Genomic DNA, 71,927 nt, shown 5'->3' with positions numbered 1-71,927 from the left:
TTACGGTAGGTTCTCTGTTGTTCTCTTTGCCTCATTTTAGAAAGGAATTTGCAACACCGGGTTTTTAACAGAGATGGATCAGTAGGTATTGCAGTCCCTCCCCTTCTGCTGTGCCCTTCTCCCTCCCTCTTAAAAAATTACAGAGGGGCAATTTCATCGCAAGCCTGAAACAGATTTTTGAAAGGCACATATTTACCATATTAAAAATAAGCAAAAGATTTTTCCAGTTTGTCAGGCTTCGTAAAGTGCTGGCCACTTTTCTCGCCTTTTTCCTTCACTGGGACATTTTGTTGTCTCTTGTCTATTGGCGTGTTTATTTGGGAAGATAGTCCCTATTTTATTTGCAACAAAGTGAAAGGAAAGAAACTTTCAGAATTGTCCAGCTCCTAAAACAGAACTTTTTTAGTTTTAGGCTCCTGAGCCAAAGTTTAGGGAGTTTTAGGCTGAAGTTACTGGTGTGAGCACACAGCATTTCTTACACAGCATTTCTTAAGCTGGAGAGCTGAATATTGAGCAGACGCTTGTCCCAATAAGATGCTGAAGGTGCAGGTTTGACCAAAAGCCTCCTAACGATTGCGCTGTGAGTTTTCTGCTGCATATCACTGCGTGGGAGAGGGCAAAGTTCCTGAAAGTCTGTAAAACATCTTACCTGCTGCTGTTCAAACACAAGTTACACAATTTCCCATCTCTCTCTCCCTGCTGGGATAAGTATTTAAAGGCTTGTTACTCAAAATCTTTTCTGTTTTCTTCCAGCTACATTATTTGGTCTGGTAATTGACATTACCTCTGTCGACAAACCTCATCCATCACCTGTCCTCCCTCAACTTTGTATGAAGAAGGTATTTGAAAGCAGGGATGGATTCCTGGGTTTTTCCAGCAATAGGAAACGTCACCGAGCCTCTGCCCAGGTCTGCTTTGTACAGAAGCTAAATAGTTGCATTTTAGGTCGTTTACAGGATTACTGGTTATATTTTGGGTTGCTTCTGGGTTATTTATTAGCAGGCTGCACTAAGGCTAGCGTGTGACCTGACAAGGAGGTGAAGGGCAAGGTTCAAACACAGGAATGGAGATGAATATAAAGCCTTTCTAAGTAGCAGGCAGAAAAAAAAATAATCTTAGTTACGACCATCACAGAGAAAGTTTTAGGGGACGGGTCTGAAAACCAGCCCTAACCCACGAGCTATAAGCAGGTGCCCGTCTCTGGAGTGATGGGGACAGCTTGGTTTTGTTTGTGTCTGACAGGGCACAACGTTGTACACAGGAGAAGTGGAGAACTTGGAGGAAACGTGAGGTGGTCGCTTTCTCCTCAGAGCAGTATTTACAACATAAAACTGGATTTGCTCTGGGTATCAGTGAGCAAAGCTGCTGTCGGATGGAGCCGATGAAGCTCTGAAGATACACGTGGGATCCATGTCCTTGCTCCTGGAAGACAGGCAGGGAGCAGTCCCATTCCCAGTCAGCCACCCCACTGGAAAACATGGACTTGAAGCCCGTGCTCAGCCCTGCTTCTGAAAACCACCTCCTCTCTTTCTAAATCTCAGATCTCAGCCCTGTCTGGTGGGATTCTCTTCTGGTGGCCACCACAGGCCACTGTGCTTTCTCCTGCCCTCCCTTGAGTTGAAGCAGGGCAAGAACAAGCCATTGAAAGCATCGGAGGTGGCAGCCTCTGTGCTTTGGGGTGCGTGGGGGGGGGGTTCATTGCAGCCAATGCCCTGGGATGGGAGGGGAGGGTGACAGCTGCTCTGGCACAGGTCACCTTGTGCATGACTTTGCCCTATAAGGACAAGAGCAAAGTCTGATGGGCTTCTCGCCCCCGTCCTGGGCTTTGCTAGCCTCTGTGCTTTGGGGTGCGTGGGGGGGTTCATTGCAGCCAATGCCCTGGGATGGGAGGGGAGGGTGACAGCTGCTCTGGCACAGGTCACCTTGTGCATGACTTTGCCCTATAAGGACAAGAGCAAAGTCTGATGGGCTTCTCGCCCCCGTCCTGGGCTTTGCAGATAGGGACCTGCTGAGGGGCAGCCTGTCATCCCCCTGCATCTCTTTCTTTATCTATTTCTTGTCTCTTGCCTTGTAGGATGGGGTTCTCTTGCCCGACTCTTCAATCAAGCACATTACATGAAAAGACAGCAGAGCAAGGAGAACCACATAAAGTTTTGTGTTTTGTTTTTTTTCTTTTTTTAAATGAGACAGCAGAGCAAGGAGAACCACATAAAGTTTCGTGGTTGGTTTTTTTTTTTAAAGGATCTGTTTAAATTGTTGTTGCTTACTTGGAGGGGGTTAGTTTCAATTGGCAGTTTATCTCTTGAAAGGGAGCAGGAGTAATTTAAGCAGCCAGGGAAACCCTGGTGGCTGCAGAAGGGCTGCAGTAGCCCCAGCATCTCCACTAGATGTAGCTGAAGCCCTGCCTTTCTTATTGATTACAGCCTCTGAAAGAGCAGCCTTTTAATTTGATTTATCGTACACGTTTTAACTCAAGAGTGAGTAGTGATGGATGCTTATGGAGTAGAGCCTTCACCTAATGCAAGAACTGCATCTTGGCAATTCCACAATGCCAGCAGGAAAACAGGTTAATGTCCTCAGGGTTCCTTCTAGTCCAGACCTTCTAGTCCAGGGGTCTTTTTGACATCATTTATTTGACATGTAAATATCAGAAGCAATAAGGTCTTCTCCATAGAAAGCTATTAGAGGGCTTGGGTTTGGTTGTGTGTTTTTCCCCCCAGGCTCTATTACCCAGGGCTGTGCCTGGCTCCACAGAAACCAGTGAAGCAGAGGCACTTCTAAATCCCAAAGCTGAACTCTCAGATAGTGTTTTGGCCTAAGGAAGAAAGGGAGAACACTTTGCTTCCTTGCCTCACCTTTATATCTCTCTAGTTCTTTCTGTACATAACAGCTATCTTATGTCCTCATCGTGTCCACTGTCCTTTGTTATATCCTCTTCTCTTTGACTGGAAATAAGGCAAAACAAGGAAAGACCTGGCAAATTCAGGAATTTCATTCCCCATTTTTTTCTTCTTTTTTTTTTTTTTTTTTTTATAGTCAGCTTTCAAAAGGCAGCGATCTTGAGATATGAATTGTGAAGATTAGCAGGAATTAAGATTGTTATCCTCCTGTGATTTTCTCTGGTATGCTTCATCACCAGAACCTAGATCGCTGGTGCTCCAGGTCTAGTTCTGATGGAGGTAACTGCTTGGCCAACAGTGTCCAAGTCAAAAATCAAGGCTTGATTCCCAGCTTACCCCGTATAGCCATACCCTTGGGGTCCCTTTTGGGGTGCAGGCAGTACTTTATGCCAAAACTGCATTGCACATTCTAAGTCTAACGCAGTTATTTCAGTTTCCTCCTAAGTCACCCACTGGTGTCAGTGGGCCTAAAAGTGCTCTGAACACATTATTTGTTTGAGGAGGACCATGCAGTGCTTGGCCAGTGTACACCACTGATTTACATCAAATCAGTCTCAGGTCTTTCAAGTCCTTCTCGAGACTCTGGAGTGGTGTTTCTGGAGTCCCTGCCTGAGCAGGTTAAAGCACGAGACTCTGGAGTGGTGTTTCTGGAGTCCCAGCCTGACCAGGTAAAGCGTTGCATGAGCACAGCAGTGTAGGTGCAGACATAAACCATCCTCTGCAACTCCAACACCTCATGTTACGATGGCATTAAGTCAGGATTCACCATCAGTGTGATGACCAGGAACCTATCTGAGGCCCTTATTAACTTAATTCAGTTATAACCACGTATTTGAGAGTATTCATAATGTGCTGTTTAGGCTTGGAGTGGATTAGTGGATTTTCTGATCCCCATTTTCACAGAAACACAGAATCTTCTAGATTGGAAGGGACCTTAAAGATCATCTTGTCCAACCGTCAACCTAACTGACAAAAATAGACACCCACACAACAAACAAGGAGCACCATCACTAAACCATACCTCCCAGCACTACATCAACCCGTCTTTTGAACACCTCCAGGGATGGGGCCTCAACCACCTCCCTGGGCAGCCCATTCCAATGGCTGAATTCCTCTGACATTAGCTTATTGTTACCATTATAACCGTTCTAATAATGATTTAGTGGGACTTTAAGATGACCTTTTCACCAGCATAAGGTGAAATAACCTGAAAATACCTTCTTTCTTAGCTTTGGGGGACTTTTTTGCATCCCCCTGGTAGCAAGTGGCCTTTACCTACTGAAAAGAAAAGGAAGGCAGATGGAAAGCTGAGTTAGATGTTTTCTGCTGAATCTGATCGACTAATGTTTTCCTAATTTTTTTTTCCTCCCCCACAAAAATGAAGAGCTCCAAACTGCTTTTGGTCGGTGGCTTTCGCCAGCCTCTTTCACTGTGAGGAAATTGAATGTTACTTTTTAAGGAAACCTAAATACACTCATGATGAGTTCTTCACTTTCATGTGTGTCGTGTCCTAGGGGTATAGACACTTTTCTCTTTCTGGTTGTTCTCCTAAAACAGGGAAGAAATAGATGTGTGTAGTATTTAATGTCCCAACCAATTCAGGCTGCTGGTAAAGCATCCATCCTTGTCAGGGGGTGTTTCATACTTGCCTTTAGAAAGGCAAGTTTCCAGCTTATGCCTGCTTGTGCCAGCACTTACCAGGTTCATAATTCCTCAGCAGTTGTTGCCCGAGATGGATGATGATGCCAAACTGCTGCATTTCTCTCTTCCTCCACTTTTTTGATGACTGTCACCTGGAAGATTGGTGACTTGTGGGTATCCTTGACACCTGACAGTCTAGGATGGAACAGGATGACAGAAGAGGGCTTTGAAAATGATAAAGGGTTGGAAGAACCTAGCTAGTCAAACGTTAGTTGGTGACATACATAGGAGAGAAGATAGAGCAAGCCAGGTTTGACAGAGCTGTATCTTCTCCTTGTTTGCTGTTGGCTGGCACCTAGGAGGTTCCTGGGGTGCTTGCTGCCCAGTGTGCCCCCCAACAGCAGATAAATGAGAAAGAAGAATAGGACTAAAGGCAGACTTTAGTTTTCCCATTCTCCGCTTGGCAAAAAAGTCCCAATCTTACTAACAGTGACTGTCCTTCCTAAAGGATCTCCTGGTGAGGAAAAATTATGGCACAGCAGCAAACACTAAAGAACCTGGAGGTGCAACCAGAGAGCAGGAAGGTACCCACCGGCGATCTTATAAGGTAGGTGGGAGACCAAATGATGAGAAAAAAAGAACACAAACTGAGAAAATGTAGTCATTAGAATGGCAATATGACGCAGAGCTGTATCTTCTCCTTGTTTGCTGTTGGCTGGCACCTAGGAGGTTCCTGGGGTGCTTGCTGCCCAGTGTGCCCCCCAACAGCAGATAAATGAGAAAGAAGAATAGGACTAAAGGCAGACTTTAGTTTTCCCATTCTCCGCTTGGCAAAAAAGTCCCAATCTTACTAACAGTGACTGTCCTTCCTAAAGGATCTCCTGGTGAGGAAAAATTATGGCACAGCAGCAAACACTAAAGAACCTGGAGGTGCAACCAGAGAGCAGGAAGGTACCCACCGGCGATCTTATAAGGTAGGTGGGAGACCAAATGATGAGAAAAAAAGAACACAAACTGAGAAAATGTAGTATTTATTAGTCATTAGAATGGCAATATGACACACACAACAAACAAGGAGCATCATCACTAAACCATACCTCCCAGCACTACATCAACCCGTCTTTTGAACACCTCCAGGGATGGTGCCTCAACCACCTCCCTGGGCAGCCCATTCCAATGGCTGAATTCCTCTGACATTAGCTTATTGTTACCATTATAACCGTTCTAATAATGATTTAGTGGGACTTTAAGATGACCTTTTCACCAGCATAAGGTGAAATAACCTGAAAATACCTTCTTTCTTAGCTTTGGGGGACTTTTTTGCATCCCCCTGGTAGCAAGTGGCCTTTACCTACTGAAAAGAAAAGGAAGGTAGATGGAAAGCTGAGTTAGATGTTTTCTGCTGAATCTGATCGACTAATGTTTTCCTAATTTTTTTTTCCTCCCCCACAAAAATGAAGAGCTCCAAACTGCTTTTGGTCGGTGGCTTTCGCCAGCCTCTTTCACTGTGAGGAAATTGAATGTTACTTTTTAAGGAAACCTAAATACACTCATGATGAGTTCTTCACTTTCATGTGTGTCGTGTCCTAGGGGTATAGACACTTTTCTCTTTCTGGTTGTTCTCCTAAAACAGGGAAGAAATAGATGTGTATAGTATTTAATGTCCCAGCCAATTCAGGCTGCTGGTAAAGCATCCATCCTTGTCAGGGGGTGTTTCATACTTGCCTTTAGAAAGGCAAGTTTCCAGCTTATGCCTGCTTGTGCCAGCACTTACCAGGTTCATAATTCCTCAGCAGTTGTTGCCCGAGATGGATGATGATGCCAAACTGCTGCATTTCTCTCTTCCTCCACTTTTTTGATGACTGTCACCTGGAAGATTGGTGACTTGTGGGTATCCTTGACACCTGACAGTCTAGGATGGAACAGGATGACAGAAGAGGGCTTTGAAAATGATAAAGGGTTGGAAGAACCTAGCTAGTCAAACGTTAGTTGGTGACATACATAGGAGAGAAGATAGAGCAAGCCAGGTTTGACAGAGCTGTATCTTCTCCTTGTTTGCTGTTGGCTGGCACCTAGGAGGTTCCTGGGGTGCTTGCTGCCCAGTGTGCCCCCCAACAGCAGATAAATGAGAAAGAAGAATAGGACTAAAGGCAGACTTTAGTTTTCCCATTCTCCGCTTGGCAAAAAAGTCCCAATCTTACTAACAGTGACTGTCCTTCCTAAAGGATCTCCTGGTGAGGAAAAATTATGGCACAGCAGCAAACACTAAAGAACCTGGAGGTGCAACCAGAGAGCAGGAAGGTACCCACCGGCGATCTTATAAGGTAGGTGGGAGACCAAATGATGAGAAAAAAAGAACACAAACTGAGAAAATGTAGTATTTATTAGTCATTAGAATGGCAATATGACAGCCCGGGGATTTTATTTCCGTTGTCCTGTGTGGGTTATCATAGTCACAACCCCTGAAATTGGCTGAGAGATCTTGCAGATGTCTTAAAAATTTAATGAAAATCAGAATTTCAATTTTCCGTGGTCATGTGAAGTAAGGTTCCTTCGTGTGAGGAAGATTCCTTTATACTGGCTGACATTTAGGCCTTCTGGTCCTATAATTTACCTAATTTAGTCCTCCTTTTGTGCAAAGCAGTGGGGTTTTTAGACCATCTTTACTGAAGCCAACTCTGAATTTCACAACCGATGCAAACCCTTTGCAGAAAATGGAAGCACATAAAGTGCATAAAGACACTGAACATTTTTGTGAGGTGGACACCTCCTCACTCTGAGCATGCAGCTCCAGCCCTCGTGTATAAAGCCAGCACGCCACAATTAAAGCAGAAAAGGCTCTGAGCACATCTTGTTCCCATCTGCGTGACCTTGGGCAAGTCATTATTTATTGTGTATTAACATGTAACACTTTATGTCTCAGTTTACCCTCTCCCATAATGAGTACAATGTGCTTTTCGCAGTTCGTTGCTGCTTGATGTTGAACTTGCTTAATAGATTATATTAGATCCTTGCATGCGAGCTGCTACACAACTGGAAACCACTGCCCCAGAAGTTTCTTCCTGTATCTTTAACTCTAAAAGTTTGATTTAAATATTTTAATCCCAGATAACCATGATTGTAGCAAAATACATTTTGAGCTTGGAAAACATTACTAGTAGCCAAAGGAAAAAAAATAATAAGGTAAACAGTAAGTAGTGATGTGTCTTCCAGTGCTGTAGGAGCACAGACAATATTACAGATTGGCTGATGATGATTTCAGAGGATCTGAGTGAACTAGAATTGTTCTCTCTGATTCCAAGGGGGGTGCTGAATAATTGATTTTTCCCTGTTTCAGCAATTCTCCGTACTCCAACTGGTTTGGGAATCTCCAAATGGCATAATTGCTCTGAGGCTATCGAGAAGCACCGTGATCTAACCCATCCTCTCGTTTAGAGTGCTGTTAGAGGGAAAAAAAAAAACCTTTTAAAATTCATAGAAGTAGTAGTAGAGTTTTATTGACACACATGAAGATATTTAAGACGAAATATTAGGGATATATCCTAATATACTCTAAAGTCCAGAATTTGAATTAAAGACCAATTTGCCTTTCCCAGTAAATATGGCTTATATAGGCTTTTTATGTACACAAAATGAAGGTTTACTATATTTTAAACAATTGGTGACATTGGTGCCACCTCTTTTCAGCTCAGTGAAATACGAAAGTCACTCTCTTTTCTTTAGTCATTCTTTCATCTCTGGGGGTTTATTTACTTCCTTACTCATCTGGTCCTCCAAGCATGTTATCTTTAATAAGACGATTCTACCCAGACAGCTAGAAAAGCCTTATCCACACCTGCAATTAACAACACATGCAATTTCCCAGTTCTGATCTGTTAATGCCAATATACCTTTTGCATCCTTCCACGTTTTCCGTGTAGTGATTCTCTCTCCACGCATGTCTTAAAATAGGTCACTGGTGTTTACATCAGCAGCAGTTTCAGACATCACGCAGGAGCGCTGCCAGCTCTGCAGATCACCACGTGGCTCCTTCTGAACTAACAGTTCATCAGCCACCCTGTCATTATCCTGCAAAATAAGATTCTCATTAGGATTTATTTCACCGTCACTGTCGCTGTTATTTTCCCCCCCCTCCCCCCCGTGTTTTCAACAGGCCTTTATCTTTCACCACAAATATTCTCCTGATTTATCAGCATGAAGTGTTCTCTCAATCTGTGTCATTCCCCTTGCGTCGGTCCCTGTTCTTCCCCCCTTGTACTCTTAGGTCAGTCATAACCTCAGCATTGCTCAGCCCCCCCATGCCCCCCTCAGCTTACTTATGATTGTCAGCAGAATCTGGACCTTGTCCTTCCCAGAGAAAGATATTTGGCTCCAATTACGAGATTTAGGACAAGAAGAAATGGCCTCAAGTTGCACCAGGGGGGTTCAGATTGGATATTAGGAAAAATTTTTGTGCTGGAAGGGTTATCCAGCATTGGAATGGGCTGCCCAGGGAAGTGGTTGAGGCACCATCCCTGGAGGTGTTCAAAAGATGGGTTGATATAGTTCTTAGAGACACAGTTTAGTGATGTGGGGGGTTTTTTTGCATGGTTTTCTTTTGATTTTTTTGTCACAGTTAGGTTGATGTTTGGATTAGATGATCTTAAAGGTCCCTCCCAACCTAGACAATTCTATGATTCCTTCTAATATCTGAAGGGAGCCTACAGGATAGCTGGAGAGGGACTCATTGTCAGGAAGTGTAATGACAGGACAAGGGGTAATGGTTTTAAATTGGAAGAAATTAGATTGGAAGAAATTAGATTGGAGATTTAGATTAGATACCAGAAAGAAATTCTTTCCTGTGAGGGTGGTGAGACACTGGAAGAGGTTGCCCAGAGAAGCTGTGGATGCCCCGTCCGTGGAGGTGACCAAGACCAGGCTGGATGGGGCTTGGAGCAACCTGGTCTAGTTGGAGGTGTCCCTGCCCAGGGCAGGAGGTTGGAACTGGATGATGTTTAATGTCCCTTCCAACTCTAACCATGCAGTGATTCTATGATTCTAGGCTTTACCACCTATGCACAGCTTGTACAGCTGAGAGAGGAGCCAGCCTTCGACTTTCTAATTTCTAATTTGCTTTATTCTGGGTGCTGCCCACCAGCAGGTGCTGCTTGGGAAATCAATGGCAGTTCCACACACGCAGCTGCTGCGGGACCAAGCCTTTAATAAGGCTTTTCCATTTCTCATTTTTACAAGCCTGTTCTAAAAGCAATCTAAAAAAGAAAAGATGTTTAATGTCCCTTCCAACTCTAACCATGCAGTGATTCTATGATTCTAGGCTTTACCACCTATGCACAGCTTGTACAGCTGAGAGAGGAGCCAGCCTTCGACTTTCTAATTTCTAATTTGCTTTATTCTGGGTGCTGCCCACCAGCAGGTGCTGCTTGGGAAATCAATGGCAGTTCCACACACGCAGCTGCTGCGGGACCAAGCCTTTAATAAGGCTTTTCCATTTCTCATTTTTACAAGCCTGTTCTAAAAGCAATCTAAAAAAGAAAAAAGAAAAAGTTGCGTATCAATAATGAAATTGCAAAAAGCTATGTTATGCGAAACAGGTCAGTTTACATTGTCTTACTGGAATAGATAATTTCTTCTCTACAACTCACCCTTGACCCATGTACCATTGGCATTTAAAAGACTTCCAAATTATGCCTGATATGTGATTTACAGCGTGATCGCATCCGAGCTGGGCCCAGAGATTTCTCGTGACAGGTTCACAAAATGTCCTGGGTTGACAGTTGACTTGGCCCAACTGTCTTCCCACAGGCTGTTGACAGAAGATCATTTCTAGCTAGAAGAAAACCATTTAAAAATTAAATTAAATTAGAAATAGAATGTTTCAGGTTTCAGTACCTTTCTGAAGTTTCATGCTAGATTTTATGTTAGCTTGTAATGGTGTAAATCAGCAGTAACTTCGCTGCAGTACCAGAATAACTGGGAACAGCTAATAATGCTCTTCTCCTTCCCAATAAATTACCTGTATATATTGGAGAAGAGCTGTTTCCACACTGCAGAGATGCATTCAGGTGTGACTACATGCTTCACCTGAGGGATTCCTTTACCTTTATGTGTGATTTTTCAAGTGGAGCTATTCTCCACTTTGCCAAATTCTTCAAATAACACATAGTATAATGTATTTATGGAGAGTCTATCTCTTGGGCAAGCTGAAGCGGTGGAAATTGCCTGGAGAAAATTGAAACCCTGATAATTGATTTTGCTTGCTCTTAAGGTTTCAAAAGACTCGAATCTTTCCAAGAATAAATCAAAAACTGTTCAGCAGCAAACCGTGGGGAATTCCTCCAGATTCTTAGAGTGGTTTCCTTGCTAAAATTCAGAAATTATAGTCTTAGTGATGTAGATTAAGAATTAAATTATTTGCTTAAAATAGTTAAGCCTGTTGCCTATTGGGATTTTCTGTGTCAGCTAATTTGGCTGTGTTATTAACTGCCATTGGTAGCCAGGATCTTTGAGCTGTAGAAGAAAAAAACCTGGCAAACCTGAGCTATATGACAAACCCTTCAGGCCATAAAATCTTATTAGAAGGCAAATCATAACTTCCCAACCCTTTTGAGATTGATCTGGAGCTAGGAAATCTGTAGAAAATTGATGCAGTGTGGCACACCTGCTTTGTGTATGCAAATAAATGCAAATATGGTGTGGGTTTTTTTTTTTTTTCCCCTTTTCTTTTTCATTGACACAGGTCTAAGCAAGAGAGAAATGATTCCCAAGAGGTCACCTTGCAAAATTTCTGATTGATCCAGGTGTTTATGATACTTCTATAGGAGAAAATTAAACCCAGTGGAGACCCGTCTTGACAGACCTTGCATTGGGACCTCTCAGGACTCCTCCCAACACTGGTTCAGCTGCCCCCAGCTGGGAAATGCTGCCAGACTCAGCATCTTCTGACTTTTTGACCACTGCTCACACACATCCATGGTTCTGTGTCTCAACACCTTTATGAGGGCTCTTTCTAAATTGTAATTATACATTTTACATTACAGGCATTTTAAAGTTCTTAATAAATGCTATACTTTCACTATGTGTCTTAACATGCCTGCTTGTGGCTGCCCCATCCCTGGAGGGGTTCAAGGCCAGGCTGGATGGGGCTTGGAGCAACCTGGTCTGGTGGGAGGTGTCCCTGCCCAGGGCAGGGGGGTTGGAACTGAATGATCTTTAAGGTCCCTTCCAACTCTAACCAGTCTATGATTATCATGTTATATTATATAATTATGTATTGGAATAAACATATTATGGTACGTATTTAAGCAGAATGGATCAATTTTATTTCCAATATAATTGACTGAAATAATGGTATTACGGAAATTGGTTCTGCCCAGGTACAACATAACTTGAAAGACTTGTATCTTCCCAAAAATAAACCAAAATCTGTTCAGCAGGAAAGCCCTGAAGAACTCGTCCAGCTTCTTAGTAGGGTTTCCCTGCTAAAATCCAAAAATGATGCTCTCACTGATAGGGATCTGACACTGAAGTGGCAGACCATGGCAGTCCACTGCCCTCTCCATCCCCATGTATGAGAAGACCAGGAATGGTTGTCTCCAGATTTTCTTGTGCTGCTGTCCAGTGGGATCTCATGGGGCAGAGGAGCTGCAATTTGCCAAGGGGTGCAGACAGTTCTTTTCTGGCCCGTGCAGAGGCAGGAGGCCCTCCCCAGCCTCTTCACCTTCTGCTAGGGGACTGCCCTGCAGGCCAAATCAGTCTGTGTGGCTTCCAGGGGATATTAGGGCTTCTGCAGAAACTGAGCTTTCATTTAGGTGGAAGAGGAATTAAGGCTTGCCATTGCTTGGGCTGAAAAAGAAACCCTCAAAACTTTTAAAAGTAATGTCAACCAACACAGCGTTGCCTTCAGACACAGTCTGCGTTTTTTTAAAGCCCTTGAGCGTTTGAGAGAGAGACTCTGAACTTGAACTGGCAGTCTTTCACCTAAACCTTCTCATGACACACAAAAAGAATACACAAAAACCCCAAAAGCAACTGTTTCAAGCTAATGACATGAGCACTGGATGAGGGGAGAAGAGCAGGTGAGAGCTGCATGTTGCAGTTGAGGAAAATGGTTTGGGGAAAGAAAGGAAAAAATATGTCAGAAAAAGATAGGAAGAAACCCCAAAAGCATTGACTTAATAATGAACTTGTCCTTCTGTTTGGTAAGGCTGAATGTGTAGAATATCATATAAAGCAAATGATAAGTATAGGTAGAAATTTACTCATTATCTTCTATTTTTTTTTTCCCCAGGAAGCCTATGTCTTCAATAGATGTATGCTGATGGTGATTATATTTAAGCCAGAAACAGGCAATTTCTGTGTAACATTACCAATGACAAGTGGAAATGCCACTGTACAACAAAGAGGGTGCAGGGTTGTGGCTGTGTAATCCAGCTCACAACCGAAAAATAACTCCAGCCTTGTGACAGCAAATCCTCAAGGAGTGGTCTATCCCGTCTATAAGGAATCATAGACCCATAGAATTGTCTAGGTTGGGAGGGACCTTTAAGATCGTCTAGTCCAACCATCAACCTAACTCTGGTAAAAAAATAATTTTAAAAAAAAGGCAAAACTACTTTTATCCTCTTTCTCGTGGATTAGAGGAAGTGTTTCTTTCTTTTCCCCTAAATATGGACGTGAAATGCTCAAAGCACTTCAAAAGCAGAAGCCTCAGAAGTGGTTCAGGTTTCACAGAGGGTGTTTTCAGCCAGCTCTCTCCTCGGCTCACCAGATGCAACCATCCCAGCATGCAGAGTCCGAATGCCAGTCTGTCACCCGTCCTCTGCATGCAAATTCAACACTCTGCTCTAAATTTCTCAGAGTTTCCCTTTCCATTCTTAAGGTGGTTGTTTCAATTCACTGGCCAAAATCCAGCAGATCCCTTAAAATCCTCTGTGGAGCTACACACACGCACCCCCCCACGTACTCAGGAACACTGATTTTATCTGCTCCTTTGTGACCCCTGAACTGGACCAGAAGACTGTTTTCTTTACAATTCAGAACATGGAGCTTTGGATATCTTGTAGCTAATTTTTATAAGGATGACCCCAGCTAATTTGCTGTTATCAGTACGTCCTGGTGTCTCAAGGACGTGAGCAGATTCCCACCGCCGAGTGAACCCTTGCGTGTCATTTGAGCTGCCATGAGGGTCCGTGTGCCTGCTGTCAGTCTGTGGCAGAAAGGAGCTAACACATAATAGCTTTAACCCCGCTGAAAAGAGGGCGAAGCTGAACATGGTCTTGCCTTGTGTTTGCCAAGGAGCCAGGATACGCCGGAGTAATTTTCTGCGACTCAGCTGCTGCTTAGCTCCTTGGTAGCTCACTTGTGCATTTTGATCTCGGAAACCCTGGAGCTGATTTTCTTTCAAAAGAAAAAATGAACAGGGGACTGGAACGGGAGAATTCTCCAGTCAAAACAGGAGGAGCACGAGGAGCCCACACAAGCACTCTTATCTTCACTGGTATTCTGCTGGCTCGCTCTGCCCTGTCACAAACAACCCCAGAGCTTTATCTTCTCTCAAAACACGTCCAGCAGGTTTCCAACTCCATCCAAAAGATTTGCAGAAGGATCCCACCACCTTGCAAGCTGCCTTTCATTATGCTTAAATCTATGACTTTCTTAGGAGCACTACTGAGCCACCACCGGTGCCTGGAGAAGATTCAAAGAACTGATTTTTCCTTAAGCCACTCTACCCAGGCATTCCCAGATAATATGAGCTGCCTTTTCAAAGTAGATAAATAAGATTAATGAGGAACTGCTCCAAGTATGTTCCCTCTGCCCCACAGACACTATCTTCACACATATAGCAGGACCTTTAGCCCTTTCCAGTGACAGCCTGGGATGCTGCTAACATATGGACTATTTCTGAGCCAGTACTTCTTGATACTGAGCTGCCCAGTACTGTTTTCTCTTATATCCCTCATAAATCAGGTGCAAAACACTTCTGGATTCTCTAGTCCCACACAACAATGGGTCCATTTGAGGGCTTACTCCAAAACATTGTACCACACATGTGTTTCTCCTCCTAATGTTGTTGTGAGCCTTATTATTTTTCACTGGAGCCAAAGTCCCACTTCTCAAAGCACTGGCTGCCACTTCCAGTACCAGCCTATTGCTTCTCAGTCGTTTGCATATTTGTGCGTTAAACTGACCTACATCTCTCCCTAGAGAGTGGGCAGCAGACGGTCCTGGGGCCATCTGGCATCTCAAGATGCTGCCTGAGTGGCTTGTGGGTCACAGCAGTGGGAGATGTTGGTCACTGGACAAACACCATGCAGCTGAGCTCTCTGGGGAGTCCTCTGCTTTTTGTATAAACAACTTTGGGCCAATGTGAGCCAGCATATGGTTACCTTGGCAGCAACAAGAACATTTCATGGAAGTACCTTGGCAGCAACAAGAACATTTCATAGAATCATAGAATAGTTTGGGTTGGAAGGGACCTTAAAGATCATCGAGTTCCGACCCCCCAGACCAGGTTGCTCAAAGCCTCATCCAGCCTGGCCTTGAACACCTCCAGGGATGGGACACCCACAACTTTTCTGGACTACCTGTTCTGGTCTCCCACTGTCCCTACAGGAAACAATTTGTTCCTAAGATCCGCCACAGCTTCTCTGGGCAACCTGTTCCGGTCTCCCACCATCCCCACAGGAAACAATTTGTTCCTAAGATCTAATCTAAATCTCTACTCTCTCAGTTTAAAACTGTTACCTTTCATCCTATCACTATTTGTTTGAAAGCTCCTGGGATCAGCAGGAGAGCTACACCAGCCACCTCCATTAGTCTCGGTGCCCCCATGGAAGAAGCTGGTCAATTCACTGGAGGGGCACCACAATGGCTGGAGCACTCGTCCCATGAGGAGAGATTGGGGGAAGTGAGATGTTCAGCTGGAGAAGAGACAACTCTGGGGGTCCCTAACTCCAGCCCCACAGCACCTACGAGGAGATCATCAAGAAGACAGGGCCTGGCGCTTCATAGGGGTGTAAGGTGGGAGGACAAGAGGCAATGGGCAGAAGCTGAAATGAGGGAAGTTCAGGCTAGGTATAAGGAGAAACTTTTTCACCACGAGGACAGGCAGGCAGGAGAACAGGTTTCCAAAGAAACTATGCACTCTCCATCCTCAGAGGTTTTTAAGACTAATATAAAGCCCTTGAGAGACCTGGTCAAAGCTCACAGCTGAGCTTGCTTTGAGCAAGAGGTTGAACTAAAGACCTCCTGTGGTCCCTTCCAGCCAGTTAGTCATGATTAAGCATCAGTCTGGTTTTTAACAAATCCTGACCAAATCCCAGGCTGCAAAGGGCAGTCACAGCTGCGAGCTCCCATTGTGGAAAGCCGTAGCGTAGACACAAAAAAACAGACTTTAGTTTGACCAATCCGTAGTCAATATAGACAAATTTCACGCAGAGCCTGTCAAGTCATTAAGACTTAATTTTCAAGGGTAGCAGCTGTGTGTGAATCCTTCCTGGGTTTTCTCTTTCTGAGGGCCTGATCTGGTGCTATCTCTGTCGGGGGCAGGGAATAGCCAACATATCTGGTTTACACTGCCAGCCAGCAGGCAGCCTCCCTGCTCGCCTATCAGAGCCGGTCCCCCCCGGTCAGTCTCCGTGGTGTTTGCTCCTGCTGTGTCATTCTGTCCTTCCCCCCCCTTCCCTTGGTCATCCCATCCCTCTTCTCTCGGTGGCAGGGTTACAGTACCAGTGTCCTGCTGCCGGCGTGCCCTTCTCTGAGCTTTCTGCCCGACTGTGGGGTTTTTTTCCCTCCACTCAGCTCTTCTCTTTCCTCCGGTAAGTCTGACAAACAGTTTCCTTGCTCTCCCTGCTTGGTGGCACAGTGCAAGGGCTTTAGTCTAAGTTCTTCCCTTCGGGACTGTCAGCCCACGTTTTCTAGGAATTGCTTTTAAATCCTGGGCACCGTATGATGTGTGTGGAAAACAGTCAAGTATCTAAGGCTGTTGGTGAAAGTAAGAAATGCTTCTCTAAAGAGTGATAAAAATTAAGTTGACTTTGGTCAAACTTGCCTTTAAGTGATTCTAGGGGCCATGGCTGGTTTGCTACCACAATAAGAGGTCAAGACTCAAGTGCCGCATGAGACTTCAGAAAGTCTCCAAATCTGGTTCTTTCCATGCTCGTATGGAAACCAGCCACGAAGCCTCCAAACTTTCGTTCAGTTTTGTACTAGAAAATGATGCATAAATCATAAAGCTGTTCAAATGTAGCGTGTGGTTGATAAAGCTGATTTTTGTCAGCGCTTTCTGAAGTAATACATAGGGCAGTGTCTAGGCTATAATAAGGCACTCATATTTTTCTGGAGGGTAATTGGAGCTGCAGTAGTGTGGGCCATTCCAGAGTTTAATACATGCTGCTTTGAGGTGTTGCTGTAGTTCAATCTGGTGTTATGTCGGGGTAAAAATTCTGATTTTTCTCGGCATATGCTGGCTGGTGTGAGTATATGGAACACTTTGTTTTAGAGAATTGTTTGTGTGTGTGTGCATGTCAATTTTGAGCATAAAGAGCTAAATGCCGTTGCCCATTTTAGAAGTGCTTAAAATAACTCCTGGCTGCAGAGCAGGTGCCATGTGTCCTTCTGCTGGATAAGTGGGGACGCAAGAGCTAAATATAGACCCGTTTGTAAACCCTCCAGAAGTTTGAGCTGCAAGAAGGCCAGGAGGAAGCAATTCCCATGAGAAGGAAAGGGAAGCAAGCGCTCTGTTTAAAAAAAGATAAACAAGACTCTGCGACGGTATGAAAGATGGTCTAACAGAGACCAATGCCCCAAGGAGCTCCATTGTTCTCCGGGGTTGCTCCAAGCTTTTAACAGAGGAAGGAGGAGAATGGAGAAAAGCCTCTCCCACAGTAGGGAGGCAGTAGCACCCTCTGTTTCTTGGGGGTGTTTCCCACTGGAGAAGAGGAGGACCAGGATGACTATCTGTAGGCATCAACCACAAGTGCTCAAGCTTCCACCCAAAACACCAGAGCCATGAAAGATACTCATCTCAGGGCTGTGGAACAGTTCCAGGATTTGGGACAGCAAGAGGAAAAGGGTAAACAAGATGCAATGCTCAGACTCGGCCAGAAAACTGGTCAGTCCTCCCCTTCACCATAAACCAGGATAAAGCCCTGTTGGAAATTCAGGTGCCCTGGAGGCAGCAGTAATAGTAGTAGGAGTCACAAAACTCAAGAGGTGGGTCGTCTAAAATCAGGCAAGTCTAAAATTCCTTGAAGAACCAAGGAATTTCTCTTCTGGGCTCAGCCACCTAATTTTTAGGCATCACTGTGTCTAAGATAGTGCATAATGTAAACACTTTGGGTCTTGCTGCGGTTGGCACCAAAAGTCTTTTATGGCCTGATAAGGAGGAATTCCTGATGCACATCAAGGCTAAACAGGCTGGAGCACGAGTAGGACCGGGGCCAACCTCAGTAAAATCTCCCAGCATCAAAGGCTGTAGGGGGGCTGCTGTCAGCAGATGACACCTGCCTTCTCTCCCCAAATATAAACTCCCTGAGGCTGGGAAAGCTCTTACACAAAACAAGGTGCAGAAGTCTCGTGTTTGTGCTCAGAGAAGTTATCAGACCTCTGGTTTAGCCCGAAGGAGAATGGAATAAAGCATTAAAATGTTTACTTGTGTGTGGAAATGCTATCCCCAGTAGGATCCGTCAGGTGGGCATCCTTGGGTTAAGGGTTCGTCGCTGAGTGTTTCTGTGGTTCCACCTCCAGGTGGCCTGAACCTCGACAGATGTGAACTGCCAAGGTTTCAGAGACTTGATAATTACTAACCCCTTTCCAGCCAGGAACGTACGTTGGGGAAGGTTTCCTGCGAGGCCAGCTTTTAAACATCTCCTCCTGTCCTCGATTCCAAACATCCAGTTCCTCTCCCATTCCCCCGTGTGTTTCCCTTGTTACCGAGAAGCTCTGTGCGTAAATCCATCGCCGCCGTTGATGTAAAGCCCTCTGTGTTTCCAGGAGTGCTTGATAATTGACGTAGGAGGAAACCTTTAGCAGGAGGGTGTTGCTCCGTGAGCGACGCAGCCGGGAGGCGGGAGGCAGCCGAGGGAGGGAGTCAGGGTTGGAGGGAGGACCACATCGACTTGTGCCTCCTTTCAAAGAGGGGGAGGTGGGCAAAAGGGAAATTCGCATTTGGGAGCAGAGCACTTAGCCTTCCAGTTCTCCTTCTGTGATGAATGCATGACAAAAATAACTACTTTAAATCCAGGATGTACTTTGTGAGACTTTCGTTCCGTCTAGACGGGAGTGGGTGATCCTGGGTTTTCCAGCTGATTGATCACCAATTGCCAATTAGCTCAAATTAACGAATACAATTGTAAACCCTAGCCTAAACGTGTCAGAAATAAACACATATTTTGTGGAGCTTCTAGCTTAGCTTTTACAATAATCTTACCGACCTTGAATTAATTGGCAGTCAGTCAACTCTAGTTAAAACAAGCTCACAAGCTGCAGTCTAACATTCATGCTACCTGGAATTATTTACCTAAATTGCACATGTAGGGCCTGCTCTTTCCACTCACTATGAAATCAAATCAGACAGATATAATGTTACAATCGCTTTGCAGTGATTTAATGACCACGCCACAAGTAGGAAGGAAAAAAACATCTGTCTGACAGAGTCCTTGGGACCAGGTCCAGCCACCTTCCCGAGCCGTTCCTGCTGGTGGGTTGTACCTGCAGGAGGATTGCAGGGGCATGGCTTTGTAGCTGAACGGTTTTCAAAGCACATCCTGAGCCCCACTCACAGCTTTCAATTAGAGACCCACAAGTAATTGCTTGAGAGACGATAAACCACAATAGTTGACTATCTTATCTGTAAGCCCAGACAAATAGCTAGACAATTAAATCTTGAAAAATGTTGCCCTAGCGATGGCCGTCACTGCACTTCCAAACACCACTGTGACTGGGGAGAGTTAATAATGAACAGCAAGCCATGTATTACAATAAATTACATCTCTCTTATCATGGACTGCCTTTGGCCGAGTTAGTTTATGATTTTGAAAGCTGTAGAAATGTAGACACCATAGAAGATATACGTTACAGCCAACCGAACAGGGCACAAAATGCTTCTCCCTTTGCTCCGTGTTTTCAAAGCAAGCTGTCTTTTTAAAAAAAAAAAAGCAACCACCTCAGGTGCTAGAAAAGAACCGAGAAAGCAAACTTCTTCCTCTCGTAGTTCCCCACCAAGACCAGGGAGGAACAAAAATCAGCCTGAAAAAGGACTCATGGCTACAAAGGGGATGGAGTCTGTAGTCAAGCAGAAGTGAGGGCCAGTTGCAGTGTGAGACCCAGCTGTGCACCTCGCACCCCTGCACTACTTCACGAGGGCAATGCAGAGGTGACAGCAGCTCTGCTGGCACTCTAAGAAAGAAGGAACCTGCTCTACACTGAGTTTTCCAGCCAAAAACAGTCAGAGATGCTGTTTCTGCTGGCCCACACCTTGCAGGAGCTGGGAGCAGATGCCTGGGATGCTCTCGCTGACACCCCCCTTGCCAGGTCCTTGGTAAACTGAAGCAGCCTCCGGAGGAACACAGACCCCTCGGGGGCTCTGGATTCACCTGGCTGAGTGCAGCAGCTCAAAGACATAAGAAAACAAAAGCTTCTCTTTGTAAACTGGGAGAAAATTAGCTGAAATTTGCCTCAGAAAACACCATGGACTATCAGCCCGTGTTACGCCTGGTCAGTTTTACTTCGCTGTGATTTATTCTGTATTTTGTACTTTGTCAAACACTCTGTTGACAACATGCAGCAAGTGCAAGAAAAGAGTGGTTTATACCTGTTTATCTTATTCTTTGCCATTATGGTGACAGTACCAAGCCAGGCCTCTTGCAGATCAAGCACCACCCCGGGCTCTCCAAAAGCACAGTGCAATTTTTGGTGTACTGGTTTCATTTAAAGCATTTGTTTTTTGTGGTTATTGACTTTAGATGTGATGATGGGGGAGAAATAGGAAATGAAACTTACGTAGCTCTGAAGTGAAGCTGCCCATATCGAGAGCCAGTGTTGCAGGTAAACAGATCAAGAAAAGTAAACATGTGGCAAATGAAATCATAGAATCATGGAGCGGTTTGGGTTGGAAGGGACCTTAAAGATCATCCAGTTCCAACCCCCTGCCCTGGGCAGGGACACCTCCCACCAGACCAGGTTGCTCCAAGCCCCATCCAGCCTGGCCTTGAACCCCTCCAGGGATGGGGCAGCCACAGCTTCTCTGGGCGACCTGGGCCGCTGTCTCATCACTCTCAGAGTGAAAAATTGCTTCCTAATATCTAATCTAAATCTCCCCCCTTCCACTTTGGAGCCATTACCCCTTGTCCTATCACCACATGCCCTTATAAAAAGTCCCTCTCCACTTTACAAATAGCGTGCTCAGGGAGGGAAGTGGTGTAAATGACTCAGGTGCCAATTCGCATTTTATCGCTGGCAACATGAGTAAGAGGTTTTGATTTTTTTAAGTATTAGGTTTGTGCAGGCTTTTCCTCTTGGAAAGTATTACCCCTTGTCCTATCACCACATGCCCTTATAAAAAGTCCCTCTCCACTTTACAAATAGCGTGCTCAGGGAGGGAAGTGGTGTAAATGACTCAGGTGCCAATTCGCATTTTATCGCTGGCAACATGAGTAAGAGGTTTTGATTTTTTTAAGTATTAGGTTTGTGCAGGCCTTTCCTCTTGGAAATATAATTTGCTTTTCTCCCCGCAGGTAAATCACCTTGGTTGTTCATTTAAGTGTGACATATTTATCAAGCCAGAACCGACGGATGAGCTGCCGTCCCAAATTGCGTACAAAATTACTCAGGTGCTGGCTGAGCTCTGGGAACAGTTAGAAGACTAATTTCGTGTGCTTTTACATTAACCCTCCATTTGTTTGCTGTCAGGTACTGCACCAAGCATGGAGAACAACCAGTCTCCCACCTCGCCCGGGCAGGACATCCAGGGGCAGAGTGGGGACAATCCTGTCCCCAGCTCGCAGCCCACAACTCCAGCCCCCGTGGAGCAGCCAAGCCCCCAACCCGAAGCAGCCGTGTGTGACATCTCCGAGGAGCTGAGCAGGCAGCTGGAGGACATTATTAAAACCTACGGGTCTGCAGCCAGCCTGATGGAGAAGGAAAGTGCTGCTACAGGAACCGACAGGGCGGAGAAGGGAGAGTCGGGCAGCGTGGAGGATGCGGAGTATGAAGATCCAACTGAGGAGGGTGAGAAAGAGAAGCTGGCATCTGGGGATGCTTCCAGAGCAAAGGAGCCCGGCGGCAGCAAGGAGCAAAAGCTGGAGAAGAAGCTCCTGAAGGGACTAGGCAAGTACTTATGTACTTACACAGCTCTTCTGTTAACAGAAGTGAAACCTCCCTAAGTACTTATGTACTTACACAGCTCTTCTGTGAACAGAAGTGAAACCTCCCTGGTCATAGAATCATAGAATCATTCAGGTTGGAAGAGACCCTTGGGATCATCAAGTCCAACCATCTACCCTACTCTACAAAGTTCTCCCCTACACCATATCCCTCAGTACTTCATCTAAACGTCCTTTAAACACATCCAGGGATGGTGACTCAACCCCCTCCCTGGGCAGCCTATTCCAATGCCCGACCACTCTCTCTGTGAAAAATTCCTTCCTAATGTTCAGTCTAAACCTACCCTGTTGGAGCTTGAAGCCGTTCCCTCTCGTTCTGTCGTTAATTACCTGTGAGAAGAGACCAGCCCCAACCTCTCTACAGTGTCCTTTCAAGTAGTTGTAGAGAGTGATGAGGTCTCCCCTCACCCTCCTCTTCCTCAAACTAAACAGCCCCAGCTCCTTCAGCCGCTCTTCATATGATTTGTCTTCCAGGCCCTTCACTAGTTTCGTTGCCCTCCTCTGCACTCGCTCCAGCACCTCGATATCTTGAGGAGATGGTCCTCCCTCTCTCCCAAGTTAAGCCTCTGCCGTGGATGACAGGGATCTCTAGTTATCACTAAAATTTACGGTGACTGTTACAACTTTAATTTCACTGACAATTCTTTTCAGCAATTACCTGACCGATACAAGTAGGCTGTATCAGGTATTAGTTCTTCTAAAAAGACAAAAGTTTAGGATTATATCACACAATCCTGATGTACTATTGGGCCACACAAAGCTGTGAGTCTGACGACACACTGCGGAAAGTTGCTGCTTGGCCAAAGGAGAACCTGGCCTCTCCTTTGTGCCTCAGTAAATCTTTTTCCTCCCCTGCTTCCTCAGGTATGAGTTCTCAGCGGTCACAATAGTGTTAATGGGGCTACTATGTGGAGTGGGAATCTGCAGAACAAATTCACCATCATGCCCAGGTTATTTTTCATCTAGCAGACCTCCAGGCTTATCACAGACTGTATGAAATAAGCCCATACACTGATTTTATCTAAGTCTTTACAAAATATGTCCTTTCTGCTGGGCAGCCACTAGAGAGCAATGTAGTCCCATCCCAACCTGCAATCCCAACATGTAATTTATTTCCCTTCCTACACTTAACTCCCGCCAATCTTCAAGCCCCTCCTTTGCATGAGAACCCAAACCCAACCGTGGGCTAAGCCTGTAGAAAAATCACTGCAGGACATGCTTACAGACAAGGGACTGAACAGAGGACAGACAGGGGATATTTTCCTCCACAATTCCTTGAACTTCCAGGAGAAAGAAAGTTCCTCAGTTTCTATTGCCTCAGCTTTGGCGCAGTTATTGGTATGTCTCCAAGACCAGTGAAATAACCAGGATACAAATTCATGGGACTTGATGAGATACCTCTGTGGGTCCTGAGGTGACAGGTCAATGATTTCAGATTGGATATTAGGAAAAATTTTTACACTGAAAGGGTTATTAAACATTATTAGGAATGGGCTGCCCAGGGAAGTGGTGGAGGCACTATCCCTAGAGATTTTCAAAAGATGGGTTGACATAGTGCTTAGAGACATAGTTTAGTGATGGGGGGGTGTGTGGAGGAGTTGGGTCCTGAGGTGACTGGTCGATGATTTCAGATTGGATATTAGGAAAAATTTTTACACTGAAAGGGTTATTAAACATTATTAGGAATGGGCTGCCCAGGGAAGTGGTCGAGGCACTATCTCTAGAGATTTTCAAAAGATGGGTTGACGTAGTGCTTAGAGACATAGTTTAGTGATGGGAGGATGTGTGGGGGTGTGTGTATAGTTTTCTTTTGTTTTTTAATCAGAGTTAGGTTGATGGTTGGACTAGATGATCGTAGCGATCCCTTCCAACCTAGACGATTCTATGAAAACCCTACCAAAGCACAGTTCTTCAGCTGCAGTTGCAACAATTTTCACTCCAGGATTTGATTTTGGCTCTCTTCAACATATTTGTACTAGTGTTGTAGAGAGAATTCGCTTAATGTGAAATAGTGGATTTTCCCTGCAGGCATCACTGCCGGACTGCACTAGACTTGCAGTAGAAAAAGTCCAGCCTAAAGCAGAAAGCAAATTTGGTCTCACAGCCTCGGGAAAGCGGAGCATTTGGAAAAGCACAGCCAAGCCCCTGGCACCGCAGCCATCCTTATCTCCAGGGATGCCAGGGACATTTTGTATTCCATGAACAAACATTGTTCAAGCTCCAGCTCATACTCAGGGCTGACATAAATGCCAGGAGGTATCAGAAGAGAAGCAATACATAAAGAGCTACACAGTGAATTAGCTACGCACGCCCAGATAGTTACTAGACTGTGAATGCTTTGTCTCTGGTATCCATACTCTCTTCACCAAGTCAGGGAACTGATTTACACCACAATCGTGTTGCCCAGACTTGGCTGGCAGTACCCACTGCTCTCTGATGGTTTACACCAGTTTTGATCAGTTTTCACTTGCAAAGAGCTTCGGCTTCTGAGTCCTCAAGGTTCAGGCCCTTTCCATCCTATTTCGATTAAATGTATTATATATGTGACCCAGTCATGTTGCAAAAACATTAAAGGAAAATCAAATTATACAGGAAAAAAGCATTTCACAGCTAATGCTTTTGCTAGAAGACAGCACATTCCTGAGGTCTGAAATGGAGGAAAATTCAAGCATGTTTGTTCTTACAGGGAGAAGGAAAACACAGAAATTCATAGAAAAAGTTATTCTCTTCCATCCAAAATGCCTCATTTCTCCCAGAGTTTTTACAGATCCATGCATCAACCAACCAACCAACATTCAGGTTGGAAGAGACCCTTGGGATCATGGAGTCCAACCATCAACTCTACTCTACAAAGTTCTCCCCTACACCATATCCCCCAACACCGCATCTAAACGACTCTTAAACACAGCCAGGGATGGTGGCTCAACCACCTCCCCGGGCAGCCTATTCCAGTGTCTGACCACTCTTTCTGTGAAGAATTTTTTCCTAATGTCCATTTCACAGCAGCACATCAGTTACAAACTACATCTACCATCAAATCTCTGCTTCTTTTTCTTTTTCAAGGGAAGGAAGCCACCCTACTGGTGCAAAGCTTGAACAAGCTGAATACTCCAGAGGAGAAGATGGACCTGTTATTTAAGAAGTATGCTGAACTGGTTAGTAGAGCATTGGTTGTCTTCTGTGCAAACTGTCTGTATAGGAAGGTATAAAAAGCATATGACCATGCAGCACGGTCAAACCTCATGTCACCATAGTGTCCTTCCGGATAAGTGAATCCTAAAATAATTGCCAGGGTTAAATAATCAATTATGGGTGAGAAGGAGAAAAGAAGTAAAAAGTGAGGAAAACAAGCTGGACTTTGAATTAAAAAGCTGAAGAGGCAGAATATTTGTACTTAAAGGCAAATCTACCAATCTGACCCACACTGGGGACTAGTGTCTGGGCTCCCACCTTTCCCTTCTGCGTGGAGTTTTGCACACCTCTGTATGTGAGCGCTGCTTTAAGTTATGTGTCAGTGATTTAATCCAAATGAAAATAATACAGGGCTTAGTATAAAATGTTAGGAAGCAGAAAATCAGAAAACAGAGTGCTGAGGCTAATTGTGAGAGACACCACAGCACAGTGAAATGAAGAGTCGAAGCCCCTGGCACCATAACGTTACCCCTGTAACAAAGCCAGCTTCCTGGCTCTGTTCTTTCCATACTTTTGATGGGTTATTTTGGGGTGAAGTGTTTTCTTCTAAGTAGTTAAAGGGCTGTATGGCCATAAGCTGGGGAAATCTTGCAAATGAAAAGGCTGCAGCATTTTACAGTTTGTGGAGCGCTGAAAAATGTGCCAAGCAGAACATTGACTTTGTAATTGGCTTTATGCACAGATGTGTCCATGTCTCATCCTAATGTGAAATTCAGCTTTCCTTTTTTTTTTTTCATGTAAAATCCTCTGATTTCATAAATTGGCCTCAGGCTGTTTAGCTCATGCTTAAAGGGACTTCATGCCCAAGACTTAACTGGAATAGGTCTTCTTCCTCTGTAGTGTACCACATGGTAACCCACAGGAGGTTCGTGATCTGGACAGCTCATGGGACCACTGTATAGAACAGGGGTCCATATCTCCAGCAACCCATGCAGGACAAAATGTGCTAAAACCCAAACACTGAGCCTTCGTTTTTGACACCCTGGGCGATGTCACTAAAATAAATCATTGAATAAATACAACCAAAAGCTCGTTGGAGCAAAGCAGGGCTGAGGGGTGTAGCGTGATGAATAGCCTGTCAGCAACCAGCAGTAGCAGTCACCACTCTCTCTGCTCCCTCTTGTCCATCCCCAGTCACACACTTAGGTCACTTTTTGCTTTTGCTGAGTTGTTTTTTCCAGCCAGATCATCTCCCTGGGTGACACAAGGACTTGCTGCAGCACGGCTCAGGGGAAGGTGCAGCCAGACTCCAAGTTGAGCTGGGGGCTGGCGATGTCTTCAGCTCCATCAGATAGATCTGCTGCTGGCTCCATCTTAAGAGGTTGCCTGTATGGAGCCGGTTGGGGACCCTATGGAGCACCAGCACTTCCCCACAGCCATCTATACGCTATTTAACTGTTAGAACATGCCCTGGGACAGTCCATGGTGATGAGTACACCAGGAAACAGAAGGCATCAGGGAAGAGGGACCTTTAAAGGTCCCTTCCAACCCAACACATTCTATGATTCTATGAGTCTAAGGGCATGGGCTGGTGTGAAGGAAGCCTGTGGAGATGTGGAACCAAGGCAGCATAGGCATTTGGGCACAAACCGTGCCATGCTACTTGCAATCAAAGAACATATTCACTAATACTGGTGTAGACAGAGTGATTTGGGTTAGTAAAGCAGACTGTGCTTTACTTCAGCTTTTGACTACAAACACCTGTTGCAGAATTGCTTGTGACCAGTTTGTATTTAGAGGTCCTGAGGGTGTCACAAGTGCTGGGTGCAAGAGCTATACACTAGTAAATAAATATAAGTATTGCCATTGTCTGCAGTGGGGTCAAGATAAAACATTTTTTTTTCCTAAATTGAGAGTTTGTCTCTCTAGGGCAGCCTTCCAAAACCATAATTCCTTCTATTTGTAGTTGATTTTAGCTAATATCTTATTAACTAATCATAAAAATTTATCATTGGCAGCCCTTTTGTCATTCCTATTTACCAGTAAATTCCCTTCTTCGGTGCAAAAATAACACCATGTCTTAGACATCCCTGAGAACTTTGAAATATAAGTTTTTAGCACAAGTCATTTTTATGGAAAAAAAAAGAAAGAGCAAAAAGCTTGTAAGACTTCTTATATCACAATTAAGACCTATTTTATTCTAAGTCCCCCATCTCAAGCACAGATTGAGTTGAATCATCTAAAATTTGGATAAATCATTATCCGCTCAGCACAGGCTGTGCATGCAAAATGTAAAGCAAAAAGAACCTTTTTTGTGTTTTTAAGAGGGAAGGGGAAGGGGCCAAAATCAAGCTTATAAAGGAAAATAAATCTCAGCCTTAATTACAGAGAGGCTATTTTTTCCCCTACAATACTAGAAAAATTATTTAAGAGAGTGCAGCTTGATTGATGCAAAAGCCCCTATTTTGATCTGCTGGGGTAAAAACACACAATCCACATGCTGAAATTTGGGCATAAACTGTAAATATACTCCAAGCTGGTGATTGCATTGTTTTGTGGTATGCCTGGCTGTGACTTGACTGATAATACATAGAGCTCTCTACTGTAGGCATAAATTACAGAACATCTGCAGAAAACAGATCCTCGGGCAGAGAAAGTGTAAAATATGATGCCTGTTGACTGCCTTGTTTGAGCTGCACATCATTCCCTTGCACTCACCAACTTTCCCAATCATACTGGGGTTAATAATTAATACTAGTGGTACCATATTATTAGATAATCTAGGAATAAAAACAGCTATTATTATTAAGGTTTGCACATTGCAGCTCACATGCTGCTGTTTTTCAAGCAGAAAACATCTGGTCTTCAGTAATATTTTGCAATATATGCACGCCCGTGGTACAGCGAGGAGGGGAGGGCTGCTGGGTGTTGGAAGGGGAGGTGAAATCTTTAAAAGCTTCAGAGGTGAAATGCTTCATTGACACCTCTGTTACGGTGCTAATTTGCAGTGCAGGAATTTTTTTCAAAGCAGCCATTAATAGGTAGGTGTCAGAAGAAATGACCAGTTTGTGTAGGGACTGCTATTCGCAATTCTTTGGTTGCCCTTCATCCTCCCCCCCCTCCAAATACACCCTCCTCACCACCATCCCTCTAGAGAAGTTCCCAAGTGAACATCAGGGACTGTCCATATGTTAGTCAATAATTACATGGAGATGAAGAGCCAAAAAAAGGTTTGATTCCCTGCCACCCACCCCCATTGATGATGGGACCTCCAGAAACACAACTGATGGGTGGCCCCATGTGCACTCACGAGCAAGAGGAGGTGCCCAATTATTGGTTTAGGCAATTCTTCCCTGAAGAGCATTCTCCTCCACCAGCAGCAAAGCCCCCACACAGACAGCATCCCTGGTCTCCAGTGATTCTTTTGCTGCTGTTTTTTCCAGCAGGTTCCTAGGTATCTAGGAAGCCGTTTCTTTTTCAGGAAGCTGCAAAACAGAATGAGCAGCTATTGCATTATCTCATGATCTGGAGAAATCTCACCATGTAAAGCGCTACCGGCTGCTCTACTTCCCAACACTGAAACAAAAATAAAAACCTCACAGCTGCCCTTCAAAGAAATTCAAACCAGAGAAGGAAGGGCTGAAATGGTGTGACAAGAGGATTAAAAATTATGTTCACCCATCCACACCACAGCACACTTGGGACTGTTGCAGCAAGAAAGCTTGGCACTCCCTCCAGGTCGCTCACACCTCTCCCATTGGTGCTGATAAACATAAAACATTTCCTAAGAGGTTAAGAAATTGTGATGACTTTCCCCAAACCAAAAGTGCTAATTCTCTTTTTTCCCTGTCCCTCTTTCTTTTATTTTAATCCCTGTTCCCTGCCCAGCACGAAGAACATCGTGCCGAGCAGAAAAAGCTCAAGTACCTGCAGAAGAGGCAGGCCCAGATCACCAAGGAGAAGGACCAGCTGCAGAGCGAGCACAGCCGAGCCATCCTTGCCCGCAGCAAGCTCGAGAGCCTCTGCCGGGAGCTCCAGAGGCACAACAAGAACCTCAAGGTGAGTGGTGGCCTTACCAAGGTACCCATAGGTGGGAAGAAGATCATAGAATCATAGAATCATAGAATTGCCCAGGCCGGAAGGGACCTCCAAAGGCCATCTAGTCTGACGTCCCCGCAGTCAGCAGGGACACCCCCAACTAGACCAGGTTGCCCAGGGCCTGGTCGAGCCTCACCTTGAATATCTCCAGGGAAGGGGCCTCAACCACCTCCCTGGGCAACCTGTTCCAGTGCTCCACCACCCTCACAGTGAAGAACCCTCTCCTAATGACCGATGCCTCCCCGTCTTGCTCTGGCTCCAAATCAAAGAGGCATTTGCATCTGCACGTGCAATGCATAATTATTCCTCGTTTGGAAATATCCGAGTGCTCTTGGACATTGAGTTTGCCCACATTAGTTGTAAGCCCTCTCTTTGTGTTATCGGGGAGCTCAGCACAGAGAAAACCAGTGGCACCAACAGCTCAGGTCCCTGAGACTGCAGATGGGAATACATCTGCATGGACAGGAGAATAGGAACACCAGCTTTGCTCCAGGTGTTTTCACATAATTTGAGCATTTGGGCATTTTCACGTGATCTGTGAGGGTTAGCAATTCAGGATATTTGCCTCAAGATGTCAAACCTCAAGACAGGAAGAATGCCAACGCTGTTTGTGGGAGTCGTTTGGATTATGAGAGTCAAAAGGGTTCAAGAAGGAAATTTTCAGGAGCGTCAAAAGGCGGGGATCCATATGCCATGTCTGCCTATTGCTTGGTGCATCACACCATTTAAATGTGAAATTTATAATATGATTAATGCTTTTTGAAAAATTTTAGGTTCAAGACATATATTTCTGTTGTGATCTTCCTTTTTTTTTTTTTTTTCTGAGGACATGTTAGTGATGGTGATGTTATTATTATACAAAAAGTCTGCTCTGATCTATTTGAAATCCTTCTTTATGGGGATATAGCTATGTATAGAATTACAGATAGGAATTCTCAGCAGCAAGAACTTCACCTGCTATAACCTCTACTAACTGTAATGGATTTTCATTAATTTTCCCCAGCTCAAGAGTGGGGCCTTCAGGGTCTGGCTCTGACTTTTGTTGCATTTTGGTGAGAATATCTCTGGGAGGGGGAACAGCCACCTATATGCTCAAATTGAGCACTAGTGGAAGGACAAAAGCAGTTTAACAGCTAATTAGGAAAACTAGAAGCAAATCTCTGGATGCTGCAGCTCAAAACTGGTAGAACCAATTAAATTTGCCTGTCATTTGTACCAGACCTAAGCTATATGCCTCGATATTGATCCACACTGATTTACCGGGCAAAATCTTTCAGCAGAAATACGAGCCAATTTTCAAGTGATTTAAGAGTACAGCGTACAGGGCTTCACAAAGATTTAACTGAGATTTCTAAAACAAACAAATCATATCAGCGGAACAAATCAGTGAAAGCTGGGGTGTAGAGAAAAACTAATTATATTTGGAAAACATTTTTGGAACAGGTATTGTCGAATTCCTCACATTATTTCCCAGCTCCCATATGCTTATTAATCTCACTATCAGAGAGCATATAAATACTTTGTTACACATTGAATCTTTACATTTAGGAAAGTCTCTTTCCGACATCTTTCCACTTGTTGGAATGTTTTACTCTGGGACAAGGTTTCCTAGATAAACCTATCAATTTCAGACTCAATTCTGATTTTTATCCTCTACCTGTGCCAGGTGAGCCAGGAAAGGTGCCTGAGCTGATCTTGTAGTAGGAAGAAGTGTTCAGATTTTTCTTTCTAAGAATCTGGAGACTTTTTAAGAAACCCAGAATACCAGCTTTCCTCTGGTTCCTGCACTTTCAGTGTAAAAAAACCAAAGTTAAATAAGACAGTAAGAAAAAATACACTCGCAGAATGAATGAAGATTAAATTAATAAAGGCATTCAATATCTTGATCTGGTTTTGTCTCTCTAAGAGTTTTAACATAATTCTTGGGATATTTGCCTTTAAGATTTAGCTCCTGGAGAACTGTGAATCTCCACAATCTCATCTTCTATTTATTTAAATGAGTGCAATTTGCTTCTGCTTATGACTGTACTAAGGGGGACCGAAGCAGGAGAATCTATCAAATGTTACTTTTAAAATCTCCTGCTTAAGTAATTTTTATTTTGGTTTTGGCAGGACAGAGAAGCTGATTCATAATTTTTTAGCACTTGGGATTAACACTTCTGATTATGTCCCAAAGCGTGGAAAAAAAAAAAAAAAAAAAAAAAACTGTAGGAAATTGTGTCATTTCAATAGCAAAGGAGAAACCTGGCCTGTCCAGATCATGAACCTCCTCTGAGTTACCATGTGGTACATTATATGCGCATCACGTCATGTAAATGTCATCTTCACTCATCTGGTATGTGGAATTCCCATTAATTGGAGATGGGTGCAGCCAAGTGGTGATGAATATGCAACACGGAGCCGCGCTGAAAATCCACAGGGCAGGTCAGGGAAGAGAAATTTCTGGTTAGTATTGGATACCAGCCTCAAAATCTGACTCACTCACAGTCCAAGCTATTCAGATTATTTCCTTGCAGTTGTACTTCACGGCAGAAAACAGATGTTTAGTTCTCCCTCCAAGAAAAGCAGAATAAATGCTCGTGAAATAGCAGAACGTGCTCCCACTGCAACGGAGAGCAGCTCTGCTAAGACCAACAGCAACTCACTTCTCTGCGTGGTGTTCGTGTTCTGCCAATTATCCTGACAGCTTGGTGGCTACTTAGCGGCTTGTAGTGACATGAACGTCTCAGGTCCCTTGTCCTTCCCTCTACCAGGCGTTAAGCAATGACTTTCATACAAAGTCAACAGCTTCGAGTATGGGCTCGGCTCCAAATTGGCTCAGACCGTGGTGCCTGGGAATGAAGAGAATGGTTCATTGAAAATGAGGAGTCCTCGCTCGGCTGATAGGACTTCAGCACACCCACAGTCTTCTGGAGTCACCCCAGAGAAGGACAAGGACCAGAGACAATCCCGCCCTTGCAAATTATCCAGTGATAAATCCCAAACTGCCAAATATCCTTGTCTTAATTTCACAAGTCTTCATTCTGTGCGTTCTTACATTTTTAGCAGTAAATCATGAGAGTGACAGCGGGATTGCAGTAGGACAGCGAGAATATATCTTTGATAGAGTCGATATGAAGCACAAAGATTTAGGAAAGGGCAGAGGAAAAGGAACAATATTTTCTGTCTGGACTTTAGTCTTCCACAAATGGAAATCTAAAAACAATTTACGATGCTTTGTTTTTCTCACTAAAACCGAACACTTAAAACTATTACAGAATCACAGAATCTTCTAGGTTGGAAGGGACCTTAAAGATCATCTTGTCCAACCATCAACCTAACTTTGACAAAAATAGACACTCACACAACAAACAAGGAGCATCATCACTAAACCATACCTCCCAGCACTACATCAACCTGTCTTTTGAACACCTCCAGGGATGGTGCCTCAACCACCTCCCTGGGCAGCCCATTCCAATGGCTGATAACCCTTTCAGTGAAAAATTTTTTCCTAATATCCAGCCTGAACCTCCCCTGGCGCAACTTGAGGCCATTTCCTCTCGTCCTGTCGCCTGTGACTTGGGAGAAGAGACCGACCCCCACCTCTCTACACCCTCCTTTCAGGGAGTTGTAGAGAGCAATAAGGTCTCCCCATGCTTATTAAAAGAATAAGTATAGATTGAGGCAGCTGACAAGGTCAAGCATGGTTTCCATGTTATGAATTCACCTTGATGATGCTGAGAAGTCACCACCCCAAACACCCTCTGCTCTGCTCCCTACAACCAAGCAAGCCAGGAGCTCTGGACTCCAGTCGCCTACTTCAGCTGCAACAGCAGTAACACAAAACAGAAGTCAGTCTTCAAGCCTCCAGTTGGGGGGAAAAATTAAGGATCTCACTTTACACCTTGGGGGTCTTAAAATGGGAAGGACTAAGGAATCTTTTGGAAAAAAGTGCATTTTCTCAGGTTACAGGCACAGGTATAAACAAAGAGCTGGGGCTTGTGATAATAAAACCTGGGTGATGCCAATGGTTTGGGGTTTACCAGACTGTGCCTGACCAGGCAAGATGGGTGAAGGGAAGCTGGTCCCACAGCCCCCAGGCAGAACCTGACAGGTTCTGCTGGTGGCACCATGGGCACCCAGCAACCTCCCTGGCTCCAGGGCTGGTGCAGCTTCAGCCATGGGCTTTTACAGCTAGTAAAGGCTTGGGTTCAAAGCAGACACTTCCAAAGACCCATCACTATCTCAAGGATTTAACAAATCACTGCCATTTTATGAGGGACTCTGAGGAGCTCCCTGGGACACACCCCAGCTCCCCCCCCTTCTCAGGCAAATATCCTCCTCAAATATGTTTTTCTCCGAAGCAGAAGAGAAATACCATGCCCTGCAACTAAATGCTTCCTTGGCTCGGTGTCTTTATCCATGAATCTTTGTGTTGTCTCTGTGCTCTGTATAATTATTCTACCTCTGAATAGAGGATGAGCAGAAAATAAGATCCTCTGAGTAACACAGGATTTTTTGAATTTTTTTTTCCATTTTCATGATTGGTACTCTCAGGATGTCTCATTTCACCTTGCAACAGAACTGTGCAGTGTGACTGATGCACAAGCCACTGGGGTTTTTTTTGTTTTATATTCAGCTGGATTTATTACTCCAGAGAGCTATAAATCACAGCAGTGATATGTTATAACACCATTTGGGCCACTGAAACAATAAAGTATTTTTGAGGAAGGATGTTTCGAAGCTATATAAATAGGAGTCCAGACATGTAAGTTCAATTTCTCACTCTGTCTTTGACTTCTTAAGTGACTCTTCTCCCTGCACAGCGTTACAACTCTACAATGGAGAGCAAAGAGGCATGAGCAGTTTTTAAAACAGTCTGTTAAAGATAAAATGGAGTTCTGACTTGACCCAAACTAGCTAGGCATTCAAGTTAAATTTGGCAAAGTTTCGAACAAAAATAAAAAGGATGACATTGCTTGTAAACATCCCCTTTCAAAAGAAAATGGAATGTTTCATTTTAGGAATACGAAAGCAGTTGATCTAAAACACTTTCTGAGTAGCATTTTAAACTCTCCTTTGGAAGAGCATTCCTGTTTCAAAATTATCCTAAAAAGAGTTAAACAAAAAGTAAGTACAAACAGAACACAGCTCAGTGTCTCGTCAAGCAAAATGTTTCAGGCTAATTCAAAACCATTCTCACCAAATAAAAAATATATAATTATAGAGCTTTTCTTTCATCTTGCTGCAAATTTTTCATGTGTCCAATTTCCAACCCAGGTATGGAACCAGGACCCCCCCAAGATATTGGCCCAGCTCCATCTGTAATTCTCTTTTCCTTTTAAGAGGGGGCTTTCCTCTTCTGGGCTCACGCTTTTCTTTACTGCATTTGTGAGTGCACGCATGTGTTCTTGTGTAAACAGCAGGGCTTCGTGGTGATTTCTGTGCACTATGGTATTATTAGCACTAATGGCTGCAAGACTTTCCTCCCACCACCCAAGGCTTTGTCATCTCTGTGACTCCTCGGTCAGCAGAAGGACAAACATCCCCTACCTTAAACAGCAGTTGTCCAAAATCAGGCTCATGGTGTGCCTGCTGAGTAGAAATTGGGTCATTTGGTATTCATCTTACTTTAAGAGCAAGGTCTGAATCAACACCTTTTATGTCACATTCATGAAATAAATTATACCTCATTAGAGTCAGCTAAGGCTTTATTCAAGTGTATTTATAGAAAATATCCATATGCAGTGTTATCAGAGATTTTTATGTAAATTACTATGCTAGTTGAAACCTTATTAGAGTATGCCATTTGCATGCTGTGGAGTGGGTTCTTGAGGTGGTTCTGGCATGGTTTGTAACTACAGCAGATCTGGTCCTAGGCACTGTACATCAGGATTACGTTCCCCAGAAGGGCAGACTGCCCTGGAAGCAAAGGAGTAGGGAATCAAAACAGTCCATATTTCTGGATCCAAAGAAATTAATCCAGATTCTTTCTGCATTGTCTTTTACATAAACAAATCCAAACCAGAATTGCAGTAATGGTAGAAAAAAAACCAATAAATAAAGTCCATCAATCTTTCTCCAGGCAAAATTCTGGTTCTCTGTTTTGATTCTGTAAGAAGCAGCCCACAGGCTCTCCTTCTACCTAATAAATCAGTGCAAATGTTGACATAAGTTAAAAAATTAGGGAAGGAAAATTGAGGAATTGGGAGGGATTCTGCAGAAAGTGATGGATTTCTTTTGAAAATGAAAGTCCCAAAGACTATAAATTTGATATGAGGATTCCTAGTTAAAAGGAGGCATTTTAAAGGGTGATTTTTTAATTCGATCAAAAAGAATTTCAATTAAAGAGCTTTTGACTACTTCCACTAAATTCTTCTTCCAAAGCAAAAGCTGTGCTGCAGTATCATGAAACAAGACATGCGTGTGTGTCCCCTTTTCCATGCTTGCTTTGATCTGAAACTCTGCTTTACATCCATCTTTGTAAATGCAAATTCTTACTTCCCTAATTTTTTTTTTCAAGGCCACTGTGTAATTTGCTCTGTAAATTTAGAATCATGCCTAATGCTGGAGCAGATGAAAGCAAGAAAATCTCCAAAGAGGAATGCAAACACGTATAATCCTTCAAAGGGAAGCCTTATGCTACTCTGAAACAGTATCACTCTGGAACCACTTATTATGCATCTCTCTTAACATGACACCGTTCTCTCCCATTTAACAACAGGAGGAAACAATTCAGCGGGCACGGGAGGAAGAGGAGAAGAGGAAAGAAATAGCTAATCATTTCCAGGGCACGCTGAGTGAAATCCAGGCTCAGATCGAGCAGCAAGGAGAGAGGAACATGAAGCTCTGCCAGGAGAACACGGAGCTGGCGGAGAAGCTCCAGAGCATCATCGACCAGTACGAGCTGCGGGAAGAGGTGAGAGCAGCACCTTGGGGGGAATGCAGAGAACGTGGCCAACCTGTCCTCCCCATCAGCTGTTGTTTGGGGTGTCCAGAGGAGATAACAAGGGTAGCCCCCACTACATGCACGGTGGGGTAGCACCCCACCATGTATGCAGCGAGCCCACCAGACTCCACCTGGCAAATTCTATGGGCAAGGAGTTGTGCCAGCCACCTGGGGAGAGGGGTTGAGGAGCCTGAGCAGCCAGATGTGCCAGCTGCTGTCCCAATCTGCCCCCTGGCCTCAGAACAGCTCCCCCAAATCCCCAGGGAGCCCCCCAGCACCCCTTTCCTTCCCTCCCCACCGCACCCCAAGTCCCCACCAAGCACCTCCCAGCTCCCATCTTTTTGTGCAGCGTCAGATGTGCCAGCTGCTGTCCCAATCTGCCCCCTGGCCTCCACACAGCTCCCACAAATCCCCAGGGAGCCCCCCAGCACCCCTTTCCTTTTCCCACCCCACCCCAAGTCCCCACCGAGCACCTCCCAGCTCTCATCTTTTTGGGCAGTCCGCCCCGCTGGTGACAGAAAATATACTTTTTTTCCCTCCAGACACAGGCTGCTCTGAAGTAAGTGCTTTGACCCTTCTGCAGAAGCAGAACATGAAGAGGACAGATAAAGGAGGCCCTTCTTTGCATTGGAATAGATCCTTCTTTGCAGGCACAGTGCTGACCATAAGATCTAGCAGATAATAGACAGATGGGAAATGATTCTTTTTGTAAACATTAGAGTTGGTCATAAAATTCTGACACAAAAAAACCCTCCAGTAAAATCCCAAACTTCTGAAGTAAGTGCTTTGACCCTTCTGCAGAAGCAGAACATGAAGAGGACAGATAAAGGAGGCCCTTCTTTGCATTGGAATAGATCCTTCTTTGCAGGCACAGTGCTGACCATAAGATCTAGCAGATAATAGACAGATGGGAAATGATTCTTTTTGTAAACATTAGAGTTGGTCATAAAATTCTGACATAAAAACCCCCTCCAGTAAAATCCCAAACTCCCCCCCCCCCTTTTTTTTTTAATTTTATGACAAACGCTAACAAATATCACAATGGGTCTTTATATGGTTTCTAAATGCGTATATTGTGAGCCTCAGTGCAACCAGGCAGCATTATCATACTGAATAAAACATAAGTAATCTGTCCTTGCAATCTGGAAGGCCCGATACGACACATGCACTTCCAAATCTGTCACATCCTGTACGAGGTCTTATGCTGAGCGGAGGAAATGTACGTTCCTGTCTTGTGGTTTCTATGAGAAGATAACGTAAAGCAGAGGCATGTATTCAGAATATTCACTCCTCTGAATTTTATCTAGATGAAGCAGGAGTGAAGGGGGCTCTCGGCAACATTTACCTCCAGAAGGTCACCATGGAGTCAGATGATTTACGTCTGGTTCATCTGGTCTCATCTAATCCAGGTCCCTCCTCACGTGCTTTCACCCAAACCCACGTTGTGCCAAAGGGCTGCAGGGAGCTTGTGTTTATAGAGAGGATGCCACGAGCTGTGCTCATGCTCCCAAGTACTGCAGGCGCAATGTACCTTTACACATTTATCTTCACAGTGTCTCAGACCTGCCGGCCACTTAACAGCTCCAAAAAATTGTGTCCCCCTGTATATTTATTATTGATGAGCAATTATTTGATCAGCAGTTATACTGGATGACTTTATATGTAGACCATAGAACTGGCAAAGATGCTAAAGCCCTTTTTTTGAATTCTTTTTTTTTGTTATAATAAATCAAAATAGATAACAGAAACAGGTTTCCCTTCACATGAAAATTCTGGCACATTCTGTTCTTGTCAGCACTGGAGTTTTTCAGTCGTTACAGTAGGTTGGGTGTCTTCCTGCTTCACAATGTTTTTGTCCCACAAGTGTTCCAGGGGATCGCTGTACATGCATGAGCATGAAGGTCTTTGTACGCCATCAAACCTGTGCATTCAGCAGAATTCAATTTTCTTGCAGCACCTTGATAAAATATTTAAGCACAGAGAACTTCAGCAGAAGCTGGTGGACGCCAAGTTGGAGCAGTCGCAGGAAATGATGAAGGAAGCCGAGGAGCGACACCAGAAAGAAAAGGAATACGTACCTATCCTTCTAATATCTCTTTTATCTAACTTTAGGTCAAAACGAGCCCCGCATGCTGTTTCACTAATATATTGATTCTTCAGGTCCGAGCTGGGGTGCGGTAGCAGAGACATTTTTATTGCTACTGTCAATGCTTGATGTAAAGGAACAGCCCCTGAAAGGCTGCTTTCATTGGCATTTACAGCTTTTGAGGCAAACTGCAGAGCAGGAGGCTCGAGCACAGGCTGCTCTGAGCTCCCTCACAGTTGATTCATCCTGACGTCAGGGCAGGTGATGCCATTGGTTTTCAAACAGCTCAGATATTTGATACTCCGTCTCCTCACATGATAAATGAGCACATTTAAGCAGTCAGAGAGAGCAGGAACATAGGATTAAAGAAGACCGGTATCCCCCCAGGCTCAGAGCCTCCCCAGACATCCTCCTGTGGGGCCGGTTTTGCCAGCAGAGGAGGCCACAGGGGCTGCTTGCTGTGATGGAGCCTCCTTTTCTCTTTTGCAGAGGTTCCCCTCCCCAGGTTGGTCTACCAGGGCCTCTCTGAGGCAGGAAGGGTCTGGGGCCATTCAACATCCTCCTCTGCCGTTCCTCCCAACCTGGCTGAGGGGACACCCCTAGCAGGGGGACAGCAAAGAGCAAGAGGGATGTCCCCCCACAGGCACAGCTGGGATGGGAGGAGGGCACTCCTCCCTGGTCTTGTACATTTGCAACTCAATCAGACCAAAATTAATTTTCTCAGGCTGCCTGGCAGTTTCACAGCAATCCTAACACCCAAAAAGGATGGGGGTTCAAAGCTGACATCTCATCCCTCTTCACTGCAGTGGCAGCAGCTGAGATTACTCAAGGGGAGTGACAGGCTCTCATCAGCTGGAAGAAAGCTTTGGTTTTCACCAGCCCCCCAGCTACCTTAGAGGCAGAATGAGAGAGCTCTAAAGATATGATATTTATCCCCTCCCCGTACCTGGAAGCAGATACATTAGCACAAGCCTGGTCAAAGTATCATAAAATATGGATGAAAATGCAGGGCTCTAAGCCCTGTGGATAGAGCACGAGGGAAACACAGACCTCTGCGTGTTTCCACAAACACCTCTTACCAAAAATTGCCCAGAAGAGCATTTATCCTCTTTCTCTGCACCGATCCAGTGGTGGGACAGCCTCTCCTGCTCAGCTGCACTCCCAGCAAAGGACTGAGGGGGAAGAGGAGCTGGGGCCTCTCCGTGTGCACCTCTGCATGTCACTGCATGACAATTTGTGGTCCAGCTGAGTTATTCCCTTTCACTGTGAGGCCCACATAAAGCCAAAACCCCAAAATTTCATTCATGACAGCTAATTCTTGGCAGATTCAAACCCCAGGAAACACTGCCAAGAAATCCCTTACAACGACAAAGCAAATTTGGGCTCACTTTACTGCATTCACTGTGAGTTTCGCTACCAAGTACCAGATTTCAGATACTGAAAAAGAAAAGGAAAAAAAAAAAAAAAGAACAAGATGTGAAAGACAGGGTATTGGCTCTGTGGAAAACTGAACATATGTAGCCTTATATCAATGACCTTTCTTGCTGTGCCTCACAGAACATGAGTTTTGGGGCTGCCTCTTGCCTGTGAGTGGCCCTGTTTCTAGCCAGACCTTCTTTGTGTGTTTTATCCAGAACTGATATGCACGGGTTTGTTATTTTCATTCCTTTCAAAGCAGCGAAAGTCATCGCTGTCTACATTTGGGAGTGGGAGATTTTCTTTGTGGCTTTGCTGTGCGTGTGACTAGCACCTATGAAATAACAGGTTTTGAAACCAAGCTACAAAGCCCTTAGGAAGTGGGTGTATAATGATATGCACCGTGTGCGAAGAATATTTCTCACACCGTCCAAACTAATGCTTAAAACTCCTGCCTTGGAAGTAGGCTGGTGCTGTATTGCTAACATCACCTCAGAGCGAGGTAGACTGAGCTGAAGAACTTAGGTGACCAGATAAAAGCCATGCAGTGAGTCAAGGCACAATTAGCACGTCGTGATTCATCACAGGTAGCCCAGCACCCAGCTTGCTGGCCCACACTCGTCTCCCACCTCAGGCCTACTGAGTGCTTAGTCCCACCCACCCACAACTATTGTGCTAGTGTCTGTGGGAGTAGTGTATATATAAGCACGTATGAAATCAAGGTGGTTTTGATGGAGTCCTCTCCTTTGCCTGTATCTCTCTCCAGCTCAGCAATGTGCAAAGTCAGAGCAGTGCTGCATTCCAACATCCTGTCATTTGAGGGAAAGGCTTTCAGAACTATATGTTGATTCTCTCCATACCATTTTTTACATCCCTGTGCATGACTTTTGCAGCAGGATTTTGAAAATGGCTTTAAATTTATTGTTTTTATATTCTTTTATCAATTCGATTACTCCTCGAAGGCTCACTTTGATGTCTTCCTATGGAGTTCTTCCATGTAGGAATCTTTGCCCTGTACAAAACTTCTTTATCTCAGGCAAGGAGAGGTGTCCCCTCCTGCAGCCTCTGTACACCGCATCTCAGTGGGCAGGTCATGTCATTGCTGGTACAATTCAACCAACACGTGCAACTAAGAAAGTGATACTCTATAAGTGCTCCCTATAAGGAGCAATGGTTCAAACTGTGTGGCCTTCCCAAAGGGTCAACTTCACCTAAGGATGTAATTTTACTATCATCACATAACTGGTCAGTGCTACTTGAACTTCCCCCCCATACCTTGTATTTTTAGCACTTGTAATACAAACTTTGATGTGCAATTAATTGCAGTTTAAAGCCTCTGTGGCTTTCAAGTATATGACTGGAAGGTATTGATCAGATTTCTACGTAATTGGAATTTGCAGAGTCTGGCAGCAAAAAGGGGAGCTTAATTTTCATTAAGTCAGTCCCTAGATCCATGTCATTAAATGGGAATGAATGTTCTTGGGGGCTGGCTTTTTTACTCCTAAGCACGATGTGACTGTCTGGGCCTCCAGCAGCTCTCACAGCTCTAATAATACGGTATAACATCACCACACTCCACTGAAGTGCTGCTTTGTAAACACCACATGCAATATTTATTCATTTCTTTATACTTCACCCTCCTTGTTACCACTTCATAGCCTATTAATAAATGTATCAGTCCTCCTGATTCGTTTTCTCCCAGCTTGGTGTTTGCAGATGACCTCAGGCTGCATAAAACCGCGTGCTAATTTGAGCAAAGCTCTCTGTGGCTTGCTTCCACTACGGAAGAGTTTATTAACTCTCAGATTTTTACTGGCTGCAGAAGCTATGTGGGTCAGTAGGAGAGAAGAAGGATTTTATTAACAGGCAAAAGAAGCAGCATCCTCCGTCCATCTCTTATGCTGTGGCAGAAGACATGGCGCGGGAGGTGGGACCTTTTCATTGTCCCAGGCACAGTGGGTACAAAGGTAACTCTAGCTGAGATTTAAGCAGTACAGACAAAAGCCCAGTTCTTGGAAATGATGACTGGCCTAGAGACTGGGGAGCTCTGAAGATTTCCAAAGAACTTTTTCTTAAATCATTCACATGATTTAAATCATTCACATGATTTCTTAAATCATTCACCCTATAATTCCTAAAAAGAAACCCCCAAACCTAAACAAGTAGATGTTGAAGAAACACGAAACTTAAAAATCCAGATTTCATCCAAACTTTTAAAAATTAATTATTTTTGTGTGTATAGAACATACCTCTTCCAAGAAAACAAATGCATGAACTGAGGCTCATTTAACCTAGGCCTACTCACACCATCTCTTTTTACTGGCTATGACACAACCTCCTTGAAATTTTAGTCAACAAGATCTAAAGTCACGAATTTGACTAATATCCATTGAACCAAACATCAAAATAAATACTAAGAGGCAGGAATAAAACAAACAGAACACGGTATTTCTTCGTACAATGCAGACTTGAGCTGAGCTGTAAAACATTCTTGCCTAGGAAATTGTAGATGGTAAGAATTCAGTGGATCCAAATCAAAAGGGCAAACTGATGGAAGAAATATTTTTCTAGATCTTACATATATATATATGTATGTATGTGGGCAAAAAGTCAAAGTCTAATTCAGATGGTCTTTGTGCCATGAATAGCTGGAGACAGGGAGGGAATTCATTATGTTGTTCAATCAGCTTTTGTGGGCTACATCTTCAGCTCTTTGCCAGGTGGTATTCAAGTAGTTTACATGTGTTATTTCCAACAAAATGGTTCGAATAAAAGTTTTTACTAGGGATCAAATACATTTTCTGCACATGGTTCTACTCACCTCTCACTTCCAATATGAGAGTAAGATCTATGGACTTACACAGTACTTTTATTTTCAATATATTTTCAGAGCCCAACTGTGCTATTTTAAACAGTAGAATTTAATCCAACAGAAAAAAAAGTCCTGTAGTGAACTAACTTGTTTATATGTCATTTTTCAACCTATCATTAGCATTCTTTTTCTAAAATATATTTGGCCTAACCAGTGAAATGTTTTATAAGTGTTTGGTAGGCCGTAAGCACATTTTTTTTAACACTTGAGTAAGTGTTTCCTGCCTTCAGATTAAACCAATTGCTGGAATATTACCACACACTTTGGAAGTGCAGACTCAGAACTGCAGCCTGGAAAAATCTCCGTCCACCTCATTCCTACAATTCATTCAACCTCCACCAAACCCTCCCGTCTGCAGCCAGACCTCAGAATGTCATTTTGGGGAACACCTCGAAGTAGGGAATCGCATCTCCCCGGGAGCAGCCTGGGATGAAGTTGCCATCAAGCTCTTTCCAGGCTGCCTCCTTGATGTGAGTGAGGCATTTATCACCCCAGGATGGGATCCTCTGCTGATGGCACATCAATGCAGATGGAGCCCGAAGATAACAGACACTAGTAAACGTTTGACATTTACCATGCATTGCCTTCCTGAAAGCTTACAGATTTTTTTGAGGCACGCCTGACTGTGGCCATACCTCATGCTCAGTCCTGATCATTAAAGCAAAAGGGAGTTTGCCATTCACTGGAGAGCAGGAATTTGGATGGAGCTGTACTGAAATGAAAATGCCAGAAAGTATCATAAGGACTCCCTAGAAATCTAGCGAAGATATGGTGAAATACCACACTTTTTAGAGCTGGCTGTACTCCACACTTACTTCCAAGTAGGTTCTGAACTCCTGATCAGGTATGCCTTTGCAAACCAAATGGCCCATCCCACATCCCTGGATAGCACTAAATACTCTGTCTTGCCTGACTGCTCTAACTACATTCACCTGAAAGCTAGATCACTCTTTATCAAGATAGCAATGGCAGAAGCACAGGTAGCTGGAGGGTAAGGCTTTCTAACTGATAAACTAGGCACCTAACAATTTTCTCTCTGTTGCCCAAAACACAGCTCCTGAACCAAGCTGCAGAATGGAAGCTCCAGGCCAAAATGTTGAAGGAGCAAGAGACTGTCCTGCAGGCACAGGTGATGTAGGGGAGGCGGTTGCATGGTGTGTTTTTGTGTCCCAGTTTCTAACCCATGAGGCATGTTCTGGATAAAGTATTCAAACTAAACTGTAAGGTAATGCCCATACTGCAGATCATACCATGGCATGTAGGGTGTTTAGCCTGGAGAAGAAAGGCTCCGGGGAGACCTTCTTGTGTGTTGCTTTTCAGGACTTAAAGGGAAAGATGGAGACAACCTTTTTTACCAGGGCCTGTAGTTACAGGCCAAGGAGTAATAGTTTTAACCTAAAAGAGGATAGATTCAGATTGGATATAAGGAAGAAATTCTTTACTGTCGGGGTGGTGGGACACTGGAACAGGTTGCCCAGAGAAGTTGTAGATGCTCCATCATTGGAAACATTCAAGGTCAGGTTGGACAGGGCTTTGAGCAACCTGATGTAGTGAAAGATGTCTCTGCCCAAGGCAAGGGGGTGGGACTAGATGATCTTTAAAAGTCCCTCCCAACCCAAACCATTCTATGCTACTATGATTTATGAGTATTCACAATATTCAACCACACAACAATGTGTGCCTTGGCTTAATTATTCACCATAACTACCCTTCAGGCCAGTTTCTAACCCAGCAAAGCATGGGAACACATACATACCACAACACATGTTTAGCAAACTGGAGCTGAAGTCACAGAATCACAGAATCTTCTAGGTTGGAAGGGACCTTAAAGATCACCTTTTCAAACCATCAACCTAACTTTGACAAAAATAGACACCCGCACAACAAACAAAAAGCAACACCATCACTAAACCATACCTCCCAGCACTACATCAACCCGTCTTTTGAACACCTCCAGGGATGGTGCCTCAACCACCTCCCTGGGCAGCCCATTCCAATGGCTGATAACTCTTTCAGTGAAAAAATTTTTCCTAATATCCAGGTCCTCACGTGCTTTTGTGGACTGGGATGTGAAGGCAGTGTTCTCATTAACTTTAGCAGGATTTCTGCCTACTAAGGGCTTATACAAAGGGGTCTCTAGGATTTCAGTGTTTAGTTGGAATTTGAAACATTCAATAAAATAAAATTGCTTGCCAAAATTACACTAAGAGTCAGTCTGGAGAGAAAGGCAGTAACAAGAACAAGCAGGCAGTATATACTGTGCTTTGAGAGCAATGCAGTAATGGACCTTGAATACGAGTGAGAACACTAGATGACATGCTGGAACTTCCACATCAAAAAGAGACAGCATCGGTAGATTTTCCTAGACTTACAGAAACAGTCATGCAGATTTATCTTCTTCGACCTGTCTGTGAGAAAGGTCCCCCCAAGCAGAGCTTTGGTGGAGGGTGTCAGTCCTTCTGCAGCTGCCCATCTCCTCACCCATCAAGAAGTCCCCTCCCCAGCCCATATTCACAGTTAATCATACTGGTGAGTTGTCCCAGCTCTGCCCTTGTGGATGATCTAATTCCTACCTGTTGAGGAGTCAAGAAAGGCTGGCATTAAACCGGTAACTTGGAAGCACACTAAGAGGGGTTTGGTCCTTCAAGTGTTTCTTCAAAGGCTAAGAATATCACATAAACAGTTGCTGACACCAGTTTGACAGGTTTTGCAATCAAACCTCAAAGGCCTCCAGCTGAGCCTGTCCCAACTGCAAACCTGCTCCCAATTTTCTCTGAGTGGTTTTAATTAAACTTTTATGCTCGACCAGAAAGAGTTGTGCGCCCAGCCAGACCTTGGTAGCCAGTTTAATGAAACTGAAGGTATTAATAAAAGCTAGGTTATATTAAGCATACATTTGAAACAGTAAAACTTTTTTGAAAAATCCAGTCAAACAAGCCTGCAAAGGCACTGATAATGCATGTGCCCCTCACAGCCTTGTGTAGAAGAAAATTAAGTGATTCACTTGCTGAAATGAAACATGCAGTTGGGTATTCTGCTCAAGTGTGAGAGCTCTGTCCCTTACACAGCACTCTCCATTTGGAATTACTGGGAACAATACCATTGCTGCTGTTGTTGTTAGTAGTAGTGGTGGTAGCAGTATGGTAGCACTGAAGGGCCTCCCCTCATGGACCAGATGCCATGGTGCAAGGCATTGTGCAAGCCCAGAACAGAAAGAGCAGGAAGAGTTTCTTGATGTAAACCGCACAAAACAACAAATAGATATTAACAGAAGACATTATGAGAAGATATTGGTCAATGAGACAAGGAGAAGCCGTAATATAGGCCTCACTGCCTGCTATACCATGTGAGACACGTTTTAGAGGAGGTGATGAGCCCCCATTGCTTTCTTGAGCTGGCAGGAATCAGGGGACATCAGCTTCGTGCCAGCCTGTCTCTGGGTGGCACAGTGTGCCTGAGATGGCCCAATCTGCATCTCCAAATGGTGACAGGGATCTGGCACCAGCTGAGAGAACACACCCAAGCTGCGGTGGTGCTCCCCAAGACACTGCACACCCTCCCCAGGCATGTTGTTTAGGCAGACTTTTTTAGGTCCATGCTTGGAAACAAAGTCAGAAGATTCAAGTCAACTGAGGCCTTTGATTTTTAGTAGCTGGCATGGTGCAACCATTGGGCTACAGCATCTGAGGAGAACGTAACAGGGCTGAAGGGGTGTCCTTACCATATGGCGTGGCGATGGCGAGATGCCCTCATTTCCAGAATCCTTGCACTTTTAAGTTCTAGCCTGGCATCAGTTGTGCTTCCACTCTCCCTGCCCACACTGGTAGGCAGCAGCAAGGGGGTCCTCGTCTCCAGAACTGAGGAACATGAGTACATGCTGCTGGTGGGAGACAGCACCCACAGCCTGTTCCCAGCCACTATGAAAACATTCATTTATTATTCAAATTTAAATTGCAGAAGCTATTCTTGGTGCTGTGGCACTGCCTAGGGCCCCAGCTGAGATCAGAGCTTACCTTGTTCAAATGTGAAAGATTTTTAATCTAATTAAATAATAGGCAGAAGTTGGAAGGGAAAAGCAGAGACAGAGAATTGAAGCATTGGAAGGGAAAAGCAGAGACAGAGAATTGAGGCATTTTCATAGAATCATAGAATGGTTTGAGTTGTAAGGGACCTTAAAGATCATTGAGTTCCAACCCCCTGCCCTGGGCAGGGACACCTCCCACCAGACCAGGTTGCTCCAAGCCCCATCCAGCCTGGCCTTGAACCCCTCCAGGGATGGGGCAGCCACAGCTTCTCTGGGCAACCTCTTCCAGTGTCTCACCACCCTCACAGGAAAGAATTTCTTCCTGAGATCTAATCTAAATCTCCCCTCTTCCAATTTAAAACCATTACCCCTTGTCCTGTCACTACACTCCCTGACAAGGAGTCCCTCTCCATCTCTCCTGTAGGCTCCCTTCAGATATTGGAAGGCTGCTAGAAGGTCTCCCCGGAGCCTCCTTTTCTCCAGGCTGAGGAACCCCAGCTCCCTCAGCCTGTCTTCACAGGAGAGGTGCTCCAGCCCTCTCATCATCTTTATGGCCTCCTCTGGACCTGCTCCAACAGGTCCATGTCCTTTTTTCCTGGGATGAGGACTACATTTTCTAAGGGGCATCATAGCAACTAACCAGAATGAACACGAATCATAATATAACCATATTAAATCCATCCTGCTAGTAGCAACATTTTCTAAATCTTCTTTTCCTCAGTAACTGAAGAGTAGTGTCAGGGGAGGGTGCATGTTGGCTGGCACCACACAGAATAAAAGCTCCCAGCTAATCATTTAGCCAGCTCCCTGGCAGTGCAGAGAGGGCAACCAGCCTCCAGACAGATGCCTGAATCCTGCAGGCTGCTCCTGAACCTCCCATTGCCCTGCTGCCACCCCACCTCAGCCACTATGCCCTATGCCAATATCTCTTTTCTTTATGAGAGCCATCAGGCTGGATGGATGAAATGTCCGATCACCTAAACACTGCTGGGGGTGCTCTGGCTCCAGAAGGAAACGGCTGAGTTGGAGCTGGTCTTCTTTTCCCAAGAGAAGACAACGGTGCTTTATCTCTGTAAAAAAAAAAAAAAAAGAGAGAGAAAAAGCAGAAACCGATATATTCTTACATAAAAATTAACCTCAGATCTTTAGAATTTTTTTTCAAGAAGCATTCACAGATTTTAGATATAAGAATAAGTCTTACTGACAAACTGCAGCCACAGATGGTCTTCCTCGTGGCTACCAGGTGTAAACTGATATGGAGTAAAATATGGAGACCTAATATTCTTAAAAGCTGACAGACTGCAACAGATCCTTCTTCTGCTCTGCATCACGAAGTGAAGTGAAGCTGGCAGAAGAGGCTGGCAGGGCATTCTTTTCTCTGCCTTTGCCGACCTTGCCCGCAGCTGCAGTCCACACATAGGCTACAAAGCAGAGCTGACAAGGTGCCTTCTCAGCTCTCTCCAGCCAGGATGCTGGGATTGAACACGAATCATAATATAACCATATTAAATCCATCCTGCTACTAGCAATGTTTTCTAAATCTTCTTTTCCTCAGTAACTGAAGAGTAGTGTCAGGGGAGGGTGCATGTTGGCTGGCACCACACAGAATAAAAGCTCCCAGCTAATCATTTAGCCAGCTCCCTGGCAGTGCAGAGAGGGCAACCAGCCTCCAGACAGATGCCTGAATCCTGCAGGCTGCTCCTGAACCTCCCATTGCCCTGCTGCCACCCCACCTCAGCCACTATGCCCTATGCCAATATCTCTTTTCTTTATGAGATCCACCAGGCTGGACGGATGAAATGTCCGATCACCTAAACACTGCTGGGGGTGCTCTGGCTCCAGAAGGAAACGGCTGAGTTGGAGCTGGTCTTCTTTTCCCAAGAGAAGACAACGGTGCTTTATCTCTGTAGCATTCTGCATGATTTTGGAGCTTTGAAAGTGCTTTTTTCCACCCAGAAAAAAAAAAAAAAAAAGAGAGAAAAAGCAGAAACCGAGATATTCTTACATAAAAATTAACCTCAGATCTTTAGAATTTTTTTTCAAGAAGCATTCACAGATTTTAGATATAAGAATAAGTCTTACTGACAAACTGCAGCCACAGATGGTCTTCCTCGTGGCTACCAGGTGTAAACTGATATGGAGTAAAATATGGAGACCTAATATTCTTAAAAGCTGACAGACTGCAACAGATCCTTCTTCTGCTCTGCATCACGAAGTGAAGTGAAGCTGGCAGAAGAGGCTGGCAGGGGATTCTTTTCTCTGCCTTTGCTGACCTTGCCCGCAGCTGCAGTCCACACATAGGCTACAAAGCAGAGCTGACAAGGTGCCTTCTCAGCTCTCTCCAGCCAGGATGCTGGGATGCAGCTTGAAGGACTCCAGGTCACGGTGGTGTGAAGCGAAGGGTGGCCTTTGCCCAGTGCTAGGGCTATCCCGAGTGCCAGATAACACAGGAATCATAGGAGGGAGCAGTGATGCTCCTCTTCAACGGTGGAGACCAGTAAAGCACATCAAGTGCTGCCTGGTGCAGCTCCTGGCCACAGCCTGAGCACCCAAAGCACCCAGCTCCCAGCTTGTTGAGTAATCAAGAAGGCAAGTAAACAGCTGGGCAGCTGGGATGTACTGAGCTCCATGAAAGCCTGCCAGAGTTTATCCCTCAGGTTAAAGTTGGGGTTTGGCAATGCCCAAGCAAGGCTTAGAGCTTCCCATTGCCCTGCTGCCACCCCACCTCAGCCACTATGCCCTATGCCAATATCTCTTTTCCTTATGAGAGCCATCAGGCTGGATGGATGAAATGTCCGATCACCTAAACACTGCTGGGGGTGCTCTGGCTCCAGAAGGAAACGGCTGAGTTGGAGCTGGTCTTCTTTTCCCAAGAGAAGACAACGGTGCTTTATCTCTGTAGCATTCTGCATGATTTTGGAGCTTTGAAAGTGCTTTTTTCCACCCAGAAAAAAAAAAAAAAAAGAGAGAAAAAGCAGAAACCGAGATATTCTTACATAAAAATTAACCTCAGATCTTTAGAATTTTTTTTTCAAAAGGCATCCACAGATTTTAGATATAAGAATATGTCTTACTGACAAACTGCAGCCACAGATGGACTTTCTCGTGGCTACCAGGTGTAAACTGATATGGAGCAAAATATGGAGCCCTAATAGTCTTAAAAGCTGACAGGCTGCAACAGATCCTTCTTCTGCTCTGCATCACGAAGTGAAGTGAAGCTGGCAGAAGAGGCTGGCAGGGCATTCTTTTCTCTGCCTTTGCCGACCTTGCCCGCAGCTGCAGTCCACACATAGGCTACAAAGCAGAGCTGACAAGGTGCCTTCTCAGCTCTCTCCAGCCAGGATGCTGGGATGCAGCTTGAAGGACTCCAGGTCACGGTGGAGTGAAGCGAAGGGTGGCCTTTGCCCAGTGATGGGGCTGCCCCGAGTGCCAGATAACACAGGAACCATAGAATCACAGGAGGGAGCAGTGATGCTCCTCTTCGGCGGTGGAGACCAGTAAAGCACATCAAGTTCTGCCTGGTGCAGCTCCTGGCCACAGCCTGAGCACCCAAAGCACCCAGCTCCCAGCTTGTTGAGTAATCAAGAAGGCAAGTAAACAGCTGGGCAGCTGGGATGTACTGAGCTCCATGAAAGCCTGCCAGAGTTTATCCCTCAGGTTAAAGTTGGGGTTTGGCAATGCCCAAGCAAGGCTTAGAGCTCAGGCACAGTTCTGACCACGCTGGCTCTCCCCTTGGCTTAATCTCACTGCCTGGTCCTGCACAGCATCAGTGGTTGGACCAACTTAGGTCAGTCCCTGCCCAAAGAGGTGGCCCAGGGATCACTTCACCATTTTCCATTCTGTAGGTCATCCTAGGAGTCCTTTCCTGTAGGTGTCAGCCACAATGGTATATAGAAAAGAAGTATACAGGGCTTGTGAGGAAAGGCAGGGACTGGACATCTTTGTAGGCTTTAATGCTGTCCTCTTGAAATCTCCATGGAGTTACCTAGGGAAATGTTTTCAGAAGTCTCCACTTTTAGGGAATTCTTTCGCTTCTGGGCACCCTGTATAGAGACACCATAGTTGCAACATTCAGGAGAATATGGCACTCATAATTCCCATGTCTTTTTAAAGTGACTGGCCTGGGTCTTTCTATTCTTCCTCAGTTTACCTTTCTGCAACAGGGGAATCATAATAGTTTGCCATCTTTAAAAGATTCAGAGTGTTTCAGTTCCCTGATGTTTGTGCTTTACGGTCTCCAAACAGAATCTAATTTCCATGTCCAAACACAATGCTTATTTTATTATCTTCTTCCAAAGTAGAAGTTCACCATCCTGCAGACTGAAATTACTGTGGGGTTTTTTTTTCCCCTGTTAATGCAGATCACGCTCTACTCCGAAAGGTTTGAAGAATTTCAGAAAACACTGACCAAAAGCAATGAAGTGTTTGCCACATTCAAACAGGAGATGGAGAAAGTGAGTAGCAGCTCATACCTGAACTCCCTGCTTGAGACTCTCCTTTTAGATTTTTATATTTCTCACTGCAATAACTTTATCTGGGATGGGGACAGTGCTGCACATTTTGGAGAACAATTTAATCAACATCCAAGTAAGATCTGGGGCACACTTGGCCACAGCTGACAGCAGCTTAGACTTCAGCACCTCGAGCTGAATTCTTCCTTTCAGCTAAAACTGAAATTGCCTTGAAGAACAAACAATTTACCTAGAACTTAATGTGGTGTTTGGGTAGAGAAACCTCAGAGATACCAAAGGGGGAGTCTGGAGCTGGATTTATCAGCCCGTGTCTCCAGGAGAGTCCTCTGCATGACTGACACTGGTACAGAAAGATTGACAGAGGCTACAAGTCTTCCCGCTGGCGTGTGTGGGCAGAGCTGAAGCCCACCACCTTCCCATCGTTAAGCCTAAGTGGCTGTCCCCTTGCAGCTGGTGTGCTTATTTCCTGTAATGAATGGGAATCAAAAACCAAACACACCTGCTTTTATAATAAACAGTGTTCTGCTCTGCCACTAGGGCCCAAAAATCCTGGTGCTCTGATCTAAGCAACCTCTAGTGATCTACACGGGGTTCAGCTAGCAGAAAACCAAAGGGGAAGATGGTGCTCTACAGCTAGCACTGTGTGTTGGGGGAGGTATAGAGGTGACTAATCCAGGGGGAACTTCCTTGACGGTGCTGACTCAGAAGATACAAGCCCGTCTTTAACTTCCCAGCAACACAACACTGTGGTCTTTGTAAAGAGATAAACAGAATAATGTCATCTTTTCTTTGCCTTTTGTTTCTGTGACAGTTTGTACTCTGGGAGCTGTCTGTACTTCTGCACACGTAATCAACTTTATGAGTACAGGCTGGAGGCTGAAAGTTATATGGCAGCTACTTAAAACCAAATGCAGCCTTTAACATAAATTATTACTTAGCAGAGCCACTAGAGCCGCTGGTAGCAGCGTCATCAGTACAGCCAAAGACCTAAATAAAAGGGCTGCCCTAATTTAATCTGCAGCATGAAATTCCTGGTGTGATTCAGCTTTTCCTCCTGCTTCTGTAGATGACAAAGAAAATAAAGAAGTTGGAAAAGGATACCGCTACCTGGAAATCCAGGTTTGAGAACTGCAACAGAGCGTTACTGGACATGATTGAAGAGGTGAGTGGTCTTTTTTTGTCTCAGGATGCACCTCTTCCCCCACATAAGGCTTTAACAAGGAGACGAGATGACTTGAAACCAGCAAAAGTCAATAAAAAAATTGTTCTTGAATCAAAAGGTCTTTTTTTCAAGCCATCTTGATAATTAGATGTCTTTAAAAAAAAAGAAAAAAGACAAACCCCCCAAATTCTAGGACTTTTAGATTGTGCAGAGACATTCATTACGTCCACGAGAAACTGAATTATGTAACTGTGAATTTTAAGTGCTCTAAAAATGTGTGATTGTTAATGCTCTCCCATAGAAGGAAATTGGCATTAGTTCACTTCACGCTACTTTCTTTCTACATAAGAGCATCCACCCAGGGAATTAATGTGCTCTAGCTAATGAACTTTAAATTCATGCCTTTTGTTGACTTCCTGCGTAGGCAAACTCTAAGAGCCAAAAGCAAGCGGCTGTGGGTCACCATAGTTTCAAATATGCTGTCACAGGGGCATTGCAGAGGAAATTCATAAGCGTGTTGGAACTCATTCAAATGAGATAAGAGGCTGCCTGAAGTTTCACCCTAAACTCACATTGCCCTTGGACCAGGGCTTTTTGGTTAGCTTTGTAGCTCTGTGCTATTGGTATTTCTACGGGTTTCCGTATCTCTGGTTTCCTCACTGGGTGTAGAAGCAAGAAAATGTTCCAGTTCAGGCTGCTCTCATGGAGCCTAGAAGCAAAATAAACAAAAGAAAAATATAATACAGCTCATTTTCCCCAAAATTCACACCCATGCTCACCAGAAGGCCAGGTAGGTTTTTGGAAGCTTATCTTTATAGACATCCACTATGTCTTCCATCTCTACAGATCATCAACAGGTATCCCTGCAAATATTTTTGAGGGAAATTGATCTGAATCTCTATGGAGAATGTTAATATACTACAGTAACAAGAGTATACTTGTTACTCTTGTTAAATTTCCTCTTGAAACTCCAGTACAAAAGACCACAGTTACTGTAGAGCAGTTGGTGAAAGCCAGCTACCTGGCAGAGTCCTGAGGGCTGCCTAGATGTCAAATTGCTTCCTAATTGTCAGTTCCAGCAATTAATTGTGTGCACCCACACTCACTCCGGCACCTTTGTCTGATGTCTTTGACCACAGAAAGCCTTGAGGTCCAAGGAATATGAGTGCTTCGCGCTGAAAATCCAGAGGCTAGAGAACCTTTGCCGGGCTCTGCAGGAGGAGAGGAATGAACTGTACAAAAAAATAAAGCAAGCACAGTTCCCTGAAGAGGTGAATGGAAACAGCATCTTAGAGGAAGAAGAGGATGCTGATGCAGGTCCTTCCTCCTCTGAGCAGGCGGGCATCGAGCTGCGCGCTGCCGACGAGAGCATGCTGAAGGAGCTGGCCGAAGCCTTCAGGATGTCCCACAAGGTGGAGGAATCCCTCCCAAGCACCAGCAGAGACAATCTGGAGACCTGTGGGGCTCAAACGTGCAATGCCACCCTGGTGCCAGAGCTTTCCTCACCTCTCACCCCACAGCCAGAGGCTGGGAATGGCTGTGAGCAGCCCAGCACGAGCCCACCAGCAACCACTGGGAGCCCACCAGTGGCCACTGGGAGCCTGCCAGCACCCACTGGAAACTCAACGCCCACCGAGAGCCTGCCAAAGCCCACCGAGAGCGTGCCCGAGCTCCCAGAAAGGGTGCCAACACCCACAGAAAGTGGGCCAGTGCCTCCCCAGAGCGTGCCAGTGCCCACTGGGATGGGGCCAAGCCCCAGGGAAAGCCTGCCAGCAACCCCCGAAAACCTGCCAACGCCCACACAAAACATCTCCTCTCCCCTTGGGAATACGCCAGCGCCCACAAAAAATGCACCAAAAGCTGCAGAACCCGTGGATGACCCAGCGGAGCGGTCTGTCCAAGGTCAGCCCGCAGAGCAAATGGGGTACACAGACATGGAAGCAGTGGATTGAAGACACTGGTGTGTCCAGGCTTGTCTTCTACAAACCACGGCTCTACTTTGTCCTCTAAATTGATACCTTTATTTTTTTTTTTAAAAAAGTGGGTGCTAAAGCACACTTACATATCTGCAGGCAAATGTAACACACTTCTTTGTGCTACCACTATCCAGTAATAATGGGTCTGCAATTTTTTCTGTCCTCATCTGCTTGAAGCATAATATTTTCTTAATGACAGGAATATACAACAAAATTACAGGATCTTTTTTCCCCAGGCATAATGAGTCATCTCATTCAGCAAAATAATTTTAAGATGTTGAAGTTTCATGTTTCAAGAATCATTGCGATAGACATACATATATTTAAAGACTCATAATTAATTGTATCTATTTGTTATGACGTTGCATAAAAGATGGCCTGCTGGGACACATAGTGATTTTTAATAAATGAGGTGAAAGGAATCTGTAATTATAAAGTAAAATAGTGAAACCATCGATGTGATCAGTCATCTCCAAGAAGAGGTGCAATAACAGAAGGTGAATTTTTGTGCAAGTAAACTGCCGCTCAGCACTACGTGGCCTGAAGACCCACAAGCTCTTAGCCTTACCTTGAATTGGTCTTTTCTACTTAGTGCTCTAAAAGAGGTTTTGTTTTCAAGAGAACTGCGGGGGAGGGAGGAAGGTCTTTTCTAGATTCCTCATAAAATGACTGAAAACAACAGCAATTTCCAAACTGATGGCAATTCCCACGGTAGTGGTCACAACCCTGTTTCTGTATCCAACAGAAACCTGCTAGTTTGTCATGCTATTTGGGATCATGAGCCCAACAGAGGGACTCATGGTTGTTTCCAGCTCACAAATGAGGTCACAAGTTCAGAAGCTGGTTACAGAAGTTCAGGTTCACAAGTACAGAAGCTTCTAGGCCAGGAGCAGAAAGCATGGTGAAGGCACACTACTACAGGGTGAAGCTACGTCAGAAGGTACCAGGATGTATTCCAGAAGATACCCCTGAGGTCATGCTTCCCAGATGGTCCCATCTCTCCCAGTCACAGCCATGGAAACCTCTTCACCACCAGCTTCCTCCTGGTCCTGCTGCATGTGGGGATGCTCCCAGGAGAAGGGAGAGCACACTTGCCTGTCATCCTGTTCATTGGAGCACAAGTAAAGAGCCCAGAAGCCAACAGGCACCAGGAAAGCAGGAATCCCTCTCACAGACACCTTTGGGGACTGGCTACATTCTCAATCCCTCTCTTGTCTAACCAGCTCTTCCCGTCTGCCTGCCACCACATCACTGCTTGACAACGTAGCCACCTTGTCAGAAACTGGTTGATTCTGGCACCAAGAACAAAAGTAACGAAGGAAGGGGTAAGAGAGGGCACCTCCCCAGACAGCTGTATGATCTCAAGCAAGGAGAGCAAGAAGGTTTTTGGAAGAAAGTTAAAAAAAGCCTGTTGGCACATTTCTTGTTACTCATCCCCTACCTCCGAATTCAATCTAGGCTATTTGGAGTCTGAGCTGGAAAGCTTCAAAATTTGAAAAGGGCAATTAAACAAGATGTCCAGAGTCTGGAAAGGGAAATATTACAATCAAACCAACCCGTGTTTATAGACAAATCCCAAGAAGCGCCTGAAGACAAAGTGACTCATTCAAGACTAAGCTGAAATATATGTGAACCAAGAAAATAGATGCCATCTTTGGCAGACCATGGGAGACTGTGGTCATAGAGTCCTTCTGGCACATAATCTTCCAAAAGCAGAGTTTGACTCTTCGCTTGCTGCCAATGTGGTCCACAGCCTGGTTGCATATGTCTATGTCTGCACTGCTTGGTCCAGCCTTCTCGAGAGCCAACCACTGGAGTACACAGAGCATGATTTGCAAAAGTTTGTTTTGATATGGCCTTACAAGTAGCTATTATGGCTACAGATTTCAAATTTGGATGCCTTACATTAGATACTAAGACTGATGGGATTTATTTCATGTCTTTAATCACCTGAAAGTAGATCATTCGTGTCTTAGTTACCTTAAGCTCCTTTTATAGGCAGTGGAGAAGAATAGACATCTTTTGAGGATAAGCCATCTGAGGGTAAGACTGGCATCCAAGACGGAAGAAATTACTTTCTCTCTGAAGATGCCATTTCTCTTCACTGATTCTAGAGCTAGCCTAAGACAATTAGCTTAAATTTAAAATGTCTATTACTAGGTATCTAAATTAAGCAAGGTGAATTCCATCAAGCATTCAGATTCAAAGCCCTAAGACAACAGCCATCTCTGAAAACCAAGCCATTTCTGTGCCTGTGAAAATCATAGAATCATAGAATTGTTTAGGCTGGAAAAGACGGTTAAGACCATTGAGTCCAACCATTAACCCAGCACTGCCAAGTCCACCACTAAACTCTGTCCCTCAGTACCACCTCTACAAGTCTTTAAAATACCTCCATGGATGGTGAACTCAACCACTTAACATGTTAATGTTAACCTATAACAAAACCTTATCCTAAGATAAAGAGTTATACTCACTTGATTTACTTTGACTTGAGTCTATAGAAATCTAGTTTCCATTACAAGTATAAGTTTTGTTTGTTACTAGGGTGACTTTAAAAATTAATGCAATTTATATACCCATTAATGTGGTTTTTTTTCCTTTCTCGGTCTTGTTTGATTCTGTTGCCATGTTAGTAATTACCTGCATGAAACCAACTCCTTTTTCTTCAAGTAGGCCCTTAGAATGCCTTTAACTGTTGACGTTTTCTTATACATTCAAATATTCAATTACATAATAATGATGATCAACATGGCCTTGCAACTTTAACTTGGTTCCATTTTGCACAGTCGTTATGGTCGCATCTTTAGTTATATAATTGTTGCCTCATACCTTCCAATTTCAGCAAGCAGAGAGACAAGGATCCTACAGATAAAAACTTCCTACATAGTCATGATTGATTTCTTACAGCATCGTCCCTCATGAATAATTACACAACCTTCTGGGAAAATCACTCCCACTCTATTCCGCCTTCCTCATTTTCGCCCTTGTAATTCTTGCACCTAAAACTGCACTCACACACTTGCAGTTCCTACTACTCTCTGTGAGTTTCTACCCACGTACCTGTTGCTTCTCTTCTACCATCCCATCTACCAACTACATTTTATCCCAGCAGTTACCTCCTCCTTCTCAGTGTACACATACAACACTGAAAGCACAGGAGAGCGACTCTCCCGGCTTTTAATTCCAGGATTTGGAATAGTGTTTGCAAGAGATGGGAGAGAAAATTGCAGGGGAAATTCTGGCCAGACCCCAGGCTGGATGGCACATTTATAGTGGGGATGGTTTATGCGTAATCTCATGGGCTGTAGAGCTGTGGGAGGCTGGAGAACCCTCAGTAGAGGCAGAAAATCTGTAAAATTTAACCGTGCACCTGTTTGTCATCCATTGCATCAGACTGGCAGCTTAAACCACCATCATCACAGACTTCCGTGTGTTAACCTACTTTCTCTCATTCTTCTTCAACATTAATAGCTTGCCTCCTCTTGCTCTCTCCTTGTACTGGTACCCAATACAAAAGCTGCACGAGTGTCCTCGTGAAAAGCACCTTTGGGATTGCAGTCTGCACGTCAGCTCTGCTGCACGTCCCTCAGGTACCTCCAGGCTCAAGACACAGAAACCCAGCACACTTCTGTGATCACTCAGAGGCAGTGAGTAGCAGTGAGACATGGGTCTTCATCCTTATCCTCCTCCTCCTACTGACACTGCCCATCATTCTCCTACGGATGCTGCCAGTCTCACCAGTCCTGGTGAGTGCTGTGGTTGCCTCCTTCACTCTTCCACAGTTATCCCCACACCACCAGGCACAGTTTTGGGGGAGAGGGATGGTGGTGGTGGTAGCTAGATCCTCCTTACTAAACCCATCCATTGCTGCGCCGCTTCCGAACCAGCAACAGCCTTTATTTGAAAAAGTTGCAAAGAAAGAAAAAAAAAGTGCTTTCCCTTTCTGCATGTCTGACCTTTGTCACCTAAAAATTTAATGGCTCCCCTGCTGAACATGTAAAACACTACATTTTTCAATAACCCAGAGTTTATCCAAGTGTGAGGGGATTTTCATGATGACAGCTGAAATCACATCCATGATGCTAACATGACCCTCTCACCTAATTTCTGATCCCTGTGGCAGCCCACAGCAACGATAAATCTTGTTGATGAGGGATTAGTAAGAAACAGCTGACCTGTTTCAGCTTAACTTTCCCCACAAAACCAAACAGAAGTAGGGGCAGGCACGGAATGGAAGATACAATCCAGATGACAGCACTGCAGCAGTGGTGCGAGTGACCCGGAACGGGAACATGTGGTAAAATACAGTGAAACTTTCATTCCAGGCTTTGCTATTAATGTCATCTTTAAATTCACGTTGTCAGTCAGACTGCAATCAACCACGTTCGCAGACGTCTCCGGATTCACGCTCTCTTTGCAATGAACATTTTTGCGCTCGTCGGTTTTGAATTTAGACTTTTTTTTTTTTTTTTTACTTTGCCAGGAAATGGCAGCAGGACTCATTCCTCTCCTGCTACCCCACACGCTACCCCAGCACTGCTGTTCATACTAACGTGCACCCATGACCTTTGCTGAGCCAAGGGGCAACCATAAGGAATGGAGATAACCCTGCCCAGCCACGCAGCAAATGCCAGCTGGACAATTTGGGAGGACAGAGAAGGGCAGACATGGAGAAAGGGTGTTTGCTGTGCTGGTGGGGTCCCCTTACCCTGAATTTTTTACACTACCACTGTTCACTACTGTGCAGTGCTGGTTTTTCTACTTGGAAAAGACTTACCACATCCCGTTCAAAGATGCAGGAGGAGACAATGGTTGTGGCTGGGGCAGAACAGCGCTAGGCCAGTGCACAAACCCCAGGGAAAGCCAGAAATGTCAACATCCACAATCCCCGTTGGCACACAGCTTCACACGGTTGACAGCTCAGGTCACCCTGAGCATTCTCAGCCACTCATCGCACTTGACCCAACACAACAAGTCAAGCGGTAATTACTCATGGGCTACAGAAGGCTGAACAAACCGTGGGTCAGCTCCCCCTCCACAGGCACGGAGGAGGTTCTTCGTTTCAGTCCTGACCTTGGGAGAGGGGTGGCAAAGAAAGATACCAGGGCATATGCCATTTGGGAGCAATTTTCTACATCAGCAAAGTAGCTTCCACACTGCTTCTTATAGATGGAGATGGTCTGAAGGAAGGGCGTATGAACAGCCAAAAGAGGTAATGGCACTGCTTCTTATAGATGGAGATGGTCTGAAAAGAAGGGCGTATGAAGAGCCAAAAGAGGTAATGATTCAGAAATAAGCCCAGAATAGTGTATTTTATAATATCTACATCACGTGTGCATGGACAAGGGTCTAAAGAGAACTCTCTTTGCCTGTACTCAAGGGAGCCCCTTAATGTAAGCACGCCCAGACTGAAGTCATGCATCCAGGCTAGGGAAGTCTGGAATTTACCCTGAGGATGTGATGAAGGCATCCATACACACCCAGTCATGTTGCCTAATGAGGCATGTGCTCTGTGTCCCACAAGGTTGTCCCATAAGGGGGGAACAACCACATCCTCCTCCTCCTCTTGTCACAGCCACTTGCAGCCCTGACTGGAAGACTGGGAAAAGATTTGCAATTCCCTATATTTAGATCCTGGCTTTATTTTTTCTTCATGCATGTCTGATTTGAGGTTACTTTGTTCATCCCATTGAAAATAATTTTATGCTTAAAGGGAAAAAAAAAGGGAGAGGCTTAAGTGCAAGTCTGTCTCTGACAAAGTTAGGAGGCTTCAGCTTTGAGGTGCAGATGAAACACTTGCAATCCAGCCTGAGAGAAAGGCAGCCTTAGCAAAACACTCCACTCAGCACAAAAAGGGATTCTGAAGTTGGGCTAAGATGTTGCCCCTTGTGGCCACAAGCCATGAGACAAAGAAGAGATGAAGATACTATCTCATGTTTCCTAATCAAGAAAATAAGTTCTGTATTAGCGGAATGTTCATTTTTTACTGAAGGAAAAAAAAAGGATGAAAAAAATTATGCTCAGGAAGCTTTATTTGCACAAATCACTTATACACTGGTTGTCAAAATACACCGCAGAGAGTGCCTTTAGATGATCCCAAAATGCTTTTCAAGCTATAAGAGCTAAGGAATAACTTATGACTTCACTTTGGGCTGAGAGCCACCTGCTCTGGGTTCCAACGCAACAGCAATACACTGCAGAAATACAGAGAGTTAGGGCAGAGGTTTCCACCAGGTATAAACCTTCAGAGCAGGATCCAACCACTGTCTGGTAATAGAAAAAAAAAAAAAACCAACAAACTTTTCAATGACCAGTTTATTCCCTAATTGCTTATTTTTTTTGTACCTTGCCCCCAGTAATTCTGGCACTGCCGTCAGCAGAATATAAAGATCTAGCTCTTTGCAGGTGTAAATCAGAGTAGCTCCTTCAGAGCCAGCTGACCTCCACACATTGGCCTCCAATGAGAATCCCATCCAAGGGGTCAAATTACCCAGCCATTAGCAAGCCCTCTGTTCCTACGGAGCCAGCATTTTACCCAGCCGATATTTCAGGGGCCCTGAGAAAGACAGAAAGGATTTGCCCAATTAGAAATTTGGCCAAGGCATTGCATTTAATGAAGCTACTTTCAGGAGAAGTGCCAAAAAAGCAATCTTTATTGACCACGAGTGGCCATGGCCTCCAAACACCGAGTGTTGCAGTGCTCCAGCTCACAGCCTCTCTACAGAAAGGATGAAAGGCTGAGCACCGTTTCTTCAACCGCTTCACCCACTTCCTGCAGCTCTTCGCTCTTTCTCACGCTTCTCCCACCCGATGACGGGTCTCAATCTACTCTGCTTGCTGCAGCTTGCCGGATAGCTCTCGTTAAAAATAGAACAAAATATGATTAGATTCAGGTTTCATTTCACAGGAGATCTAGGTCAGGGCCGGCAATACCGTTTGAGCTGCTGCAATAGCTCTCTTGTCTCCCCGACAGAGGAGGTCCTGCTCCTCTCACCAGCTTAGGGCTCTGCAGACCCTCCTCTGCACTGGCTCTGGTGCTTATCATAGAATCATAGAATGGTTCAGGTTGGAAGGGACCTTAAAGATCATCAAGTTCCCACACCTTCCACCAGACCAGGTTGCTCAAAGCCCCATCCAGCCTGACCTTGAACACCTCCAGGGATGAGGCATCCACAACTTCTCTGGGCAACTTCTTCCAGGGCCTCACCACCCTCACAGGAAAGAATTTCTTCCTTCCTTGTCAGCCCCTCTGATGAACGGATCTAACTCACTAGCCCAACAGAAAAGGATCCAACTAAGGAAAAAAGGACTATTTTCCAGCCTGATTGGGTGCTGGATAAGGTGGGAATAGTCCTGGCAGCAGGAAGCTACGAGGCCAGCTCAGGTGTACTGAAACCCTGCTCACTTACTGCTTAATTGCAGCACCACTTAAGTGTGATCATCCTATTGCCACAGCCAGAGAAAATACAGGACCATACGGACAACTGGTGTGAGCAGCAGGGTAATTTTTATGGTTTTAAAGACTGGCTACTGCCGAAGGAGTCCTCCTTCCCCTACTTCTGTCGGGTGTCACAGCCTCCTCTCCTGTTTGGGTGCCGGCACCCTCCTCACCCATCTGTAGGCTGCTTTGGGGTTAAACCAACCTTTCAAAAGGAAAAAAAAAAAGCCACAACTTTGTTTTTCTCCCCAGACTGCCTTACTACGGGGTTGGGGTACTGGTGCTTCACTCAGTGCAGAAGCTGAGAGGCTTTTGAGCCTCCATGTGCCCCCCCTGCCATTAGTAACACTCAGGCCATGAGGAGCTCCTCTGGCAGATCACTCTTATTGAGCATCACTTCCAGCTTGCAATGCAGGGCAGTTTTCTAGTCCAAAAAAAGCTACCTGGAACCGCAGGCTGTGGCAGCATCTGCCTTTGCAGCCCAGACAGAAAAGGTGTGCTACACGAGCCTGTGGGCCTGTTAAAAAAAGGGTTATGGTCTAGGCACCAGGGGACTGGAGAGGCCTCTGAGGTCCCACCACCATGTGCCAGCTCAGCAAGGCTCCTTGTGGGCACAGGGCTGGGCACCTTACCAAAATGATAACAGGGCTGGGAGAGCTGGATTGTGTGACTCGGGCACATGGACCATGCCAGACCTCACCCAGACAAGGAACCTTTCGAGGTGCCTCCTAGTTTTACCATTCCATGATATGCCAGGAGTCAGCAACATTGAAGTGGAGCTCAGACCCCTTTTCAATCCATCCCTTCAGAGGATATTACTAAAAACAACAACAACAAAAGCAATAGCTTTCATTTTTAAAATCAGCACTTTCTGAGATTCATTGGTTTTCTGGAATTTCTCTTTTCTCAGTTTTAGGTGGTCCCGGTGCCCTAGGGCTAACACCAGAAAGCTTCAGCCTACAAACCACCAGCTAGTTCAGTTTCCAAAAAACACAGTCACAAGCTGAATCATAGAATCATAGAATCATAGAATTGTCTAGGCCAGAAGGGACCTCCAAAGGTCATCTAGTCCATCCCCCCCGCAGTCAGCAGGGACACCCTCAACTAGACCAGGTTGCCCAGGGCCTCATCGAGCCTCACCTTGAATATCTCCAGGGATGGGGCCTCCACACCCTCCCTGGGCAACCTGTTCCAGCACTTCACAACCCTCACAGTAAAGAACACCTCCTGTGTCGCAGCAACCGCGCACAGAAAAAAAAAACAACCTTAAGCAAGTCCCCAGGGGGGAGTCAAGTTGTGCTCGTCACCACGTTACTCAGCTCTCTCTTCCCGGGTTTATTCCACCAGTTTCCACTGAATTAAAAATGAAACGCCGTCTCCAGCGGTAAGGTGACTTACAGCTCCTTCTCCCATTTCCCCCCCACCATCCAAGGCGTCGCTCCCACCCACATGCTGCACCCACTGCCCTCGCCGGGGTGCTGCTGCCTGGTTGAGCTTGAACTGGGTCAATCAAAACATTCAGGTTAAAAATAAACCACCACCACCACCACCAGGAAGAGCTAATTTTAACTCAGATCATTGCAGTTGGGTTTTTTGGTGGGTTTTCTTTTTTCTTTTTTTTTGGTGATGGTATCTCGTGAAACCATAACCTGAATTCTGGTCACAATAACTGCTAATTGAACTTCACCCTCCCTTTCATAGAGTCACAGAATCTTCACGGTTGGAAGGGACCTTTGAGATCATCGAGTCCAACCACACAAAAAAAACCAACAAACCCAAAACCAAAAAAACCAACCACACCACACCCACCTAAAACCAGACAGAAACCAACAATCTCGGGCACCAGAGCATGCCCTGAAGTGCCATGTCGACACATTTCTTAAATACCTCCAGGGATGGTGACTCCACCACCTCCCTGGGCAGGCTGTTCCAGTGCCTGACCACCCCCTCAGTAAAGTAATTCTTCCCACTATCTAATCTAAACCTCCTCTGCAACAACTTTAGACCATTTCCTCTGGTCCTGTCATTATTCCTTTGGGAGAAGAGGCCAACACCCACCTCTCTAAAACGTCCTTTCAGGTAGTTGTAGAGGGCAATGAGGTCCCCCCTCAGCCTTCTCTTCTCCAAACTAAACAGGCCCTTTGCTCATAAAGGAATCCACACATTTGGATGCTAATTCTGGAGCATAATGCTGTTCTCAGAGTTAATGGTAGCCTTTCCATTGACTATTTTAGCAGACGCCTCCTGGACTGCAAACAGAATTTGAAAAGTTGTATTTTAAATCTCAGTCTGACCCTCTACACCAAAGAGGGGGAAGACACAGTACCCAACACAGGATGAAAACGACCAGCTCCAGCATCTGAAACTGTGCATTACCATCTTCTGCTCACAAAGAAGATGAAGGCTCTTGCGCTTCCATACAGACACCCTGGGTTCCCACACACCAGAACAGGTCGTGTGCCAGCAACAAGACGATTGCTCCAACTTCAAGGATAATTTCTCTGCTCCCAGTCCTTCTGGTAGATCCTAGTTGGCAAATTCCCTCGGCAATATGTGTGCTCTGAGTTTCTTTCTTTCTTTGCTTATTGTACTACAAAATGTTATTAAATCAATGTCTACGGACCACAGCATCCCAGAACACAAAAGCCTCATCTTTCTGTTACAGTGGAGGCTGAACGTAATAGGAAGAAAATGAGGCATTTGTTTCAATGAAAGGACAAAATCAGTGTGGTCCGTGTTGTTTTTATTAGAAGCAGCCTTTTTTTGTGAGTTGGTAATGCAGCGTTCCTCCTGAAATTCAGGGTCACATCTGAATTACATCAACTGGAGACGGTTTTAGTTTTAAGTTTGTGCTTCTAGACCATTGCTGGACTGGCAGAGCATTGCACAAAATCACACTTTTGACTGGTGTTATTCTGTACAGATAGAAAATCTGGACAGTAAAGTCTTGACAACAGGAATAGCAACTTGACATAAGGTCAGGAAGAGATGGACCTGCCACCACAAGAGATGTCTTACTCAGCAGCAGTCCTTTGCACCTCCCTCGGTCAACCCATTCCTCTTCACCTATCATCTTCTGCATCGTTAAATACACTCACAACAATTTAAAATACAGATTAAAATAACTGCAATTTACAAGCATGGTACACAAGTTACTAGTGAATTAACATACACCATAGCAACATCTTATTTAGATATATTAATGTAACACATGATATGATGTAGCGTGTTCTATTATAGCTATGAAGCACACAGACCTGCAGAGCTGTTATAAGGCATTTTAATGGTGTGAGCTTTGTAACACCAGAGCTGCAGGGACCCACTGCAACATCACTGCTCCACTTGGTGTCCACCTCCCCCAGGGAGGAGCTAGGACCCTTGCTGCACCCTGGAGAATTCCATCAGCACTGGTAGATAGCAAGGGGAGACATGAGGAGAGACTTTTCATGAGGGAGTGGAGTGATAGGACAAGGGGTAATGATTTTAAACTGAAAGAGGGGGGATTTAAATGAGATATCAGGAAGGAATTCTTTCCTGTGAGGGTGGTGAGACCCTGGAAGAGGTTGCCCAGAGAAGCTGTGGCTGCCCCATCCCTGGAGGGGTTCAAGGCCAGGCTGGATGGGGCTTGGAGCAACCTGGTCTGGTGGGAGGTACCCCTGTCCATGGCAGGGGGGTTGGAACTGGATGATCTTTAAGGTCCCTTCCAACCTAAACCATTCTATGATTCTGTGATACAATGCAGACACCAGGCTGTGTACCTGAAACCTCTGCAATTTTTTGCATTACAATCCCTGCTCTTGGGACCCTGTGTCTCAGATGAATGATCCTTTTGCCTCATATTCCTGCGTGTAAAATTCATTAGTCAACGTGGTTGTGAGTTATTTTGAGTGCAAACAACATTTACTTCTCAGTAAGATTAATTGCTTTCATCTAATTTGAAATGCCATAAAAATTATAATCATAGAATATTTTATGTTGGCAGGGACCTCTAGAAGTCACCTCCCCTTCCTAGGGGAAGCAGAACCAATTTTGCAGTTACATTGGGTTGCTCAGGTCCTGTCAGTTTCGAGTATTTCCAAGGCTAGAGATTGCATATCTCTGGGTATTTGTTCCCCTGTTTGATTACTTTCACAGCGAATTTTTTTCCCTTCTCTCTAATCTTTCCCGGTGCAGCCCACGCCCTTGGCCTCTCACCCTGCCACTGTGCACTACTGTCTTCTCCATAGCCTCCCATCATTAGTTGAAGACAACAATTCATTCCCCCTGAGCTTTCTCCAGGCTGAACAAACCCAGATCTTCTTCTATTGAGATGACGTAGGGCACCCATATTTCATGACAAGGGAGCCCATGTACATGCTCAACTGCAGCAGTGAGTTCCCTGCTCGAACTGCTGCTATCCAAGCGAAGAACCCACCACTCCCCATTCATCCCCCAGTCTTCCCAGCCCCTCTCCATGAACTCCACCACAGCTTAACCCCTCACCGATTGTGGCAGCTCACCAGCTCGTGTGGTCATTTCCTAACCCAGCTTGGTGGAAACATATCAGGCAGCTTTACATTTAGTTGGGAAAATGTCCTCTACTCAAGTTGAGTAGAGGAACAACCATCAGCAAATAGGTGGATTCATCCAGGTCCAGTGAGAATGCAAAATCCTCACCCCCCTGCAACTGCAGCTCCAGCGGGATGTGTGACACAGCATCAGCCACTTGGGCCCTACCTCCCATAAGCTCTGGTTCCTACGCTTGATGCAATTCTTCTTCTGCGGCTTTGGCAAGTCTTTCTGAGTCCTCAGCAGAGTAGTAATTGTTAACAATAACATTTACTCAGGTGTATGAAACTCTCTGCATGTACTGTCCCTACTTGCCAGGCAACATGTTACAAGGATTAATAAGAAAAATGCAGCACCACAAGAGCTCTGTTAAAGCACACCCATCCGTGTCACGGTCAGCCACAGAACACAAGACAAGCAAAAGTCTTTTCTAATCCTTCAAGGTTAAGAAGCTTAAGTCAGTCTTGTAAAAACATTTTGTCTTGTCATCCCAGCCTACAAGGAGAGAAGCTGGAATAGAATAGAATAGAATAGAATAGAATAGAATAGAATAGAGTAATTTCAGTTGGAGGGAACCTACAACGTCCATCTTGCCCAACTGCCTGACCGCTTCAGGGCTCTTAAAATGCCTCTGAAACACTGCCAGGCTTGGGGCATTGACCACCTCTCTAGGAAGCCTGTTCCAGTGTTTGACCACCCTCACGGTAAAGAAATGTTTCCCAGTCCAGTCTGAACCTCTCCTGGTGCAGCTTTGCACCATTCCTACATGTCCTGTCACTGGATCCCAGGGAGAAGAGCTCAGCACCTCCCTCCCTGCTTCCCCTCCTCAGGAAGCATTGAGGTCACCCCTCAACCTCCTTTACTCCAAACTAGACAAGCCCCAAGCCCTCAGCTGCTCCTCACAGGGCATTCCTTCCAGCCCTCCCACCAGCTTTGTTACCCTTCTCTGGATGCATTCAAGGACCTTCACATCCTGGTGAGGCCCAGAACTGCACACAGAGCTCAAGGTGAGGCTGCACCAACACTGAATACAGTGGGATAGTCATCTCTTTTGACCAGCTGGTGATGCTGTGTGTGATGCATCCCAGGATGGGGTTTGCCCTCTTGGCTACCAGGGTCCATTGCTGGCCCACACTGAGCCTGCTGTCAACCAGCTCCCCCAGATCTCTTCCTCCAGCCACTCCTCTCCCAATTTATACTTGTGCCCAGCACTACTCCAATCCAGTTGCAGGATTTGGACTTGTTAAATTTCATCCCATTATTCATTGCCCAGGGCTCCAATCTATCTAGATCCCTCTGCAAGGCCTCTTGTGCCTTCAGAGAGTCAATGGCACCTCCCACTTTAGTACTGTCAGCAAACTTCCTAATGGTGCGTTCAACTCCTGCATTCATATCACGGATAAATATATTGAACAGAAACGTAGCCTCTAGGGCATCTCCCAGGGGTTCTTCAACCAGCAGAGCCTGAACAATAAATGTGTGACCAGTTTGAAGTCTGTTGGATATGTATTTTTGTTTTAAAAACTTGTGCTGAAAACACTTAGCCAAGAGTCACAGTCATAGCTGATGATTAACTACTTAACTGCTAAGACTTGTGAGGTGCCTACAACTTGGTCCCAAAGGCCAGGGGCAAGGTTAAGACTCTCTGATGAAGTTCACATGGTTTGTGCCCTCACACTATTGACTCCAGACCTCAAAAGCCTGTCTGAAATATCTTCCACTGTGCCTATGGCAGTCAGAGGGAGTGACGGTACTATGGAGGAACATCAGACTTATTTTGGGGTCCTCACTACCACACCACAGGTTTTCAGAAGTGGATTACAGGCGCTTCTGGGTCTTGTTCATGCCTGTCCATTTTCAGGTTGACGCAGTCAAACCAGTGCAAGTCCTCACATGCACGTTTATCGTGCCCTGACCTCCGTCAAAACAATCAGAAGAAAATAAAGAGTTCACAGCTATACAGTATTTTTTTTCTGAAGATTATATATACACACCCCCTTTAAAACTTGGCCCCCTCTCTCTGGCTCAGCTCCCAGCACTATGTCTCCACTAATCAGCAGCTGAGTGCAGGGGATTCAGTAATAATCCGGCCGGGAAAACCCAGAGGCTTTAGGTGTAGGTGTGTGTTTGCAGAGAGGTGGCAGCTGAGGGGTGGAGGGACAGGAGGACAGCCCTGCTCCCAGCCCAGGGGCAGAGCCAGGCTGGGCTCCTCTCCTACCAGCACATTTCCATCAGAGAAGGTCAGACAGGGAGTGTGCCAAAATCCACACGAATAACAAAACCTTGACGGAAGGTCTCCTCCTCTTCACCAAAATGCTAATTCCGCCTTTCCCCCAGCCTGTTACAGAATCACAGCATCACATGGGGTTGGAAGGGACCTCTGGAGAACATCTACTCCAACCCCCCTGCCAAAGCAGGTCCACCTAGAGCAGGTTGCACAGGAACTTGTCCAGGTGGGTTTGGAATGTCTCCAGAGAAGGAGACTCCACCACCTCCCTGGGCAGCCTATGTCCTGTTGTGTCAGGACATTCCTCCCTCTGACCGCACTCTACTGTTCGTGCTCCAGAGGGGAAGTTGGATGTTAATTCTGCCATCACCTCTTTCATGCCTTCAACCAAAGGTACAAGTCAGATTTCTGATTCTTTTCTTCCTGTGAAAGGGATTTAGAGGGTAATCCCTCATTAATAAGAATATTGTAATTCCTATTAAGAATTCCTTGTTAACGTGAGATCCACCAAACACATGACTAGACTAATTTATCCAGCGCTTGTTCTCAGCAGTACCTGCACTCTGAATTTCTGATGTCCAGCAATTATCCAAAGCACTAGTACAAATCTTCTTCTGGCATAAACTGGCACACCACCACTTCCATGGACTTCAGGAGACAGAGGAGAGCTACCTTGCCAAAATCCTGGCTTGGCTTCCCAGCTCTGCTGCAAGCTACTCCTTTCCCATTTGTCCCAGCCACAGGCAGGCAGCTCCTGAATGCTACTTCCATTAGGACCTTCCCAAAGAGCAGAAAGATGGCTGGGGTGATCCTGCTCCACCTCCACGGGCACCATGCCTCGCACTAAGCAGTCACATCACAGCACTAACAGTGTCCCCCCACCGATCTTCCTCCAGCACACGAGTAGTGAGGCCAGGACCCTCAGGAGACATCTGTGTGGTGCAGGGAACTCGAGCAAGCTCGTGATGCTTTATGGGCAACAGGTATCCTGCCATTGACACACAGCACCATTTAGGTGTCATTCCTTTTTTCCTTTGAGATAAATAGTCCTCAGAAGCAGGTCACGAGCATATTACAGATGAGGGAGGCAGAACACAGAGGAAAAATAATTCAGCGCAGTCATACCCAACACTGGCCCTCTCCAGGGCTGGCTTCAGCCTCTCCATGTTGCACCTTGTACCTTCCAGAACTGACACACAGAGTGTGGTGGGTCTGGAAGGAGCCAGGTCCATCATCGAGTCAGGTCCATCACCTCCCGGTGGCAAGCATCCCCTCAGTCCCAGCACGGGTGGGAGGGAAGAGGTGAAGAAGCAGAACAGGGACTCTTCCAGCCAGAAAAACGGGAATTTAAATTCAACAAGCTACAAGCCCTACCAGTTTTTAAGTGAGGACTGCTTACCAAAACATCAGGAGGAACTTGCCATAAAACTGTTGACAGGAAACACCCCTTTACTCTGCACTTGACTCCAAACACCCTGGCTGCCGCACAGCTTCGGCAAATAATTTTGCTACTGACCACTGGGTTTCCATGTCCTCCCCAGGCCAAGGTCTGCTCCCTTCTCCACCATCAGCCCGGCCAGCCAACCATCCACCACCTCCCGATGGCGAGGAAAGACTCCCACGCAGTTCAATATATTCTTTGGCAGAAAATGGAGATTTAAAAGCAGGCTAAACTCCATTACTATTTGTGTAACTGGAGTATCCTGGTTACAGAGCCTGTAACCATAGCGATCGCTTAAACAAAGCTTTAAAGAAAATATTGCCTCGTTATTAAAATGTTGATACTCGATTCTGACTCAGTTTCTTGATCTTCCTCTTGTCTCAGGTCCCAGAGGTGCTGTCTGCCTCCAGGTCTTATCAAAGACATGAGAAAGAAGGAGCTCAATTCTGAGCAACTCAACTATCCTCAACTAGTATTTGTGTCTTGTGCCGACAGAACGATGCTTCCTGAACATATGGATATGAAAAGATCCATTTTTCAGGTGGGGATTGGGAGGTTTGAGAACATTATAGAAGCAATCAGCTGGTAGGGATGTTTCTTAGAAGAAGTCCCAGACAATTAAACTGAGCCTACTACTAATGACATTCCAAACAAGGTATTAGTTACGTTGGAGCCATCCCTACTAACAACATCCCTACAAGCTACTAATCAGCTAGTAGGGATGTTTCTTAGAAGAAGTCCCAGACAATTAAATTGAGCCTATTGCTAACGACATTCTAAACAAGGTATTAGTTAAGTTGGAGCCAAACTCATTTAAAAGCTCAGGCATCGGAAAAAGGGGAAAAAAAAAAGGCGGAAGTATTTAGCAATTGACAATTTATATTATTATTTAAGTCTCCTTGATATTGTGGCCAAATTACCTTCTATCTGCAAAACTCCATTCCACAGTTATGACTCTTGTATTAGTAAGAGTCATGCAGGCATCACACAGAGGCAGCATTGATTTGTTATTCTGTAACTCTATCTGGATAACCGGGGAGATTTTCACTTTGAAAAGATCCTGCCAGAGCTTTTTTTTCTTTTCCCCCAACTGCTCATTAAATGAGTACGTGGCCAGGAAAATGGGACACAGAGGCAGTAAGATGGATGTGATCCGCACACGTGTTTTTCTCACAAGAAAACAAGCGCAGGGCATGTTTCACAAAAGGGAGCAGCTCCGGGGTTACATTATATAATGGAGCCAGATGTAAACTCTTGTATATACAGCACTCCAGGCGGGTCCGTTAGTAAAAAAGCAAACATTTTTCTTCATGGGAGAGGAGGAAGGAGGAAAATTCCTTCTTGGAACATGGCTAAAGAGCTACTCCTGAATGCCCACCACAGCAGGTTCGGCTCTTTGCTCACCTGAGCATCACATCAGGCTCTGCTCGTCCCATCGACGTTGGTTGGACAACACTGAATGAAAAGCCAATGTGCAGGAAACCCAGTGACTAATACATACATTTAAGGCCAAAATATACTAATGTACGGAGTCAACGACAAAGCACAGCAGCTGGAGCCTTAACAGGAAAGCAGGTTTTGTTTTAGATGGCCAGGTTTTACCAGCATCAGAATGAACAGAAGTTGTTTCACGGAATACTGGCAGGATAGAAAACAAATACGAATATAGCTGTGTGAAACCTGGGCACGTATTTTTAGGCACACACACCCACACACATATGCAGCCTGGATAGTTCATCCCCCTCCTCTGATACAACCAGGGATGCCTCCAGCAGGAACATGAGCCCAGGCATGCTCCTAACCCCATTTGCCTGTGTCACCCCTTTTTAACTACATACTATATCATGTAACAGCTTGAAAAGTTTTTTTGGGGTTTTTTTGGGTGGCTTTTTCTATCCTCCACATTCTCACAGTGCTACTCAGTTCCTTCTAGCAACACAGTAATTACCACAGCAGACAAGACCTGAAGTTCTGCAGTTCAGTGCTCAGTACCAGATGCCTCCCCTAAAATCGGTCAAGACCGCAGTAATTAAGCCAGGGGAGCAGTCTCCCCAAAACATTAGTTCTCATTTAGTTTTTCCCCCACAGGCTTAAGGCTTAAACCATAACCTACAACCCCTTTGGCAAGGTATCAATATGGAATCACTGCCTTTCACTTGCAATTACTTGACAGCAGCTTATT

The 71,927-nt window shown here is 45.0% G+C and overlaps 1 protein-coding gene across 1 annotated transcript; it reads left to right on the top strand.

Annotated features, from left to right (window-relative positions):
* The first annotated feature begins 16,155 nt into the window (after positions 1 to 16,155).
* TXLNB (taxilin beta) lies at positions 16,156 to 56,977 on the top strand. The gene is made up of 10 exons (XM_014939573.1): positions 16,156 to 16,357; positions 21,450 to 21,866; positions 24,986 to 25,077; positions 28,943 to 29,113; positions 35,856 to 36,050; positions 38,035 to 38,154; positions 43,509 to 43,583; positions 50,840 to 50,932; positions 52,017 to 52,112; positions 53,252 to 56,977. The coding sequence occupies exons 2-10, from the start codon at positions 21,464 to 21,466 to the stop codon at positions 54,062 to 54,064; spliced, it is 2,058 nt and encodes a 685-aa protein (XP_014795059.1). The 5' UTR covers positions 16,156 to 16,357; positions 21,450 to 21,463; the 3' UTR covers positions 54,065 to 56,977.
* Positions 56,978 to 71,927: the final 14,950 nt, after the last annotated feature.

The sequence above is a fragment of the Calidris pugnax genome, unplaced genomic scaffold, assembly GCF_001431845.1.
Source record: "Calidris pugnax isolate Ruff unplaced genomic scaffold, ASM143184v1 scaffold57, whole genome shotgun sequence".
NCBI classification, from domain to species: domain Eukaryota; kingdom Metazoa; phylum Chordata; class Aves; order Charadriiformes; family Scolopacidae; genus Calidris; species Calidris pugnax.
This window is presented reverse-complemented; position numbering and strand designations above follow the sequence as displayed.

What these genes read in the sequence shown, in the direction of transcription:
- TXLNB (XM_014939573.1), top strand. Translation starts at nt 21,464, where the DNA reads ATGGAGAACAACCAGTCTCCCACCTCGCCCGGGCAGGACATCCAGGGG. An exon ending in TTAAGAAGTATGCTGAACTG is followed by an intron (nt 25,078 to 28,942) that starts GTTAGTAGAGCA and finishes TTCCCTGCCCAG; the next exon opens with CACGAAGAACATCGTGCCGA. An exon ending in AGACTGTCCTGCAGGCACAG is followed by an intron (nt 43,584 to 50,839) that starts GTGATGTAGGGG and finishes CTGTTAATGCAG; the next exon opens with ATCACGCTCTACTCCGAAAG.